The 61276-nt window shown below is 42.0% G+C and overlaps 2 protein-coding genes across 2 annotated transcripts in view; both read right to left on the reverse strand.

Moving 5' to 3' along the window:
- LOC117502336 (WD repeat-containing protein 93-like) overlaps positions 1–881 on the reverse strand; it is a 2456-nt gene extending 1575 nt beyond the window's left edge. Inside the window, exon 1 of the mRNA XM_034161382.1 lies at positions 806–881. Coding sequence (XP_034017273.1) covers positions 806–864 — 59 coding nt within the window. The 5' untranslated portion in view covers positions 865–881. The remainder of the gene's footprint in view (positions 1–805) is intronic.
- A 23665-nt stretch (positions 882–24546) lies between these two features.
- On the reverse strand, positions 24547–54719 carry LOC117525130 (WD repeat-containing protein 93-like). The gene is given in 16 exon segments (XM_034186971.1): positions 24547–24789; positions 24911–24974; positions 24977–25090; positions 25209–25365; positions 25500–25560; positions 27049–27253; positions 32661–32793; positions 32959–33046; positions 33396–33467; positions 38069–38234; positions 41193–41277; positions 41810–41889; positions 41976–42054; positions 42275–42339; positions 42623–42824; positions 54585–54719. Coding segments are annotated over 16 exon segments (1776 nt in total). The 5' UTR covers positions 54666–54719; the 3' UTR covers positions 24547–24665.
- Between the last annotated feature and the right edge of the window lie 6557 nt (positions 54720–61276).

A 61276-nucleotide genomic window follows, 5' to 3' on the forward strand; every position in this document is an offset into this window, starting at 1 on the left:
ACCATACCACACAGCAAAGTTTGGAGGTGGGAACATCATGGTGTGGTGCTGTTGTTCGGCATACAGCACTAGCAAACTTCATATAATTGAAGGAAGGATGAATGGAAAAATGTACCTAGACATTGATAAACAAAAAAAAAATCTGCTGTCATCTACCAGGATGATGAAGATGAAAGGATGAGCATTTCAGCAAGACAATGTTACCAAACACAGCCAATCAAACCCACATTTTACTTCTTTACAGTTATTAAGAATAGTCTAGTCAACCCCATCTCAAGCTCATGATGGCGCCATGAAAAGTGATTTAATCTATTAGTTTGTGATAGGGTATTGTGACAAGGGGGAGCCATTGGGGATATGGTTAGGGCTAAAAATAGTGAGTGAAACTTGTGTCAAATGTGATGCATTCGTGATGTATAACAAAAAAAAAAGCATGAGACTGGGCTGGAATATTATAAGAGTTGTAAAACCCAGACTTTAGTGAATAAAAGTCCTACATGTATTGCTGCTATCTGTGCACTTAAAACAGGTGATTTCACTAATTAGCTCATCTACCTGTTTGAAGAGTTGAACTAAGACTCAGTTGGTTTGGATGAATGGAACAGAACAGATATACGGTAGGACTTTTACTCACTGAAGCTGGAGTTTTTCATCTCTAATATTTAGAAGATTTTAATTATTATATTAAAATATTACAGGGCACTGTAAATCAACCTGCAGAATAGATGGAATGTTTCAGTTTCATTTGGCAATCTTTAACATACAAATGCCTTAAAAATAAAAACATGCTTCACTGTCAGGTTACCTTTCAATGAATTGGACAATGCAGGATTGTCTTTCTCGTGCTGTGGTGATGCCACACATTGTGCCGCTCTTACAGACAACCAAAGATGTATTGTTGCAGTATAAGTCTGGGAAACATCAGCCAACACAGCACAGGAATCAACAAAGTGCAGCCTGAGTAGATCGCTGTCTGCTGTTGACAAGAAGACAACAGACATTGGAGACCCTGAAGAAAAGGAAGAGAATGACATCCAAAAGTGAATCAAACAGCAAACAACTTTTATCATAAACCTCAAACAAGAACAATCACTATCAACTCACAGACGTGCACTCAAACTAGTGACAGAGTTTTTGTGTGCGGGATCTACCTAAATAATTACCTATTCACTCACTCATTCATCTTCAACCGCTTACGCCAATTAAGGGTCATGGGGGGGGTCTGGAGCCTATCCCAGCAGTCATAGGGTGTGAGGTGGGGTACACCCTGGACAGCTGCCAGTGTGTCACAGAGCCACATATAGACAAACAAACACACTCACATCCGCATACACACACCTACAGACAATTTAAAGTTTCCAATCCACCCAACCTGCATGCCTTTGGATGTGGGAGGAAGTCAGAGCACCCAGAGGGAACCCACGCAAACATGAGGAGAACATGGAAACTCACACAGAAACAGTGGTGATTCTACACTTTCTTCTTCCCTGGTGAAACCCCATGTGACTAATGTGCCTTAGAGAGAGTGGCGACATGACGAGTCGAAAAATCGGCCACATGACTCATGATGGAATCTTGGGTTCAAAATAGCGTTCGCTGTTAATCTAACTGCATGTAAATCCAGCTTTAAATTGTCATCACAACGGCCATTCCCAATTTGCTTTTACGGGACAGGGAATAAAACTGTAGGTAAAATTAAGAAACGTCTGTGTACCCAAACGTATGTTTTATCAAATAATTTAAGCCTAACCAAAACATAATATGTGGGACGGGGATGTAATTATACAGGCTCCTGTCCATGGGGAACGGATGAATCATGTGCTTATGTTAGTAAGTTTTTGCTACCACCTGTAAATGGTACTCTGGTGTATGATGACATCTATTGGCTTTGTGGTTCCAGACTGTACATGAGTCTCCCACCAAATTGGGGTGGTGTGTGTGCACCTACCCAGGTGACTGACCATACATATGTGGTAGTGCCAAGGACCTCCACAGAGAAGAATGGCAGCACCAGACGGAGGAGATCGATATACCCAGATGTGTTACCACATGATCACATGTGGGGCTCGGATGTACCAAAGGACCAAAAATTGTGGTCTGTAGGAGATAAAATAGCACATTCATTGTTCCCCTGGATAGGAGTGGTGAAAAAAAAAATTTTCATTAATGATTGAAACACTGAATTATCGATTGGGTCTGTTCATGAATGTAACTGAAAAAATAGTAGCAGCTCAAAACACTGAAATAGATGCTTTACATACCATGATGAACCATGAAGAAAGAAGTGCTAAGTTAGGTGATAACTACTACTATATGTTTAACAGGCGATAAACAGGTGGGAAATGTTAAGGATTTTATATATATATATATATATGTTATCACTGTTAAACATTTGGACCTTTGTCTTCTTTCTGATGAGAACGGTGTTGTGCTGTTTGCACTTAACCCCGAGAATGTACGTGTTATTCAACCTTGTTTTAGCATGCTGGGGTCAATCTGAACTGGGAATGAGGAGCTGGATGTACTTATTATTATTATTATACAACTTGTTTTCATAGCCGCTAACGACTGGGAGTAAAAGAACTGAAGGTTGAATTTTGACTGATTGTGATGTGATGCTTAGTGTTCCAGGCAGATGCAGAACAGCTGATAACTGCAACAGATGAACGAGATGTGCTGACCTTCGACGATAAGAGTAAAAGAAAGAAACTGTTTTTGCTTACAGCTGCACTTATTGACGTGTGTGTTTATGTTACGGGAAGAAACTTGTCTTGCGTCATTCCCCCACCCTTAGGACAAGTTTTGTTTATGTGATGAGGGATTCACTAATAAAAAGAGCGGAGCGCAGGCCAGACTTTAGTGTAGCCTTGGTGTACAGCCTGACTGCACTCCGCGCGTTTAACAGTGATAACATATATATATATATATATAAAATCCTTAACAAGGAGCATCCCCAAAAGGCTCAGCCATTTACAAGCAAAGATGGAGCAAGGATCACCACTTTGTGAACAACTGTGTGAAAAAATAGTCCAACTGTTTAAGATCAATGTTTCTCAACATTTAATTGCAAGGAATTTAGGGATTCCATCATCTACAGTCCATATATAATCAGAAGTTTCAGAGAATCTGGGGAACTTTGAACACGTAAGCAGCAAGGCAAAAACCAACATTAAATGCCCGCGACCTTTGATCCCTCAGGCGGCACTGCATTAAAAACCGACATCATTGTGTAAAGCAGTGATTTTCAACCTTTTTTGAGCCGCGGCACCCTTTTTATATTACAAAATCCTGCGGCACACCAACCAAATAATATTATAATGCTATTACCTCTGGTTTTGCGCAAAACCCAATTATTGCAATAGAAAATCGATACAGAAAACACCGCATTTCGAAAATCCCCAAGCATTTTGCGCTCTGATCTCAAGTAGGGCTGTCACAATTAGGAATTTTGGAGACAATTAATTGTCAGACAAATAATTGCGATTGACGAATATATTGTCTATTTTTTTTTCTTTTTTTCCCCTTCTTTATATTCTACTATTGTATAATTACACAACTCTGGAAGAACGTTTGGCTTCTGTGAGTGGAGAAACTGGGAATGGTGCAACATTTTTATTTTTATCTTCATTTTACATACAGTCCCAACTTTTTCTGATTTGTGGTTGTTTCTGTTGCATTTCTGAAATTATTTCTCCTCAGTCACGTTTTGTGCTTAAACACTGCATTAAGCCCATATTGAACAAATAAATACCTTTGGAAAGTAACAGCTGTTAAAGTTCAGAGTTCTCACCTGCTTTTTGTGATCTGTGCGTCTGAACATTTTTTTTTTTTTGTGGCTCAGTTCATTCATATATTCTCATTTTTTAAATATGTTTTTAAAGCTATTTGACCGTTTATTTCATCTCATGATCTCATAAATTCAGCATACGACGCGCACATGGTGTGAACAGGATGGTAACGGCAGAATCACACCTTTAGAGAAAGTTCAGAGAGAAGTAAAGGCAGCTTCATGTTTCCGTTTTGTTAACATTCACTCGGGTTAAAATCCTCTCTCTGCTCCGCGCTCACTGCGCACTGAACGTGTTGCGCCTGCATTCAGGAATCTCCCTCACCCACCCCCTCCCTCACCCATCCCCTCCCTCACCCACCCCCTCCCTCGCAGTCTGCAGCCTGTTAACTCCGCGCGCGCGCACACACACAGGCACAGACAAACACACCGACAGCTCCGCGTTTTAGACGCGGCTTTTGAAGGAGACGGCACTGTTTTAATCGGCCGTCAGCCTCCTTGTTATTGTCCCGCCTTAAGACGAGAGCGAGGCTGCAGCACGTTTGACATCAGATTCTGAGTCGTTTTATGCTTTGTGGATAAAATAAATAATTCACGGTAATCGCGAATATGAAAAATAATGGCGAATATGAAAAATACCCACGGCACCCCTGACAATCGATCACGGCACCCTAGGGTGCCGCGGCACCCCGGTTGAGAATCACTGGTGTAAAGGATCTTACCGCGTGGGCTCAGGAACACTTCAGCAAACCATTGTCAGTTAACAGTTCGTCGCTACATCTACAAGTGCCAGTTAAAACTCTACTATGCAAAGCAAAAGCCACACATCAACAACATCCAGAAATGCCGCTGCCTTCTCTGGGCTCGAGTTTATTTGAAATGGACAGATGCAAAGTGGAAAAGTGTGCTGTGGTCTGATGATTCCACATTTCAATTTGTTTTTGGAAATCATGGACGTCATGTCCTCCGGACAAAAGAGGAAAAAGACCATCCAGATGTTACCAGCGCAAAGTTCAATAGCCAGCATCTGTGATGGTATGGGGGTGTGTTAGCGCCCATGGCATGGGCAACTTACATATCTGTGATTGCACCATCAATGCTGAAAGGTACATCCAGGTTTTGGAGCAACACATGCTGCCATCCAAGCAACGTCTTTTTCAGGGACGTCCCTGCTTATTTCAGCAAGACAATGCCAAGCCACATTCTGCATGTGTTACAACAGTGTGGCTTCGTAGTAAAAGAGTGCGGGTACTAGACTGGCCTGCCTGCAGTCCAGACCTGTCACCCATTGAAAATGTGTGGTGCATTATGAAGCTTAAAGTATGACAACGGAGACCCCGGACTGTTGAAAAACTGAACTTGTACATTAAGCAAGAATGGGAAAGAATTCCACCAACAAATCTTCAACAATTAATGTCCTCAGTTCCCAAACGCTTATTGAGTGTGTTAGAAAGAAAGGTGATGTAACACAGTGGTAAACATACCACTGTCCCAGCTTTTTTGAAACGTGTTGCAGGCATCCATTTCAAAATGAGCAAATATTTGCACAAAACAATAAAGTTTATCAGTTTGAACATTAAATATCTTGTCTTTGTGGTGTATTCAATTGAAAATAAGTTAAAGAGGATTTGCAGATCATTGTATTCTGCTTTTAATTACATTTTACACAATGTCCCAACTTCATTGGAATTGGGGTTGTATTTCCACTTGAGGACAGCAAGCACACACACGCGCATATCCGTCAAAACACAGTAGGTATTCTGCAGCTGTGACGTCCAGAACCAGAGATGACAACAGCCACTGCTGTTGGCAGTCAGCCATGCCCCCATCCGTTCAGCACACAGACCAAGGTGTCACTCTGTGATCAGATGAGAGGTGCCTCGACTGCGGGGCACGCGAACAACACACATGCACGTGTTAGGGGAGGGGGAGTGAGGGGTGTGCGAAACACACACACGTGTTGTGAGGGGAGCTGACCTCTGGCATGCCATATGTGTACTTGGCAACTCCACAATCGTGGGGCACTTAGACTAATTTCACTGCCAGCTCAAAAGTGATCGTCTGCTGACTGTTGTCATGCTAATAGCTTGAATGGCCACACATTTTCTTAGTGCCATGCGAGCGGTGTTAAATGTTCATGTGTATCACCTGGAATTTGGCTGACTCCTGCCGTGAGAGGGATTGAATGGGCTCTCACAGTGCACGCTCTGTTTTTCAGCCGCTGGTGTGCACAAATAGTTATAGCAAGGTGTACAAGGCGTTGGAGGCAGCTACGATTTTACACGTATTGTATACGATTCCTGCTTCATGCGCACATCGACCACATTCGTACTATGTGTGAAGGGGTACAAACACATGGATGTAGATTGACAGATCCACCACTCACACAGTATCAAAACCAGATGAGTACCAATACTTCTCAGTACTCCTAATGATACTTTGTTTTGTAAATGAATAAAGGAGCCATTGTGATTAAGAATTTAATGGATGGAGACATGGATTTGTGAAAACGTGAACAGATGATATCTTGTAATCGCTGGTTGTGTTTGTTTGTATCTCCAGGATCAGGATCCCCTGATCATGGACCTCGGAAGCCCTCAGACCGTCAGCGCTCCTGGTCCACAGTCTGTTTTGTTTCCGGTTGCCCCTCCCTACACTGCAGCCCCTCCCACATCATACCTGGCTCCCTACACTGCTGCCCCTCCTACATTGTACCTGGCTCCCTATTTCCTGCTGCTATGACCTCTTTTGTTCCTCCCAGTACTCCAGCCTCTCTGAGACCCAACATCTTTCCCAGCACTCCTGAGCCCAAACCAGCCTCTCTGAGACCCAATGTCCCTCCCAGCACTCCTGAGCCCAAACCTTACGTTAAAAACCGCCAAATGCATTCATGATCTTCAGGAAGGAGCACAGCACCCTTGTGGTGGCACAGCATAATGTTTGAGACTGTGCCATCGAAAACAAAATTCTGGGAGAGTTGGTGAGTGTGTGTGCACTCCTGCATGTGCACAATTTCATCGTTGTGTCAGTGAGTGTGTTAACTGACCGTGTGTTGTCTTGTGTTTGCAGTGGCATTCTCTTTCTGCGACAGAGAAGGAGAAATATTTTGAAGAGGCACGAAAAGAAAGCAAGCGCCATTATGCACTCCACCCAACATGGAAGTCTAACAGGAAGGTGAGTAAAGAGTCAGAAAATACATGTTGGGTGTTGACATCACTCACAAATGTGACTTGTTTTCAGTGGTATGTCATGCAGAAAGTCACAATATGTTTTTTTTTTTTGTTTGTTTTGTTTATGTTTCTGTGTGCAGGTTAAAAAGGTCAAACAATCTCATCCCTGACCTTCAAGCAGCCTGTAGAGAAATCACCCAATGAACTTTATTTTTTATTTGCTGTAAATATGTTGTCATTTTGGGCAGCATGGTGGCTTAGTGGTTAGCACTGTTGCCTCACAGCAAGAAGGTCGTGGGTTCAATTCTGTGGCCTTTCTGTGTGGAGTTTGCATGTTCTCCCCGTGTGCGTGGGTTTCCTCCAGGTGCTCTGGTTTCTTCTCACATTCAAAGACATGTGGGTTAGGTGGATTGGTGTCTTTAAAATTGTCCGTAGGTGTGTGTGTGTGTGTGTGTGTCTGTGTTTGTTTGTCTGTTTGTGGCCCTGTGACAGACTGGCGTCCTGTCCTGGGTGCACCCCGCCTCGCACTCTATGACTGCTGGGACAGGCTCCAGCCCCCGTGACCCTTAATTGGACTAAGCGGAAGAAGATGGATGGATGGATGTTGTCATTTTAATACATTGGCTTTTTACCATAAAATGTTTGTTTTGTTTTTGTGCATTTTTCAAACAACTAACAGGTCATTGATTTCATTCTAAATGTTTATATTAAATCCAAAATGTCAAAATCCATCGCAGTTCTGTACAAAGCCCAAGATTTCCTCTCTCAATGTTCATTAATTACTTTATATTATGCATTAATAGCTCCATATATGACATATTGTATTGAGGTGTAGGGAAACACATATAAAACAAATACTAACTCAATATTTATTTGTAAAAGAAGGCCATAAGACTTATAAGTAATAAATCTTACCATGAGCCAACCAACCCATTATTTATTTGCTTAAAAATTCTGAAATTCATGGACTTAGTTGATTACATTACAATACAAACTATGTACAAAGCAAAAAACAAACATTTACCTCAGCATGTCCAAAATCCATTTAAAATGAAGGACTCCAAATATAATTTGAGAGGAATATTGATATTTGATAAACCAAGGACTCAAACTACTGTAAATAAAGTCACTGTGTCTCTGTAAAAGCAGTGAATATTTGAAACAACTGTCCCAAGGGTATTAAATTACACTGGGCTCTAGTCAGCTTTAAAAGACTTTATAAAAAAACATCATTTCTGGTTACAGTATGGACAAATAAGTTTGTTGATTTTGTACTATTATTGTTTGGATTGTGCAATGTGCGCTATTACTTATTTTGTCATGAGAAATTTAAAAGTAACCTCTTTTAAAATTTTTGTAGCTAATAGTTTCATTCTAAATGGTTAATCAAACTAATACTGTAGCTGCAGTTATTTTCAAAATTATTTTTTTCTATTCAATTATCGCACTTAACAATGTGCTAAATCGACCCCCAGAAGTGTGACGTCAGTGTATGGGCATGTGCTTACACCACAACATTCTTCCATGTTTTTGTGAGGAAATTTTTTTTTTTAATTTGTTCAGAGATGACAGAGTAGACAGGGTTTTCTTTTTGAACCTACTAGAGCGTTTAGTGAGAGTAATGACAGTGATTTTGACTACACAGAAAGCAGTGATAATGAAAAAATCATCCAGGACTGAAAATATGCTTTGGTGTATCTGTGGTCATTGTGGACTTACGCCATCAGTGTTGGAGTCGCTCTTCTACTAAATGTCCTGTAAATATGTTCAGATGTGTTATTAGGTTCCAAAAACAGCATTTTCAGTTTTAGAAATGTATATTTCTCACTAGATTTTACATAATATAAGAGTAACATGTACATAAACACAAAATGAAGCAATTTTGGAGACCAGCCACTGATGTAACAGTGCACTCTGACATCACTCTGATTGGCTGTCACGCCACCCACTCAAAAACTAAAACTGAACAGATTGAAACAGAATGTGAGTTTTTAACCTCTTAAATAGGTCCAGGTTAGCCATCTTTGAACTTGTTCAAGCTCTGTGACCCAAGAATGTTCCTTGTAAATTTGAAGACTCTGACAGTAACAGGACTGGACTTATGCTGAGCACAGGCAGATGGACAGATGGACGGACGGACACAAAGCCTTCGCAATACCCGATGGCCATATTTGATGGCCTCAGGTAATAAGTTATTTTTCTTGTTGTGGAACAAAACACTAGTGTTCTCTGGTTGAGGCTGAGAAAAGTACAAAACATAGAGGGGCTTCTTTTAAAACGTTTCTTCAGCCACAAGAAGAAAAGTATTTTCAGACGTTTTCCAAAATCAGGCTATCTATATGTAGATAAGTTTTGAAGGCTAGATGTCTAGAACGGAAATGGCATAGTTCAAAATTAGAAGTATTCCACTGTTAGATAATATCTGTGCTAATTCTTTATTTTTGTTAGCTATCAAGGATTTGTGTTATTTGTTTAGAAGTTCTGAGAAATATAAGTTAAGTTTTACTTCAGCATGTGTCCAAGTTTCAGACACAGGGAGATCTCCCCGTTGATGAGAGCCAGTAACATTAGAAATGTGAGACTAAACCACACCTATTGTTAACACCCACAAGGTATAAAAAGTGTTGTATGACTCATTTTAGGGGCCTTTCACAAGATGGACACTGTTTGTGAGGGTCCCAGGCCTGGTTTTTGATGTGACCTTTAATAAACTCAAAATGAGGAATACAGTGGTTTTTGGTAAGGGGCAGAATCTTGCGTAAAAGAACCGGGTAAAAATAACACCACCTCGCGTGTCGTGGTGCTATCTTAGACTATAAGCATGCATTACTGGCTACAAAACAAAACTATTACTCTGATTTGATCAACAAAAACAAGCATAACTCAAAGATCTTGTTCAACATGGTGGCAACACTTATTCATGGACAACCACCTGTAGTTTGCTCTCCTTTTACAGCGCAAGATTTCCTGGATTACTTTGAGAAGAAAATAGAAGACATTAGGTTAAACATATCCCAGCATGCCTTAACCCAGCCACTACACCCTGCTATTGAGGTGGGCACCATTACTGAGGTATTACCTCGATTTACAGAATTTGATACTATCTCTCTAGGCATGCTGACGAAACTCGTAATGTCAACAAAAAGCACAACCTGCTTATTTGATCCTATACCAGCAAAACTGTTTAAGGACCTGTGGTCCACTCTTGGGCCAACTGTGCTGGAAATGGTTAATCTTTCTTTAACTTCTGGATCTGTTCCTAAATGTTTCAAATCTGCAGTGATTAAACCATTACTTAAGAAACCTAATCTTGACCCTAGTGTACTGAAAAACTATCGGCCGATATCAAATCTATCATTTTGCTCTAAAATTCTGGAAAATGTGGTGTCACAGCAGCTCATGGTCTATCTGCAGTCGAGCTAGCAGGCCACACGATACACCGGCAGGAGAGAGCCAGTGATTCGGGTAAGTGCAGACGTGGAGGGCTCTGTGTTTATGTGAACCGCGAGTGGTGCTGTAGTAGAAAGGATCATTGACTCTCACCGTTCTCCTGACTTAGAGGTGCTGGCAGTCTCGTGTAGACCTTTTTATCTCCCAAGGGAGTTCACAGTAGTCATTGTGTTTGCTGTTTAAATCCCACCGGATGCTAACATTAGCACGGCCCTTAGCCTCTTGCTTGCCTGTGTAAATAAACAGCAGCTGGCCCACCCGTATGGCGTTTGTATTGTTGCTGGTGACTTCAACCAAGCGTGTTTAAAGACTGTGCTCCCTAAGTTCGTCCAGTACGTGAAGTGTGCCACCAGAGGGAAAAATACTTTGGACCATGTTTACTCAAAGATAAAAACACACGTACAAAGTCACTACCCACCCCATCTCGCTGGATCTGACCATCTCTGCCTGTCCCTCACCCCCACCTACACCCCCCTGCTGAGGCGAACAAAGCCACAACAGAAGACAATCCAAACCTGTCCTGAGGGAGCGCTCTCCCAGCTACAGGACTTTGCTTCTTCTTTCTGCTTCAGGAGCTTCATTGGCTGCCAGTGTCCTACAGGATCAATTTTAAAATTTTGGTTTTAACCTTTAGAGCTCTACATAGTCAGGCACCTTCCTATATCTGTGACCTCATCCAGCCTTATGCCCCTGCCAGGGTGTTGAGGTCTGTGGATCAAAATTTGTTGATGGTTCCACGCACCAGTTTTTCAACCAGAGGACAGCGATCCTTCCAGGCTTTGGAATAGTCTCCCGCTCTCTCTGCGCTCACTGGACTCTGTTGACACTTTTAAAAGCCAACTTAAGACCTTCTTTTTTACACAAGCTTTTGCTTAGGTTTTGAGCTGCTATGCTGTTTTTAAATGTCTTGGCCACTGTGTGGTGTATTGTGCTTTTTAAGTTGTGAAGCACCTTGTGGCTCTTGTCTGTGAAAGGTGCTATACAAATAAAACTTACTTACTTACTTACTTCTCACGGACTGTATGGGATTTATTTTCCAGCCACAACCTGCAGGAGTACACCGACACCGTACTCTCTTACATTAAGAACAGTGTTGACACTCACCGTCAACAAAAGGGCCACGGTTTTTCCAAACCAGAAGCCCTGGATGAACAGTGCAGTCCAGTCCCTATTAAAAAGCCACAACACCGCCTTTAAATCAGGGGACAGGGCCCTATACAGCGCGGCCAGGTCTGATCTGAAAAGAGGCATCAGAGAGGCCAGGGCTGCCTACAAAGAAAAGATAGAGGACCACTTCGCTATAAATGACCCCAGAAGGATGTGGCAGGGAATAAATCAACTACAACCAACAACCAACTACAGAAGCAGCAACCCAGGAAATGCTAGGTCTAACGCCTTGCTGGCAGAGGAGCTGAACTGCTTCTTTGCCCGCTTCAAAAGACAGACCAGCAGCAACTCCACACCCACCACCCTCCAGCACTAGTATGCTAAAACTTCAGGAACACGAAGTGAGACGTGTGCTGAAGGCGGTGAACCCCAGGAAGGCGGCCGGCCCCGATGGTGTATCTGGAACGGTACTCAAAGCGTGCGCTGACCAACTGGCTGGAGTTTTCACCTGAATCTTCAACCTGTCCCTGTCACAGGGCAACATTCCACCCTGCCTCAAATCTCCACCATCATTCCAGTCCCAATGAAGGCAGCAGTGGAGAGCATAAATGACTACAGGCCTGTTGCACTTACGCCTGTGGTCATGAAATGCTTTGAAAGACTGGTCTCTCAGCACATTAGAGCCTGTCTGCCTCCCACTCTGGACCCCCACCAGTTTGCCTATAGGGCAAACCGCTCCACAGAGGACGCTATCACCACAGCTCTCCACACCGCGCTGAGCCACCTGGAGCACCAGGGGAGCTATGTGAGGATGCTCTTCCTGGACTTCAGCTCAGCCTTCAACCACATTATCACAGAGATCCTGGTCCAGAAACTGACACATCTGGGCATTTCCAACCTCCTCTGCCAGTAGATCAAGGACTTCCTCACAAAGTGCCCACAGTCCATGAAACTTGGCCCCCACCTTTCCTCCACCATCACACTCAGCACCGGTGTTGGGTATTTTCTCCTCCAAACATTCTTAAAACTTTTAACAAGACAAACAGAGTCAAAAACACCAGTGAGACAGAAAGTCAAATTTATCTCGCGAGGAGTGCAAACAGTCCGTACACGTAGTACCACTGAAAGCACTAAGGACTGTTGCGCCTGCTCACTCTTTTTATTAGGAAAACCTACCCACAGCGTGAAACTTGTCCTAAGGGGGGGGGGGGGGGGGGGGGGGGGGGGGGGGGGAGAACGCATGACAAGTTTCTTCAAGTAAAACAACACATGCGTCAATAAGTGCAGCTGCGTGGAGAAACAGTTTCTTTCCTTTAATCTTATCATCAAAGGTCAGCACATCCCGTTCTTGCAGGCTCTTCTGTTACACTTATCATCTGTTCTGCATCATAAATTCACAACAGTCAAAACTGACCTCAGCATACTATCTTCACTCCCAGTTCAGACTGACCTCAGCATACTTAAGACAAAGTTGAATAACAAGTACATTATCAGGGTTATTTTAAGACTGGTGCAAAACAGCACAATAACGTTTTCACAAGAAAGAAGACAAAGGTACAAATCTTTAACAGTGATAAAAATATATATATATATAAAATCTTTAACATTTCCCTCCTGTTATCACTTGTTAAACATATAGTAGGCATCACCTAGCTTAGCACTTCTTTTGAGATTTTCACTAAGAGGTTCATCATGGTATGTTCTACAGGCTTACACCCCAGAGGTTATGTCATCATTGTCATCATCATCGGTGTCTGGGTCATCATACTTCCATTGGTCTGGGTACAGGTCACAATAACCTGCACATTTCTTGGCATTCTGTCAAAGATTCTGTTATCACCACACCACCACCACACGTCACTTCGGCTGACTGGTATAAATGAACCGTTTTTCTGTATTATTCGACTACACCACTTGTCTTATTACTTTTTCAGCTAAAGCTTCATAGGCTAAGAGTGTGTTAACTCATCACGTCAACAGTTCAAGCTTGAACTGGAGTTGTGAGCTTTTCAATATCATCATAATTCTCAGTACAGTCATTATAGTTTTCTCCACTAAGGTCTGACTGTTTCAATGCTTGATATTTTGGCATAGTTTGTTGGAAGGCCAGATTACACTGTACAAATGTATTTGACACCATTTTGCCAACCATTGTTTTGATATAAGGGATCACACAACACATGCAAAGTCCAATCAGAATTAGGACTATAATAACTGGTGTCACCATTTTCAATAGTAACTGCCAACATGGTCCTGAAGTCAACCAGGACCAGGGATTCCACCGGTTCACGGCTAGGGTGTCTTTATGCATTGCATCACGAAGTTTATTCAGCTCTTCCAATGCGTCCTGCATATCCACTGAATGATGGAGTCTGGGATTGAAAGTACAGCATGTTGTGTTCAGCAGAACACAAACTCCTCCCTGTGAACCAGTAAGCAAGTCTAAAACCATGCGATTTTGCATCACCATGGTACGTAAAGCATCTATTTCAGTGTTTGAGCTGCTACTATTTTTCAGTTACATTCATGAACAGACCCAATCGATAATTCAGAGTTTCAATCATTAATGAATTTTTTTCCCACTATCCAGGGGAACAATGAATGTGCTATTTTATCTCCTAACAGACCACAATTTTTGGTCCTTTGGTACATCCGAGCCCCACATGTGATCATGTGGTACACATTCTGGGTATATCAATCTCTCCGTCTGGTGCTGCCATTCTTCTCTGTGGAGGTCCTTGGCCCTACCACATATGTATGGTCAGTCACCTGGGTAGGTGCACACACACCACCCCAATTTGGTGGGAGACTCATGTACAGTCTGGAACCACAAAGCCAATAGATGTCATCATACACCGGAGTAAACCATTTACAGGTGGTAGCAAAAACTTACTAACATAAAGCACATGATTCATCCGTTCCCCATGGACAGGAGCCTGTATAATACATCCCCCGTCCAATGTGATGAAGATAAGTACCATCCACATATTATGTTTTGGTTAGGCTTAAATTATTTGATAAAACATACGTTTGGGTACACAGACATTTCTTAATTTTACCTACAGTTTTATTCCCTGTCCCGTAAAAGCAAATTGGGAATGGCCGTTGTGATGACAATTTAACGTGATGATATTTTTGCGTTTCCCTTCAGTCTAGTCAATGGAGCAGCACTTGGGCACGCTTGTACGTCCTCTGTTGAGAATCCCTATCATATAAGTGGTTGCACTGAGGCAAGTGGTGTTAGAACTGCCCCCGAAATACAGTTTGATTATGCATCCGTATGATAAGACATTCTGTCACCCTAGCAGGGTACGGTTTAGGCCGTCAGAGCTGGGTGTGTTGAGGATATAGGTATTTGCGAACAAACATAACAATTAGTAACGTAATTCCATAGCCAATAAATGAACATATCTGTACCACATATTAGTATGGTATATATGAGGGTGTCCATCTGTCTCATTCACATTATGAATAAACCTCTTCTGACGTTGCTTGCGTTGTTCTCGGGCTCGGTCCACAGTGAGCTGCAATTCTTGGGTCAACCACCAGGCCAGGAATCCGAGGAGCACGAAACACACTAAGATCACAACCGCAACCGGCTGCCCTACCAACAGTCCGGCAGCGGCGGCGCTGAGCACGCTGCTCCGGGGTCTGCTGTAGTTCAGTCATGATTGCTAGGATACAGTGTTGTTAACCAACCTCACCTAATAGTGCAAGGATCTCCCTGCTTCACTGGCATTGAGACAATCTATTGCTAATTAAATAGACTCCCTTTGTAGCCAGACTTCCCCTTACACTGTGGAGGCAGCCAACACACGCTGTATCTTACAGTGATGTATCCACGTTGATCTCTCCGCTATCTTTACCTGCAGTTGGTGTTGTTAACAGCACTTGGTATGGACCCTTCCCAACGAGGACTGGACCAGTTCTTCCTCTTAATCACTCTGATGAACACCCAGTCTCCTGGCTAGACTACTGGAAGGCCGTCCTGTGGAAGATCAAAATTATTCGGCAGTAAATGTGTTTAAGTTATCTCTTTCTGTGTTAATGTCTTTTTCATAAAATTTGCTAATGTTTGTTCCTCATCTGCTGTTTTAGTATCCATGTCAAAATTGGTAGACGATATGGTCGTCCATAAAGTATCTCAAATGGTGTTAACCCTGATGGTGTTGGTGTTATTCTCATATACAATTTTACTAGGTCCAAACATTCATCCAGGTTCGTTTTGTCTCTTCTATACTTCCTTAATCTTATTTTTATTGTGCCCTTTGTCCTTTCCACTAATCCTGCACTGTGTGGATGATAAGCACAATGATTTTTGAGATTAATCTGTAGCGCTTCTCCTACGTATTGCACTATTGTATTAACAAAATGCGCTCCATTATCTGAATAGACTGTTTCTGGTATTCCAAATCGTGGAATGATGTCTTTGCACAATGCTTTAGCCACTGTAAGTGCATCTGCATGTTTTGTGGGGAACAATTCTACCCATTTTGAGAACGCATCAATTATGACTAAACAACATTCCTTCCCTTCATGTTTACTCAACTGTATATAATCCATATGAATCACTTGAAAGGGATATTGTGGTGTGGGGAATTTGCCTCTTTGGGGTCTCAATTGCCTTGTGAATTGTGTTTTGCACATGTCATGCATGCTCTACAATGCTGTTTTGCATATGCATCGAACCCATAAAGACAAAAAATAGATTGTAATTGCGATATCATACCCCCTGATGAGACATGCGTCACGCCATGGCTCATGATAGCTGCCATTTAAACATATTTTTTGGCAATATGGGTTTCTTTTGTGGTCATAAGTACAAATCATTTGCATATGTAGCTCCTTTATTTAACCACATTTGTTTTTCTTTTTCAGTTGCCTGCTGTTGCATGTCAGCAAGCAGTGTATGGCCTAAATGCAAATCCGGAGGGGTTTCGTGTAGGAGAAAAATAGAAAAGCTGCTGCTGCCTTTGCGGTTTTGTCAGCAAAATCATTTCCTTTTGAAACACTGTCAGAGCCTTTGGTGTGAGCCGCACATTTGCATATAGCAATTTGTTTAGGCAATTTCACAGCTTTCAGTAGTGCAGTTAGGAGTGTGGCATGAGTCACTGGTTTTCCAGATGATGTCACCATTCCACGCTCTTCCCACAGTTCTGCAAACACATGCACTGTGCTGAAAGCGTACTGGCTGTCCTGTATAGATTGTTACAGCCTTTTCCTTTAAATAAATGACAAGCTGCAGTTAGAGCTAACTAATTCAGCTGCTTGCGCTGAGAATGACGATGGCAATGAAGTAGAATCCAATACTTCTGAATTTGTGACAACAGCATATCCAGATTGTGTTTGTCCATAAGCATTTTTAGTGGAGGATCCATCCACATACACAATTGTACTGTGTGGGATGGGCGTATCCAAAAGATCAACACGGGCCTTCATACAAACAGTTGCTACATCAAGACAACTGTGCGGCTCACCATCCTCAGGTAAAGGTATCAATGTGGATGGATTCAATGTTATACATCGTTCTACCGTAAGGTGTGGTTGAGATAATAGCAAGGACATGCACGAAAGATGTCTTGCTGGGGACAAAAGCTCATGTTTGTCTGCAACAGAAGTGCAGAAACTGCATGTGGAACTTTCAGTGTCAACTGATGGAACAGAACAACATTACTACTACTTTGAATAGCCATGGAGGCTGCAATTACAGCGCGTACACATGGTGGCAAAGCATTTGCTACTGCATCCAATTTAGATGAGTAGTAGGCAACTGGCCTTAATTTTGAGCCATACACTTGTACCAAAACACTAGTCATGAACTTATTCTTATAATCAACTGTTTGAATGAATGGTTTACTATAATCTGGTAGTGCCAAAACTGTGGATGACACTAATGTTTGTTTTACTTTTACAAAAGCTTCCTCAGCTTCTTTGTTCCATTCCAACACGGTTGACATTGAAATATCATCTTTGTACATCAAATCAGAAAGTGGACTAGTCAATTCTGCATAGCAGGGAATCCATGCCCTGCAGTAATTAGTCAGTCCAAGAAATGACATCATCTGCTTTTTGGTTTGTGGTTTTGGAGCGTGCAAAATTGCTTCCTTCCTGTCAGACAGGATCGTGCGCCCTGTGGCTGATAATTCATGTCCTAAATATTTTACTTTATCCCTACACAACTGAACTTTGTTTTTACTCACTTTGTGGCCATTATCAAATAAGAAACACAATAATGCTACTGTGTCAGTTATGCAGTTTTCTCGTGTGTCAGAGGCAATCAAAATGTCATCAACATACACTAATAGTTGGCTATCTGCCGGTGGAACGAAATTGGCTAAACATGCTGACATGACTTGAGAATAAATAGTTGGACTCTCTGCGTAACCCTGCGGTAATCTGGTAAATGTATATCGTTGTCCCTTAAAGGTAAAAGCAAACCAAAATTGACTATCTGGATGTACTGGCACAGAGAAAAATGCATTACTTATGTCAATTACTGAGAAACTATTAGAATTTGGTCTCAGCGAATTTAACAAGGTGTGTGGATCTGGAACACATGGTGCTCTTTTAATCACAGCAGCATTTACTGCCTGCAGATCTTGAATCATTCTCCATCCCACTGAGGGCGGAGCCTTTTTCACAGGAAATATGGGTGTGTTACATGGTGAATCTGGACATGGCACTATTACTCCTGCTGTTAACAAATCCTCTATTACTGGCCTGATTCCTTCAATTGCATCAGGTTTCAATGGATACTGTCTTACACATGGTCTGTATTCTGTTTTTGGTCTTATAACTACAGGTTGTGCATTTTTAATCAGTCCTACGTCTGAAGGACCTGTTGTCCACAATCCTGATGGTACTGAAGAAAGAAGATCATCCTCTTCAGGACTCAACTGAAACACTCAGGATTGTGAAGTGGACACATCAATATGTGTTCCGGCTGTCAGCACCAATGAGACATTAACTGGCACTTTATACAATTTAGTTGATGGACTGAACTCCGTTCGTGGTCCAACTCTGCTCCAATCAGTGGCTGACAAAGCTGTTATGACTGTCAGTCCCAAATCTTGCCATTCTGTCAAATATGGTTTACAAAGTGACACATGTAATGGCATACCTGTGAATCTCAATTTTAAAACATCTTCAGTGGCACCTGTCACTGTTATGACAGCTGTTGAGTTGCCATCATGAATCAAATCTGTCATTGTCAGCTTCACAGGTGAACTGTCTTTCAATTTGTTTTCATAGTCACCATCCGGACCTGGAGGATCTTTATGCCACATTGTGACATGCAGGTCAGGTGGTGACATCTGTTGTTCAGGATTTTTTAGTAGGGCTGTTGCTTGCAAGACGACATCTTTACCCCATCCTGCAGCATCTTCTTCAGAAATGTCAAATGTATAGTAATAGTGGAATGTGGGGTCATCGCTTTCTTCTCTCACCATGTTAACACCACCTGTGCGCTTAACAACTAATTTCCCTTGTTCCACAATTATGGACAAGCCCAATGCAGTCAATCCGTCTCGTCCTAGCAGATTTACGGGACACTGTGGCATGTTCAACAATGGCATTGTACACGCCATTCCAAAGGGATCTTCCAAGGTTATGGGTTTAGTATTTGAACAGTTTCTAGACATGTGTCCCTCTCTTCCACAGTTCCAACAAATCAGGGGACCACGTGGTGGCCCTCCCTGTCTGCGCTGCTGTTGCGGTTGCCATGGTCCTTGACGTTGTGGCTGTCCACCTTGTCTGTTCTGCCATGGCTTTTGGGGGCGTTTCCACTTCTTCTGCTGTCTTAAGTTACCCTGTTGGTAATATATTTCATCATCTCCTTGTGCTACATACACTCCTTTGTCGCTGTTACCTGTCTTTTTCTGCTTTAAGACTTCTTCTGCATGACAACAGTGGGTGTGTGTTTCTTCCAATGTGCCTGTAGGCAGTCCAATCCAATGTTTCTGTATCCAAGCTTTTATATCCTTGTTGGATTGCTGGATCAGAGCGTTTTTCAATTGTTGTTCATACACTGGTGTTCCTGGCACTATGCCACTGTGGACCTTAAATACACTCTCAAATCTGCATCTAAACTCTGTCCATGGCTCTCCTTCTTTCTGAGCTGTCCTGGTAATTTCAGTATAATTTATTTTTGGTCCTACTGCTAAGTCATAATGCTGTGGTTCGTCCTCTACCTGAGGATATAATGATTTTCCAGACGGTCCTGCCGCCTGTTTCTGAGGTTCTTGTGGTTCTTGTTGTACTATTACCTCTTCCCTACTCCTTTCTTTTTCCTCATTTTTTCTAGTCTCCTTTTCTCTGCTTCCTCCTCCCAAAACGCCACTAAATCTGCCCCTCTTGCTGTTTTTTTTTTTTTGTTTTTTTTCTCATCACCTTTATGTTCCTTTTCTAACCTTTCCTTCAACTTCTGAATACTAGTCAGGTTCAGTCGTCCGTCAAAGTCATGTTTATTTATCCAGGTCTCCAATTTCTTAGTTGCTTTTGGATTTTTTGCTTCCATAAATTTCCAGTCGTCAGTTGATAAATTTCCCTTATTTTTAGACGTCTTTCCCCCCATTTTATTATTATTCTTTGTTATAATTTGGACTTCAGACGGGGGCACACCTAGGGTGTTCTAAATCTGAAGTTTTCACTTTCTTTGGACGTGACAATTAATTTGCCGTCGTGTGGTTGATTCCTTTCACCTCCCCGTAGGAAGCGGAATCACTTGCCTCTGCATCCACACACACGGTTGTCACTTACGTTGTCCAAAGTATTACACTTTCACACTTTTATTCTCAAAACCGGTATTACTTCGTATTAAACAGAGGAGTCCGTACCCTCCTTCCGGAATTTAACTACGTGCGTCCCTCGCAACCGTAGAGGAGTCCGCCCTCCTCGCGGAGTTTAACTGCTTTACATTAACAGACGATTCCACGCCATCGCTTACGGAGTTTAACTGTTTATGTGATCACACTTTTATTCCCTACCGGTACGCGTATATAAACAGAGGAGTCCGCACCCTCCTTCGGAATTTAACTACGTGCGTTCCTCGCCATCGTAGAGGAGTCCGACCTCCTTACAGAGTTTAACTGTGTTTCATTAACAGACGATTCTGTATCATCGCTTGCGGAATTTAACTGTTTATGTGATCTGATCACCACTCACTCAGTACTGTTACAAAGAAATTTTACTCACTGACTCGACCTCCTGTCTGTCTTCTTCGGGAAAATCTCGTCAACCAGACGATGCCAACGGCGGTCGACAATTGCAGACACGATCAATCGATCGGACCTTGGCCAAGGATTTACGTCTGGACTTGGCGACCCCCGCCGGACACCTCCGGTATTGTTGAGATCCCGGACGTAGCCCCCAGTCAATGTTGGGTATTTTCTCCTCCAAACATTCTTAAAACTTTTAACAAGACAAACAGAGTCAAAAAACACCAGTGAGACAGAAAGTCAAATTTATCTCGCGAGGAGTGCAAACAGTCCGTACACGTAGTACCACTGAAAGCACTAAGGACTGTTGCGCCTGCTCACTCTTTTTATTAGGAAAACCTACCCACAGCGTGAAACTTGTCCTAAGGGGGGGGGGGGGGGAGAACGCATGACAAGTTTCTTCAAGTAAAACAACACATGCGTCAATAAGTGCAGCTGCGTGGAGAAACAGTTTCTTTCCTTTAATCTTATCAAAGGTCAGCACATCCCGTTCTTGCAGGCTCTTCTGTTGCACTTATCATCTGTTCTGCATCATAAATTCACAACAGTCAAAACTGACCTCAGCATACTATCTTCACTCCCAGTTCAGACTGACCTCAGCATACTTAAGACAAAGTTGAATAACAAGTACATTATCAGGGTTATTTTAAGACTGGTGCAAAACAGCACAATAATGTTTTCATAAGAAAGAAGACAAAGGTACAAATGTTTAACAGTGATAAAAATATATATATATATAAAATCTTTAACAACCGGTTCCCCTCAAGTCTGTGTACTGAACCCCCTCCTGTTCACCCTTTACATGCATGACTGCTCTCTGACCCATCCCACAAACACCATCATAAAGTTTGCGGACAGTTTACTGACAGCGTGGTGACCGCTAACAACCTGCTGCTGAACACCACAAAAACAAAAGAATAATCCTGGACTTCAGGAAGACAGGGCTGACCCAGTCCCGCTCTACATCCAAGGGGACTGTGTGGAAAGGGTCAGCTCAATCAGGTTCCTGGGAGTGCAGCTCTCTGACACCCTCTCCTGGACTGCCAACACCACAGTGGTGGTGAAGAAAGCCCAGCAGCGACTCCACTTCCTGAGGGTGCTCAGGAGAAACAATCTGGAGAAGTTGCTGGTGTTGTTCTACAGAGCCACCATCAAGAGCATCCTGACGTACTGCATCACAGTGTGGTATGGGGGGTGCACAGCAGCAGACAGGAGAATGCTGCAGAGGGTGATCAAAATGGCCCAGGGGATCACTGGTTGCTCTCTGCCCAGCCTGGAAGACACTGCCAGCTCTCGCTACCTCACCAGAGCTGCCAGCATCAGCAAAGACACATTCCACCCCAGCAACCACCTGTTTGACCTACTACCCTCTGGCCGACTTTATAGGTCAATCAAAACTAGGACAAACAGACTCAGGGACAGCGTTTGTCCCCAGAGCGATCACTGCAGTGAACAATAACAAATCACACCTTCAAGTTTCTTGTGCAATATCTGTAAACCATGTGCAATTTTCCTGTGCAATATGATTCCACAGTTGTATATACAGTAATTCTTATTTTACATTTTACTTGGTCCACATTTTATTTTATATTTTACCTTATGTTTATATTAGTTGTACATATACTCTGAATAATTTATCGTTAAAATTTCACTATCTTTTATTTGGCTAAAAATTACTCGCACCACAGAAAGCACCTTTTTGGAGTTGCACTCAAATCTCGTTGTAATGCAAATTACAATGACAATAAAGGCAATTCTGATTCTGGTGACATGAAATTTGGGGTTCCACAGGGGTCTGTCTTACGCCCCCTGCTTTTCTCCCTTCATATAGCACCCTTTGGGCACATATTGCAGTGTTTTGGGATTACCTTTCACTGCTATGCTGATGATACTCAGTTATACATGTCGATAACTGCTAGTAATCTTGTTCACATAAAATGCTTAGAAGATTGCCTTGCATCAGTGAGAAGTTGGATGTCTAGAAACTTCCTACTTTTAAACTCTGATAAGACTGAAATGATGGTTCTTGGTCCAGTGAGACATCGGCATCAATTTGACCAGTTAACACTTAGCCTAGGCTCGTGTGTTATACATCACACTGACAAAGTGAGGAACCATGGGGTAATTTTTGATCCTACATTGTCCTTTGACCTCCACATTAGAAATATTACGAGGAGTGCTTTCTCCCACCTGTGAAATATAGTGAAGATTCATCACATCCTGTCTATGGGTGATGCTGAGACCCTGATCCATGCATTTATCTCTTCTAGATTGGACTACTGCAGTGTTCTATTTTCTGGTTTACTGCTTCCAGCATTAAGACTCTTCAGTTGGTTCAAAATGCTGCAGCCAGACTTTTGACACAAAGCAGAAAGTTCGACCACATTACACCCATTTTGGCATCCCTTCACTGGCTTCCTGTCCTGGTGAGATCAGATTTTAAGGTTCTGCTACTAGTGTATAAAATTGTTCATGGACTGGCACCTCCCTACCTAGCTGACCTAATTACGTACTACTACTACTTACGTACCGGCTCGGGCTTTGTGTTCTCAGGGTGCAGGACTACTTTGTGTCCCTCGGGTGAATAAGAAGTCTACGGGTCATAGTGCTTTCCCTTATCGTGCCCCTGTTCTGTGGAATGATCCCCCTGCATCAATAAAACAGTCAGATTCTGTGGAAACTTTCAAGTCCAGACTTAAGACACACTTATTTTCCCTTTCGTATGGTGACCATACTGGCATAATGTAGTTTTACACTTTTTACTCTTTTAATTCATTTTATTAGGCAATGGAGCGTGACGCAGTCTCAACTTTACCTAAATTCTGGGTGTTTTAGTGAAGCTTAGGGCTAGTGGCCGGTGATCACCTATTTCCTAATTTTCTTGTTTCATTCTGGCAAATTATACTGTATTTCTTGTCTTTCTATTTTGTTTTTTCTCTCTGTTTAAGGTGCAGCTCCATCCAGAGATAGGTGTGGTATTTGTGCTGGAGACCCTCCTGTCCTGTGCACCAACAGCATTTTCTGTATATTCATTTTGTGAATTGTTCTGTAATTTATGTTTGTAGCATGGCCCAAGCAGACGGTCACCCCTTTGAGTCTGGTCTGCTTGAGGTTTCTTCCTCAGAGGAAGTTTTTCCTTACCACTGTTGCTCTGGGGGTTAGTAAGTTTAGACCTTACTTGTGTGAAGCGCTTTGAGGCAACTCTGTTGTGATTTGGCATTATATAAATGAAAATAATTTGAAATTGAAATTCAACTACAAGAGAATTGAGACATCACATGACTTCACCAATGCCAACTATCTCTGAATTTTGCATTGGGATGAACATCATCGTGGCATATTTGCACAACAATTTCTTACAATGCAGCAACTGCACCGATGTTCTCCCTGTACATAGATATTTCACAGTAACGTGTCTGAATCTGCTTTAAATTTCACTTGTTGACAGTCATGTATGATGGTGCTTTCGAGTCACTGTCAGTAAAAAAGCCAACAAAAACAGGAGGAAATAAAAGACAAGGGAGGAGAGAGGTAATAATAATTTATTTTGGCTTCTCTAATAAAATTCAGTCCTGAGTATAAACTCATACATTTATAAGGGAAAAATACCTCAGATATTCTCAAAGAATATAAAGTCACATTTATGAGAAAAGAACTCAGATATTCAGTGAGATTATGAAGTCATAAATTTGCAATAAAAAAAACTCATACATTTGTGAAAAACCTCAATATTCTCTGACATTAGAACATCAAATTTTGCAAGAAAAATGAACAGAATCTCTAAGATTAAACTCAGAAAAGTAAAAGGCTAAGTGGTTAGTGCACTTGGTTCCTGGTTCAAAACCCCACCACTGCCACATTTCTCCATTTAAGGTGGAGTTGTGTCAGGAAGGGCATCCAGTGTCAAACCTGTGCCAAATCCTTCCTTGCCCTTCCTCAGGAATGCTTTTGATGGCGGGAAGCACTGCTGGTGCGTCTCTGTTCGAGAACCACTGCAGTTTCCAGGAGTTGTTTCCATGTCTGCATTATGGCTTTGTTCCTTTCATCCATGGACAGCGCTCTTCATAGTGAAGAAATGCACATAAACACAAATAATTATCACTGCTTCTGATTTATCTTTTAAAAATATATACACCATATTTTGGAAGGAAACATAAGGTACAGTGACACAGAATGCAAACCTTTGGTGGAGGTAGAGATCACAAGCTTTTTCCAGGGCAGCAAAGCTCATCGTTTCTGGTTGCTTGGAGACTCAGAAAGTGAAACCACATATGGCCGAATGATGTCTGGCTCTGTGAAATGGAACACGAAGAGGTCACACTGGCAGGTTCCATTAGGAGAACCGATCGGGTCACTGTCACCTGTGTGAGACATAAAAACCTCTATCAACTTGATTTTGCAGTTTTTCTGCTTATAAACATCTACTAAAACAAACACCTTTCAGGAACGCTCCAGCGTGTCTCATTGTTTTCTTATTACCTTGTACGAACAAAGTTTGCTGTTTGTTGTTTAAAGCAAAAATGGGACTGCAGGGAGTTGCAAGCAGATGAGTTGTGGGAGGCATCAAGAAGCACACAGGAGCTCTGTTGACAACATCCTGCAGGCATATTTTTCCATTTCTTTGCACCACAAGACACTGACCAACCCATGAGAAAAAAAGAATTAACAAAAAAACACAAAAAGGTCTAAAATGACAATATCAATAATATAATTGGTTTTGTATTTAAAAAAAAAGACAAAAAAAAAAAAAAAAAAAACTAATGCCCCTACCAGGCCCTTCAGGAAAGGCACTGAAGCAGTGACTGTTGGGAGACACCCAGTATCTTTAGACCTGAAGAGTTTAACGAAATAATGAAAAGATAATTTCAGCACAATATATCCTGAAGAATTATAGTCCTGAATGTAGATCTGTAACTCCAGCATCAAAGAGGAGAAATAGTGACGCTCCTACAGCACAATGCAAAGTGTTTAGGCACCCTAAAAAGTTTGTGACCACGTACTTTTTGATTTATTTCTTTCTTTTCAAAAGAAGGTCAACAACAACAATAAATAATAAAATTTGAAAAGTCCAAAGGTTCCTATTACAACTAGGGCTTCAATCAATCAAAGTTTTTTTTAAAATAATTAATTAATTAATTTAACTCCAATCAAATTGTTCCCAACAGGATCTGTCTTGTAATGTTTCTGGTTTTAGTTCTGCAGTATGGTGGCTCGGTGGTTAGCACTGTTGCCTCACAACAAGGAGGTCACAGGTTCGATTCCCACCTGGGACCTTTCTGTGTAGAGTTTGCATGTTCTCCCCACGTTTGCGTGGGTTCCCTCCAAGTGCTCAGGCTGCCTCCCCCCCCCCCAAAAAAAACATGCATGTTAAGTGAAATGGAGACTTCAAATTGACCATAGGTGTGCATGTGGGTGTGAATGTCTTTGTCTGGCTATATGTGCCCCTGCAATAGACTGGCATCCTGTCCAGGGTGTACCCCATCTCACTCAACTCACTACAACAGCACAAAAATACCATACCACACAGCAAAGTTTGGAGGTGGGAACATCATGGTGTGGTGCTGTTGTTCGGCATACAGCACTAGCAAACTTCATATAATTGAAGGAAGGATGAATGGAAAAATGTACCTAGACATTGATAAACAAAAAAAAATCTGCTGTCATCTACCAGGATGATGAAGATGAAAGGATGAGCATTTCAGCAAGACAATGTTACCAAACACAGCCAATCAAACCCACATTTTACTTCTTTACAGTTATTAAGAATAGTCTAGTCAACCCCATCTCAAGCTCATGATGGCGCCATGAAAAGTGATTTAATCTATTAGTTTGTGATAGGGTATTGTGACAAGGGGGAGCCATTGGGGATATGGTTAGGGCTAAAAATAGTGAGTGAAACTTGTGTCAAATGTGATGCACTTCGTGATGTATCACAAAAAAAAAAGCATGAGACTGGGCTGGAATATTATAAGAGTTGTAAAACCCAGACTTTAGTGAATAAAAGTCCTACATGTATTGCTGCTATCTGTGCACTTAAAACAGGTGATTTCACTAATTAGCTCATCTACCTGTTTGAAGAGTTGAACTAAGACTCAGTTGGTTTGGATGAATGGAACAGAACAGATATACGGTAGGACTTTTACTCACTGAAGCTGGAGTTTTTCATCTCTAATATTTAGAAGATTTTAATTATTATATTAAAATATTACAGGGCACTGTAAATCAACCTGCAGAATAGATGGAATGTTTCAGTTTCATTTGGCAATCTTTAACATACAAATGCCTTAAAAATAAAAACATGCTTTCACTGTCAGGTTACCTTTCAATGAATTGGACAATGCAGGATTGTCTTTCTCGTGCTGTGGTGATGCCACACATTGTGCCGCTCTTACAGACAACCAAAAGATGTATTGTTGCAGTATAAGTCTGGGAAACATCAGCCAACACAGCACAGGAATCAACAAAGTGCAGCCTGAGTAGATCGCTGTCTGCTGTTGACAAGAAGACAACAGACATTGGAGACCCTGAAGAAAAGGAAGAGAATGACATCCAAAAGTGAATCAAACAGCAAACAACTTTTATCATAAACCTCAAACAAGAACAATCACTATCAACTCACAGACGTGCACTCAAACTAGTGACAGAGTTTTTGTGTGCGGGATCTACCTAAATAATTACCTATTCACTCACTCATTCATCTTCAACCGCTTACGCCAATTAAGGGTCATGGGGGGGGTCTGGAGCCTATCCCAGCAGTCATAGGGTGTGAGGTGGGGTACACCCTGGACAGCTGCCAGTGTGTCACAGAGCCACATATAGACAAACAAACACACTCACATCCGCATACACACACCTACAGACAATTTAAAGTTTCCAATCCACCCAACCTGCATGCCTTTGGATGTGGGAGGAAGTCAGAGCACCCAGAGGGAACCCACGCAAACATGAGGAGAACATGGAAACTCACACAGAAACAGTGGTGATTCTACACTTTCTTCTTCCCTGGTGAAACCCCATGTGACTAATGTGCCTTGATAGAGAGAGTGGCGACATGACGAGTCGAAAAAATCGGCCACATGACTCATGATGGAATCTTGGGTTCAAAATAGCGTTCGCTGTTAATCTAACTGCATGTAAATCCAGCTTTTTTCATCTAGTCGCTGAAAATGCCAGGTTGTTGTGCATTTGGATGCACAAATAGACACAGCAAGGGTTTCAAGATGTACAGATTCCCTTCAAATCCGAACAGAAGAAAAATTTGGGAAAACAAAGTCAGCCATGTGGGATGAAAGCTGACATCATTTTCAAAGTTTTGAGAGGTAAATTCATTGTTCAGTCCCATGTGCAGTAAAACTCACCTAAACCCAGTGGTGGGCACAGCTAACCAAAAAGTTAGCTTCAATAACTGGTAATCAGCTAACTGAAAAGTTATCTTTTTTTAACGCTAAACCGATAAACTCCCTAAAAACTTATCAGAAGCTACAGATAACTGATAACTTTAAATTTTGCCTCCCAAACGCTCTCAGCTACTAAGAAGCTGATTTTGAGTTTAAACACTGCCAAAGCTTCTGATAGAATCCACATTCGCAAACCCAAACAGCCAATGAGCCAGTGCTTGTCTTTATGTGCTCTGCCCCCTGCTGTAGGAAAAGTCATTTACCCTGACAGGATACAGCAGTGCCGAGATGAGGCAGAGGTCTTGAAATGGAAAGGAGGTTTGAATTATGGTTTTGCTTTAAAAATAAAATTATTCTGGATAGAATAACTACATTAATGTAAACTCTTAAAACGTAGAAAGTGATATATAACACATATCTGTTAATTTTAAAATAATGCACTAATTCTGAAGATTTGAACATTAACACACCAAATAGATTATGGGTAAACTAAGCCTCTGCTCATACTGATTGGTTGATTCATTCATTCTATGTAAAAACCAACACAAGTGAATAAATGTGACGTGTTGGTGTTTACAAATAAATGTGCTTTTGTAAAATATGTCATTTTTTTCATTTGTATAAAAAAGAAAGAAATTTTCAAGATCCTGCTAGACAGCGCCTAAGTGCACGCGTGGTGACATCACAACTCTATCTGGTTGGGGAGACAAGGTTTCTTTCAATAACAAGAACTGTCAAAAAACTTTCTCGTGTGTTGGAATTGTGTGGCGGTAGGAATCACCTTTTGAATGCTTGAATAATGTTAGTCGCACAAAGAAATCAAATAATAGTGAAAACGTGTTCGGTGCGGTGTTATAACAGATCAATCAGTCGCGCCGTGAGGCGTCATAACATCAAGCCTAGTTCACATGGCAAGATAATTAGGCCGATATCGGACCCCATTCCGACAATCTTAAGGACGCCCCGACAATCGTGATGACGCTAAGTATAATCTTATCAGATATTCCTGCCGTGTGTGGTTTGTAAGAGCGCTCTGATCTGCTCAGAAGGATGTGAGGAGCTAAATGTGACATGCAGCCAATCAGAAAGCGAGGTGTCTGACCTGGGAATGTTCGTGTGTGAAATCTGTTTGTGTGTGTTGTTTTTACCGTATGGCTGACACCATACACTGTACAACTGAATCTGTCAGATCTATGATTTGTTTTTATCTCTACGTGTGTGGTCTCTGAGGTTTTGGAAACCTACAGATAATTTTAAAATCCTGCGGTCGACAACACTGTGATATAACAGGTCGCCAGTAGATGGCAGTGTTCTATACATTTTGATGCCGGTTATATCACATGGCCTGAATCACAATTTCGGCTTTTGGAAAAGCAACCTGGGCTTCTTCTGGCATTTTTACATAAAACAAACACAATAACGTCTATAAACCCAAAGAATATATTCATGAGAGTTTTAGGCACAATATACAAAGAGTTTAATGCTGTTGTTCGTGTGGAGCCTGATCAGAGCATCTCAAATGCATTTCTCCTGTCATGAACTTTTACCCATAATGCACTGCGCACACACCATGTGCACACTAAAACCTTCAAAATTAGTGCATTACTTTAAAACTAAAACATATATCTCATATTTTCACAACTTCAGACGTGACATTAATTTAAATAACTTGTCCGAAATTAGTTTGATTAAAATTCTCACCATAAGTGAAAACTCTATGCCTCTGGATGGCTTGGGTGCTACTGCCAGCGTACTAGTATAGGGTCAAAAGAAATTAGTTTTTTCTTTTCTATGACCAGTTCACCTTTGCCTGCAGAGGATAGAGCAGTTTATTCTGGAGCCAGCTCTTCTCTGTTTGTAGAGGATAGAACTGCGCATTACTAAAAAAAAAACTACGTCTGCAAAAATGTTCGCTATCTAAAAATATCAGACCAAAACTTATAAGAAGATAATTGGTCCGATGATGGTTTCAAGTTATCTGAAAGCTATCCGATATGAAAACATTATCTTTGATAATTAGTGGTGAGGATTAGCGGAACTGTGCCCACCACTACCTAAACCATCATTGTATAAACCAGATATTCACAGTCACGGACAAAAATGTTCCAAAGTATTGTATGTTTTCCATGTAATAAACACCGTATATAACAGATTTTGTAAAATGGATTTTCGCCTTCAACATCGGATAAAATGTCCTGTTCAATCGCAAGGATTTTCAATTAAACCCTTGCATGTGGGACCGGAGTCATTCCGTGATTAAAGCCCGACCGTTTATTTTTTTTCACACTGTGCTCAGACTCGGAGCTGCAGCCTGCAGATCGAGATTTGCTGCAGTGACTCTGACCAAAACAGGAACATATATATATAGTTATTTATTTTTTAATTTAGACAGAGTAACAATGAATGACAGTGTGCCCTTTTTGAAAATGTGAATATGCTTAAATGTAGCCTCATATTAGCCAATAAATAAACAAACAAATAAACAAATTGTCACATTTCCGCCTTCATCGTGACTTTGATCCTATTTTTCCCCTTTCTTTTTCCACCATCTGCTCCCGTTTTGAGATATTAGTTGTTTATTTTCATCTTGGTTTATTCTGTTTTATTATATGGTATGGGATTTTGCCTACTTCTGATTGGCCCATTCACCACTTTCTGAGCTGTACCCATGCCGAGTTGACCGCTGTGGAGACGAGAAGACCATGCTGTGTGAAACGAGTACACCTTGCGCGCAGAGTAGCGCTAGCTAATCGAGTGACGCCTTCTATCGTAACGACCAATCAGATAACGCGATACAACGCCTACTTGGCTGTCAGTTTGTTGACAAGATGGCAGAAGACAGGTTTGTGTCTGTTAGCAACGCGACTTAAAATGAATTTTACACAAAAAAGATGCGAAGAACACCCGCAGAAATACACAGTCAGCAGCCAACCTGTTTCGCAAGTACATCACTGAAAAGGGACATGCACCCAACTTGAAACTTATGACAGACGGATGCTTGACGGAGTACTCGGTCGATTTTACGCGGAAGCTAGACAGGCGAATGGCCGAACTTTATAAGAAACAAGCCTGATGACTCTTCATCACGGACTTAACGGCATCTCCAGTCAATCGATGTGATGTCAGTTGGTGCAGTATGACAGTAATAATAAAGAGTTGAAAACTTGAGATTGATTTTTCAGTTTAGTATGGTTGACCAACTCCCAATTTTCTTGTTTACCATATAATAACACAGTTATAGACTTTTGATTTCGGCAATACCCGTGATTATGCGGACCTGGTCAGGATGGGGTTCAACGGAACCCCCTCCACTCATCAAAAAGTCTTAATTGTATAATGTTTTACATTGTTACTTTGATACTTTATTAGTTGGTTATTTTCATCTTGGTTTATTCTGTTATGTTTTACGTTGTACTTTTTCTTGTTACTACATTACTTGGCTGTTCAGTCTGTTCTAGTTTCTTTAGCCAGTCTGTGCTTTCATTGTTATCATTTAGTTATCATCTGCTTACTTTTGCTGTTCTCATTGTTATTGTAGTACTTTAATGTCAGGTTGTTATCACTTAGGTCTCTGTTTTTGACTTATAGTTTATTTTCAGTCTGTTCCAGTTTAGTTTTGTCTTAGTGTTTTATTTTTTCTATTATTCTTGATCAGTTTTTATGCAGTTTATCTTCTGTGGGTAGTATCTTCTGGTTTGGTTTTCAGTCCGGTTCTAGTTTGTGTTTCCTTTGTATAGTCATTAGGTTGTCATGTCAGTAATTCTTCTCACGCTCACATACACCTGCCTGTCTCATCCTGTCTTCGTCTGCCCTGTGTCTGCATTCATCTCAGTTCTTATGTGTTCCACCCAGCTTCATTGTTATCACAGTCTCCCTCGGCTCATTGCACTCTTTGTCCTGCACCTGCACTCCTCATCTCTGTTGGCTACACCCTGTTTGTCATTCCTTGCCCGCTTGTCACTGCGCTTTTCTGGCATCTCTGTTCCCCTCTTGGATTCATCTGACCACACCCCCCTTTCCTGATCCTTCCCCACCACATGCATCTTGTCATCCAATTACTCAATTATCACCTGTTCTTATTTAAACTGCTTCTGTTCACTTCCTCCCTGCTCGTTTGTCGACTTTGTCACTTACCAGCTCACGTCACTGTTATGTTGTTTGCCTAGCTGTGTTTTGGACCCCTGCTCTGTTTTTTTTGGAACCCGTTTTTTGCCTTTGCTCTGATGCCCTGTTTGCTCATTACTGAACCCTGCTTGTTTTGGACCTCGACTTATTGTTTCGTCCTTATCTGTACTTTGCACCGTGGAACTGCTTGCCTGTGTACCGTACCCGTGTCTCCATTAAAGACCCAGCCTTTTACTCATACGCCAGCCTGTGAGTCTGCATGTTGTGTCCAGTCTGTGCCTCGCTACCTCTCAGCCTGACACAAATAAATAACCCTTCAAAATCACGAAGGTAAAATCTTAAGATAATAAGTTGCTGACACAATCTGACACTAATGAAATGATGATTCATAACTGGAGCGTTTGCTCACCAGACAATCTGTCCCAGACACACACCAAAGCATCTTCAAGTCCAAGAGCTATGTAGCGGGTGCATCTACTAGGCAGCAGAGCAAAGGATTGCTTTTGTGTTTGGCCATAACACATCAGGCTGCACATCCACATCTGCTTATAAGAAAGATCAAAATATTTCAGCCTTATCGCATATTCTAATGCAACGAAAAGCACAAAGGTATTCATATCGGGCTGCTACTCAAAAAATGTGTTGGTACATTTTAATCTGGTTTGAGCATCCTGCAGATGTTATAAATTCAGAAGGTAATGTCATACCAGCTTTCTTCTTTGGTGTTTTTGGAAGCAAATATTGAAGAAGATTAAGGCTGCCATTCCACCAGACACAGATAGCAAGCAGGAAATACTGCCAAAGAAAGGTTCAGCGGTTATGATGACAATAAAAGAGAACATGCAGATTTAAAACACCTTCATAAGAGTTTGTGCCATTGTGCCTGTCAATCAAATATACCCAAATGACTAATTACTGACTTGAATAGCACAAAGAGCCTTTAAACAGCACAGCAGCTACTTCATAAACAAGTGATTTATTAATCAGTTTAGTTTGGCATCATTATTATCCTTTGCATTTTTTTCCAGAAAGGAGTAGTTTATTCTACATTAGTTATTCTTGTGGAAATTCCACAAATTCAACATTGAAGTGATAAAATACTAAAAAAATAACATCAATACCCACTTCTCCTTCATTTACACACCTGACTGAGTCTTTGGCTTCATTATCACCAGGAAATTGACCACAAGGCAAAAAGAAGTGCTGGGTGCAACACCTGAAAAAGATTAGCATCCATGCAAATCATGTGACAGAACATCACATAAATGCTGAAAGTGGCAAAACATATGCATTCATATGTTGTGCTTTCATAAATAGAATGTATATTGTCAAGAGAAAGCTTTGGTTCAAATCTGGGATGGTATAATGAAATAAAAACCCTAATAACTGAAACAAAGTACTGCCTACAGTGGACAGATAGCCAGTATTTGCAAGATAATCCTTAAGGCTACAGTGTATAGAATTTAGTGTCATCTAGTGGTGAGGCTTTTGTTTTTCCTTCATAATTTCGCTTCTTTAGTCACAGGTTATTCGTGGTCCCTTGCCTTCTGTTGTGCTAAGCAATCTAAAACTACATTTTAAACAATGAGAGCAATCAAACTTGTTAGCTTAGCATTAGCAAACAGCAGACAACACAGGAGAACAATGACTGATTCTTCTTCATTTTTCTTTGGTCCTTCCATCTGTGGTGTAAATGCAAAAGATAGAGTTAGTATGTCCCTTTTGGGCTTGGTAATAAATGTGGCAGTGCAACATGTCAGCCTCCATGAGGGGGACCCACTCCCATGAAATAAGAAGGTTTTATCTGAGCTGATGAAAGCACATGACTCATTGTTGCAGGTAATTATAAACTAGTGACAAAACTGTTATGAATGCTATATTGCATGTATGATAATACCCCAGATCCTACACACTGTAGATTTACTCAAACACAAATTAAACACAGTGAAAATATAGTCTTAAAAGCTAATATATAGCAATTTTCATATCAAAAGAAACATAATTCCCTCAGTTTTTTGCTTAGTATTAGAAGATGTTAGAAAATGTGCCCAATGATGGCATTATCATCAAAAATATAAGCAAACTTAAACATTTTTTTAGCGTTCTACTGATTTTGCACCACTTATTCAGGCTGCACTGCAGTGGTAAGTAAGGTAGCCAGTCATCTCGACTCCTCAGCCACACATAACATCTTCCTGAGGAAACTAAGACATTCACAGGCCAGATGGGATATATAATGGCCTCTGGGTCTGTCCTCTTGCTTGAGTAGCCTCCAAACGGAAGGCATCCAGAGGACATGTCCCACATATCTCAGCTGGCTCCTTTCAAAGCATGGATCCACTTTGGCCTCCTGCTGGATGTAAAAACTCTTCATCCTGTCTCTATGGGTGAGCCCTGTCACAATGAAAACACAAACAACTTCTCTCCATTTTGACTGCCTGTAATCTCATTCTTTCAGCTGCTACCCAAAGTTCACGAGCATAGGTCGAGTAAATGCAGATCAAATGGTAACGTATGTTCACAGCATCACATTCAGGCTCAGCTTCTTCTTTCCCACCACAGTCTTAAAGTAAGACACATGGATTATGTCTGTTGCTGCTCTAATCTCGAAGGTAGTAACAGATGACATTCTGTTGGTTTAATTCATATTACGCCCAAACACACCCATGACTGATAAGAGACTTAATATAACCTTTTTGGAGCCCTGTGCCTTACTCTGATGTCACACAACAGTATTTCTGAAGCATGAACTGCACTTGTTTTTGTTTTGTATTATCATCTTTTTGAGATTTTTGTGTATTGTTGAAGTGTATTTTTACTTTTCCCATTATGCTTTTATAAATGAAAATTTAGTTTATTAGTTTTTTTAATTCCTGGGAAAGCCCTATATAAATACATAGTAATAACAAAGTTGCGATTTTTAAAATTTTATTATTATTAGTAGTAGTAGTATTTTGGTATATAAGTCACACTGGAGTATAAGTTGCAGGACCTCCCAAACTAGTAAAGCTACCACTTATACTCTGGAAACACGATACAACGGTATGTAAACAGCAAAGTGGAGTTGGACATGGCCCAAATACACTTTCACTATGCATGTTACACCATGCACTGTAGATCATTAGTTCAGACCCATTGTTCAGATTTAAAAGTTGCAAAATGTAAGATTGTTAAAATGAATACCAGACAAAAGCCTTATGAGGTGACATCATAGTCAAAGCGCCACCACTGAAAACTCATACAATCAATATTTATTGACTGAATGGATGTCACAAGAACTGCCATTCTCATTTCTCTCTTGATTATAAACAGGATTAAAATTAAACCTCCAGAGAGTTAAACTACAATTGTAGAGAGCTGACTCAACACTGGACATGATCAACACTGAGATAAAACTGCTACATTGTGTAGGTTTAACAGAGGTTTTTACAATATGTTTTTGCTGTGAGGACTCATGTTGCCACACCCATAACATGCTCAAAACTGTGTACATCATATCAAATCAAAACATTCTCACTCCCAGTTGGCCACATTGATGCAGAACTCTTGTGACCGAAAGTCAGTATGTGTTGGGTTAGGTACCCTAACCTTCATAACCCAAACATAGATAATGTCCCCTGCTGTGTTGACAGATGACGGGAGTCAAGCAGATGGTCTTGCATGTTATCAGAGTGAAATTAGCCTACTGTATGATAATGTGCTACCCCGTGCGTTATTAAATGATGAGAAGGGCATAGCCAACACATCATACACACTAAATGAGATGTCCATTTACCCTGCCCCACCCCCACTCCCACAAAGTACAGACCAAAGAGGTAATAAAGAGAAACTAGAGTCTGCATTCGCACTGAGCCATGTCCTGGCAAGGATGCGTGGTCGCCATTTTAATTCTGGGTAACTCAGTAGGCAGCACACATAGACGCTCATTAGTCTCGTCAAGAAACAGGTGGAAGATGCCAGAAGCTGCGCATGTTGGCAAAACCACAAATGGAGGAAGAAGGGAGACAGCATTTCCTTTCATAAGTAAGTGGTTTTGATTATTCTTGTCACATTGTCTGTGACATTTGGTCGATAAACAGGTGCATGTTGCCTGTTGTGTCTGTGTCGTCCGAGGACATGGACCATTAACTCTTCACTTATGTCTAGTTGATATTTTCCCCTGCTAGACCGATGTCTAGTTAAAATACTTGTCATTAGTGATTAAAACAGTTCGAAAAGACAAAGATTTTTTTATTTTGCACTTTAAATAAGTGAGCCATTGCTCCGAGATTAGAATTATGTTGCCACTTACAGTAACACCCACACACAGAGATGTGCACCACCACACTGACTTCATGAATGAAACTCGGTCAATAAAGGATAATAGTGTAAAAATATAATGTTTATTGTAATGGTTTTAGGAGCTGTGGTGCGTTGAACACAGCAGCAGCTGCAGGACTTCTCAGCTCAGCAGTGCAGCTGGAACAGATCAGATTCGTGTAAATTTCAACACTAGTATTTGGGAATGTGTGTGTCAGAGTGAGTTTAATACTTTCCTGACATAATTTAACATATATTTTGTGAGTGTTTTTCTGAGTGTGTTCAGTCTTGAATCTGCATTGAAAATGCATTAACATCCGGGAACTTCGCCAATATTCTAGTTGTCATTATTAACCTCTTTGGTACAGACTGAAATTTGATCTGGTGTCATTGGTGCTGGAACTTTTGCTGAGTAAAATTTACTCTTCTGGGATAGGATTTGATCCAAGTCTAAATACAGTAAATTACACTTTATCATAGAGTGAATCAGCTCAACAGTTGTTGCAGACTGAACGGTCCGCCCCCTAAACATTGGTCTGCCCTGCCTCCACTGTGCATGTGTCATGCTGGAGCCCAGCTGCCCGTGTGACAGAGTCTTTCCACCCAAAGCCATCAAATGGATTAATGGGATTATTAACCATCAGATGACAAGGTAAAACCTCTTGAAGCATTCCATAGTCAGTTTTAAGCAGAAATGAGGCCGTTTTAAGCAGAAACAAGGCTTTAAACGGTGAAGATTTGAAATGTCCAACGCACAGTGAATGCATCAGCTAACAGCTTGTGCAGCCACGCCGCTCTGATCGCTTCCTCCGTCTGTCATTATGAAATAATGTTGAATTTATGCGAATAGGATTGTTGTACAAAAACTTCAGATATCTGTTGCTGAGATAGATGATGATTGGAGTGCAGTTTGAAGCAGAAATGAGGTGTGTAACTGTTCATCTGCAGGCCTGCACAGCCCCATTCCACTATATCTATTTGACAGTAAACATAGTTTTGCCCATTTGTCTATCTGACCCCTTCACTTCTTACAGAAGTATTTTTTTTCTTTTCTTTTCATTGTTCTTTATGCACCAATGACACCAGATCAAATTCCTTGCATGTGAGAACTTACTTGGCAATAAATTTGATTCTGATTCTGATGCAAAGGAGTACTGTGTGTAAATCATACGAGAGGGGGGGACAAGTTAGGGATGAGAATGTGTAGCTCAAATGCAGCTGTGCCACTGTAGGTCATTCAAACTGCTAAATGTTATCTGTTCAATGTTTTGCCATTCAGTTGATTATTCCAACTAACCCCACTCTGAAAAACACTCAGTGCTTCACTGAGCAATTTAATCTGCTGCAGATCCACCTGTAACTAACTGCAATCCTCAGGTGGAAGAAGCTTGTCACTCCCCAATCTCCCCCTGTGTAGGTTTAAGTGAATACCGCGGGAAGTGATGAGATCAAAGCCATGATCTGTTATCTCACACTGTATTTAAAATAAATCATAAAATAAATGAATCTCTAACGTACCTTTGACTTTCAATTCTTTCTTTAGTTGTATCCATTTTTAAATCTTGTTCCTTCAAATGGCAGTCGTGACTTTGCCCGGAGCGAAATGTGTTTCCATCCAGAGCCAAACAGGCGCTCATAAAGTGTGCTTCCTGCAGGACCTCATTTTGTTTTTCCAATACATCCCCTGTGTAACAACACAAACACATTGAGTATCAAATTGACTCCATTCTATTCAAGAATACATTGTGTGCAGGCACATAAGTGCACATATTATTATATAGTTGTGCTCAAACGTTTACATACCCTAGCAGAGTTTAGAATTTTTTGGCCATTTTTCAGAGAATATTAATGATAACACAAAACTTTTTTTCACTCATGGTTAGTGGTTGTGTGAAGCCATTTATTTTCAAACAACTGTGTTTACTCTTTGTAAACCATAATGACAACAGAAACTGGGTTGTCCTGGGCTTTCATGTGAGATCTCCCCAGAGTGGAGACTGGGGTCAGGAGACTGAGATGGCCACTCCAGAACTTTCACTTTATTCTCCTATAGCCAATGACAGGTCGACTTGGCCTTGTGTTTTGGATCGTTGTCATGTTGGAACGTCCAAGTACATCCCATGCACAGCTTCCAGGCTGATGAGTGCAAATTTTCCTCCAGTATTTTCTGATAACATGCTGCATTCATCCTGCCATCAATTCTGACCATGTTCCTTGTGCTTTTGTAAAATGGACTGCATTTATATGCAGTGCTTTTCCATCCTGTGCTTTTCCATCTGCATCAGATGCTCAAAGCGCTTTACACATCAATGCCTCACATTCACCCCAATGTAAAGCTGCTGCCATACAAGGCGCCCACTACACACCAGGAGCAACTAGGGGATTAAGGACCTTGCCCAAGGGCCCTTAGTGATTTTCTGGCTGGGATTTAAACCGAGGATCCTTTGGTCTCAAGCCCAACACTTTAACCATTAGACCATCACCTCCCCTCACACATCCCCAAAACAACAGCGATCCACCTACATGTTTCACAGTAGGAAGGGTGTACCTTTCATCACAGGCCTCGTTGACCCCTCTTCAAATGTAACGTTTACGGTTAAGTTTAATTTTGGACTCATCACTTCAAATTACTTTCTTTGTGCTGTTTGGCATATTGTAAGTGGGATAGTTTGTGGCATTTGCGTAGTAATGACTTTCTTCTGGTGATTCAACCATGCAACCCATTTTTCTTCAAGTGCCTCCTTATTGTGTATCTTGAAACAGCTACACCACTTTTTTTCAGAGAGTCCTGTATTTTAGCTGAAGTTATTTGTGGGTTTTTCTTTGCATCCTGAACAATTTTCCTGGCAGTTGTTGCTGAAATTTTTGTTGGTCTACCTGACTGTGATTTGGTTCCAACAGAATCCCTCATTTTCCACTTGTTAATTAGAGTTTGAACACCGCTGATTGGCATTCTCAGTCCCTTGGATATCTTTTTATATCCCCTTCCTGTTTTCCACAGTTCAATTACCTTTTCTTTGACAATTCTTTTGCTTTCCCTACTACTCAGAAACCAGAAATGTCAGTGTAGCACTGGATGAAAGATGCAAGGGTCCGTCAGGAGCTGAGAAACTCACTGACCTTTTATACACACACTAACTACAAGAAAACAGATCACAGGTGAGGATGGTTACCTTTAGTCGGTATTCAACCCCATTTGTGTCAAATTGTGTGCATGTTATTAGGCCAAAATCACCAGGGTATGTAAACTTTTGATCAGGATCATTTGGTTATTTTCTGTTGTCATTATGATTTAAAAAGAGTAAACACAGTTGTTTGACAATAAATGGCCTCACACAATCACTAACCATGAGTGAAAAAACGTTTTTGTGTTAAGATGAGAAATGAGATGAGATATACTTTATTGATCTCACAGTGGAGAAATTATGTTTACACTCCAGTTACCTCAGACAGCAATTAGTCCACAATTATTACTTGTTTACCGTAATAATGGCACACATCAGAATTAAGAACAGCACATACACATTTGACATTGTTTATCTGCACTAAGTTTGAAGAAGTCCGTTATCCGAATTAAGGGAAGTGGGTGAAGGCCACGTAGCAACCCTGAGATACACCACCGTCAGCTTGGGGGGAGGAACGGAGGCCAGCTGCAGCTAAACTGCACCGCACCCGCAGAAGGGGAAAGGAATGACGTGAGCAAGCGCCGGAGTGAAGCATGCTTCAGTCCTGTAAAAACAGTTTATTGTCTTTGTGGGTTGAGATAAGAAACAGCCAAATGTTCCCCAGGCCAAAGAAATTCCTCTGGAGGGAAAACACTCGGGCAATTTGACCTTCAGGCTGATAAGCCTGTAATGTTGTGGTTTCAGCAGTGAAACACTTTTAACAGTTCCACTTGAACAACCAAATCCCAATCATGAATTAAGAATATTCCCAATTATGAATTAAGAATATTCACTGGCCTCTGAAATCTTCACTTCAACTGCAAGGCACGCATCTATCTGCTCCATCATTAGCTTATGATTCATATTCTCTGAAAAATGGCAAAAAAAAAAAAAAAAAATCTAAAATTCTGCCAGGGTATGTAAACTTTGGAGCACAACCGTATGTTTCTTTCAGTCATTAATTTTCCATACCCACATATTCCAATTAAACTGGAGCCTATCCCAGCAGTCACTAGGCGAGAGGTGGGGTACAACCTCGATAAACTAACAGTTTAATGCAGGTCCATATACATAGAGACAGACAAACACATTCACACTATCTGAACAAGTTAAAGTTTCTAATTCACCTGACCTGCATGTCTGTGGCAGTGGGAGGAAGCCGGAGCACTCCCACACAAAGAACATGCTAACTCCACACAGAAAGGAACAGGTGGGAAGCAATCCCAGGACCTTCTAGCTAATCACTAAGACACTGTGCTCTATTATGGTACACGTTTCACAACAGCAAAATTCTATTTAATGACCATTATTATCAGAACAGTGAGAACAGATGGGACAAATAATCAGTTATTTACACAATGATATCTAATAATGGTCAGACATGAATGCAGGCACACACGCCTACAGCCAAACTGTCAGCATTATTTGTGCACAATGTCTTCTCTGTTCAATCAGTTTTGTTTGGATTAAAACAATACCTGATGGAATTCTGGTTGGCTTGATTTTCAGGGCCAGTGTGACTGTAGACCAGTTTCTTTCCAGAACTCCAGATGAGTTTGATTCCTTAGGATAAAAACAGGGTTTGTATTTGTTAATTCCAACTGTTCAAAAATGTTTCCTCAAACAACTCAACTCAGTGACTCTTTAAAATGATGACAACAGTTTCTGATATCTGACAGTGGCTTGAATTGCATGAGTTCAACTTAAAATTAATTGCTTTAAAAAGATGTGACACAAACACTCTCAGAGGGGACAATTCACCCTTTTACCCTTTCACCCTGACAGAGAACCATAGTCTAAGATTTGGAGGTGCTGACCCTCATTCCAGTCGCTTAACACTCTGCCTCAACCTTGTTTGTTGCACATCAAAGGTCATTGTCTGACGAAATCAACAGAAGCACATCATCCACAAAAAGCAGATATGCAGTTCTGGGGTCACCAAATGTACACCTTCTAGTCCCTGACTGCGCCTTGAAATTCTGTCCCTGAACATCACAAACAGTATCAGTGACAAAGGGCAACCCTGGCAGAGTCCATCACCCACCGGCATCAACCACACAGTTATAGTTAAACCAAATTATTATTTATAGTTTACCTGTTTTTGTGCCATCTCTAACTCTTTCAGCCATGCTTCTTTGGGGGTTTCATAGACATCGAGCCAAAAAGCACCATTACCTGACAAGATGCATGTTGAATGTTAAACGTTTAATTCCAATCAGTTAATAATGGAAACTTCTATCTAAAGAACATATGTTACTTACAGCTGATTGTCACAGCTCCATAATCACCACCCTCAGACAGTTCAAATTTTTGACAAACACTCCTGTTGTTGATACCTTCCTAATAAAGAAATTTTGAGTTTGTTGTTTGTTTATTATTTTGGAAATCAAATTACTGCATATTTCATAAAAATGCACAATATTTTGGAAAATATTTTATATATCCCCAGCTTTGTATATTTACTGCACTTAAGGATACATTTTTTTTGATAAACAAACAAAAGCACGTGGAAAATGTCAGATATGTTGAATACAGAGCTGTGATGAATTACAATACATACCATGATATTAATAACAGTGAGTAGATAAATGCCTTCAGAGTGATATGCAAAGATTCTGGCAACACCTGCAGTGGAATACATAGCAGCTGTTGACCCGTTTTACACAATTAATGCGACACTGTGAAAACTTCCCGAGTTATTTCCACTTAGACTTGGTTCAGTGCGACGTCCAGTTTGGGCCTGACGAAAACGTCAGGCCCAAACTGGACATTTAAAATGGACAAATACACAGCAATCTGCATTTCTCAGTTTCTGAAAACCTGAAAATGTAGGAAAATGTGGTTTATGCAAGTTGCAAAGTGATGATGAAACAGAACAGCCAAAGAAGGATGACAGTGACCTACCCACCCATATCATCGATAGTGGCAAGCAGATAGGACAACTCAGCCATTCTGGTCATTTGAATTGATGTTATTTCCACACTGTCCTGCAGCCAGTCTGCAACACAGGTGAGAGAAGTTGCACACCATACGGACAAACCGCGGGTGTGACCCATACTGAGATATTTGCCATCCTCTGAACATGACAGACAGTTTGTGCTGTGGGGAAGCTGAAAGAAAAGACACAAGATAATTCATTACTTACTTTTTAAGATGGGCTTTTTTAAAATGAGACATTAGTTATGGCTATCAAGTGACGGATAGACATTTTAAACCAGATATATGTGCAGACTCATACTGGATACGTATACGTTATTTACTAAATGGATGACACTCTATATCATACACTTGACCATCATCATTATCATCACAAATGTATTAACATCACAAACCGCACTGCTTCATTCTCTGTTTTTCATCCATCCTATAGCAACAGCCACAAAAAAGAAAAAAAAGCCAATATTATGGATTTGAAACTCCTCACTCACAAGATACTATCAATCACTATACAGATGACATGTTGCTATCCTTCCTTTATTGTCACAAGAGTCAGACCCATAGAAATGATCTCTGACAACTATGATTACTGTGTTAACTAAAACTAAACCTCCAAATACATCCAAATGTTGAGACAGAGCATTTGTCATATCACAAAATGTGTAGTATTCATTGTGAGTGCTGTGCAGAGTGGAGACACAGACTCTGAGGTTTTCCCAGTGAAAACTGGCCTTTGTCATGGATGTGTTCTGGCTTGTACACTGTTCAGTGCCTGCATGGACTGGGTGTTGGTAGGGTTGTAGAAACCAGTGACTAGGGTTGCCAACTCTGAAAAATAAATAAGGGACACCTCACTGGCAGGGCTGACCGGCCCATGGAAATATAGACTGGAATGGACATGCGCGCCTCTATCTATTAGCGTCACTCAGGACAGGAAGGCGCCATTACTAAGGGTGGAAATGTGCAGCTCATCAATAATAAACTGACTGCTTTTTTTTGCACTAGCGTCACTATTTCTTAATGGATTTTAATAAATGTAGGCTTGTTTCAAAGCCCTTTGAAAGCTCTTTCCAATGCACCTATGCATGTGTGGGTGAAAAAAAACCCAAAAAACTTTTATGTAAAATGCAGAAATCTGGGGAAATTACAACAAACTCTGCTGCTTTTCTCACTTTATTGTCGCTATTTGTTAACAGATTTTAATAAAAGTAGGCGTTTTAAAGCCCTTTAATTGCTCTTTCTAATGAACCCATACATGTCTAGGTAGAAAAAATGTTTTATGTAAAGTGTGGAAATTTGTGGAAAATATTCCATTCTGTTCATTTACTGTGATTTTTTTTTCCTGTCATCATAATTCTCGATGGATTTTTATAAATGACGCTTGGAAGTTGTATTCATGCTAATTAAAAGGTCTAACGAACCCATACATGTCTGGATAAAAAATCCTTATGTATTAAATATTAATCTGAAGTATGCCTGCCATTGTGCTCATTTATCTTGCTGCTTTTTTCCACTGTAATATTACTGCTAGTCTTTAATGACAACAACATATATAAGATTTTTACTAACATTTATTACAAGTAGATATAAAGCCATTCAGAATTTATGACTTTTGACCCTCAGTCAGGGTAAAACGTACCTCCTCCATCCCCTCCAACCAGTTAAAATTTAAATGCCTCCTGTGACCACCATGTACATATCATATTAAACAACAGCTGCAAGTATATATAGACATAAATATATTTAAACATTTTTGTTTCCGCACGTGAACGCAGCTTAATGAAAAGAACTTATGGCGCTGAGTTATAGTCTCAGTATACTGACATTAAATTGCGGCATAACGACTTTAAAATAGACATTTGTTTTACATAATTACATTAAGGCTCTTGTACAGTTCATTTTAGTATTGGAGAATTTGTTTTTGTGATTCGTACAGTTGATGAAGCACTGGCTGCCTTTTTTCTCCTCATATCACTTCTGTTTAACAGGATCACGGTCTCTCTCCACCCTCAGTAATGGGCCGCCGTGGGCACGCCGCTAGTCACGTGACGTCCATTCCAGTCTCTATTTCCATGGACCGGCCAACTGACCATTGCCTTCAGCCTTCCCAGCGTGTGTGTGAAACGATTTTTAAACCATTTGACTATTGACTTGACCCTGAATTTAAGTAGATGCATACATGCATTTGTTATGATATGAACATGCGGAAAACAAATTATTATTTAGCAATTTATTTTTAGTGCAAAATAAATTTTCACTCACAATTTCAATATGAGCATCCTGTCCTGCTTCAAAATATATATAAAAAAATTCTTTCTCTGTCGTGCTATTGCTTAACTTAAAAGTGTATAAATTAACAAAAAAAAATCATCCAAAACAATGTAACAGTGAAGTCTGAAAAAGTAAACAATACTTACAATACTTATAGCTGTTGTCGCGCACCTTTTCCACCCAGCCATTTTCCTTTTCCCATTTGCCCATGTATTTTTGCTTTCTTTTTTCGAGGAGGAGTAACGACGTTACAGACATTGCTGTTCGTAGGCGTAGCTGCAGTGCCAGTGTCGGTGTCTGTGTCAGTTTCAGCCATGCTGATTTGTTATGGTCGTCCGACAACCGTCGTCGGCTCATGATTCTCATCTGGGATCTTATTGCGAGCAGATGTCCCTCAACAATGAGATAAGAGTGATTCTGTATCGTCAACTCGTGTCTGTCAGCTCATTGGTGAAGAGCAGGAAAGAGGCTGGGATCAAATTTACCGTAAGTTTCCATATAAAGCGCAAGTCAATTCCATTGACATTTTACAGACTTTTGATTCTCACAGAATACGGGACAAACTGCGTCCCGTTTCAGGTCAATACAGAACGCACACTTTTATTTCCAAATAAGGGACGATTCCGTTTTTCAAGGGACGGTTGGCAACCCTACAGTGAATTGAGTGGTTTTATTGGCAAGGAAAGATTACTGACCTTGACTTCACAGACGATGCCGTGATGTTTGCGGAATCAATGGATACTCTGAATGTAGCACTGAGAAGCTGAGTGAGGAATCTGAGTGTCTGGGTTGAGATCATCCTGGATCAAGACCAAGGCCTTGTCCATATGGCTACAAAACGGTCTTTGTTTTCAAGTAATGTTCCATAAACACAGCAACGTTTCAACTGTATGTTGTGTGTGGTGGGTGCGTTTTCAGTCATTCACTGGACTTTCTACAGCTGGAAAACAACAGAGAGAGAGAGAGAGAGAGAGAGAGAAGCTACCAGCTAAAAGAAAATAAATATTAAATGATTCATTTTCCACACTTTAGATCTATCTTGTGTGTGTGTGTGCTAGCGGCATTTCTCCCTCATCGAAGCAGATAGTGTCAACTGAATCAGCAGAAAAAATTGATCATTGGATAATTAGCACCCTTTTATGGACTTTCTATGGCTGCAAAAAACAACACAGCCACGAAAAATACAAACAACGTGAGTATTAAACTCATTTATGTCCTCTTACGTTCAGATTGCCACATGGAAAAAACTTTTCCACGCTCATTTACCTTTTTATACATCTGAAATTTAGCATGGAGAAGGACATACGCCATGTTTTTGTCCGTACGCAACCTTTGTACATGTATCACTTGCATAGTGAGGGAGCATTAGCTACACATTTTGGCCATGTGGCCCATTTCCCTGTGTGTGATCCAGCAGTAGGTGCCTCAGTGTTGAGGACCAAAGTAGCTGAAGCGGGCCAAGGGGACACCTGCATTTCACCTGGCTGTGGCAGATAGATGGTTATTTTAGAGATGTGGGAATGGACTGGTTGTCTGCCTGGGTGGTTGCCATCCAGGACCCAAGGAGATTCTGTGGTGTTGTGGATGCAGCACGAGTGCATACTCCCAGACCTGACTTGTTTATATGGGAATTAAAGTGTGACATAAACTATTTCTGGGTCAGGTCTGCTAAATGAGGTTGAGTCAGGAAATTAAAAATGATTAATTAACGCTTTAACAGTCAACTCAACCATTGTTAGAGCATATATCTACTACATTCTACTGAAAAAAATGCGATGATGTTAAAGGGTTAAAGATGGGATGATTTGAGACTTGATGAATCTACACAACAAAAATTGGAGTGTTAAAATCTTAGAGTCAAACTTTTCACACTTGTTTTGACTGTTATTTTAACACTCTTATTCTTGGAGTTGTTTCTCAGATGATGATTCAGCTTCTGTCCATGTTTCTGTAATGCAAACTACAAGGTCTGTCAATAAAGTATAGGTCCTTTTTATTTTTTTCAAAACCATATGGATTTCATTCATGTTTTTACGTCAGACATGCTTGAACCCTCGTGCGCATGCGTGAGTTTTTCCACGCCTGTCGGTGACGTCATTCGCCTGTGAGCACTCCTTGTGGAGAAGTCGGTCCAGCCCTCGTCAGAATTCCTTTGTCTGAGAAGTTGCTGAGAGACTGGCGCTTTGTTTGATCAAAATTTTTTCTAAACCTGTGAGACACATCTAAGTGGACACGGTTTGAAAATTAAGCTGGTTTTCGGTGAAAATTTTAAACAGCTGATGAGAGATTTTGAGGTGATACTGCGCTTTAAGGACTTCCCACGGTGCGAGAACGTCGCGCAGCGCTCTCAGGCACCGTCGTCAGCCTGTTTCAAGATGAAAACCTCCACATTTCAGGCTCTATTGATCCAGGATGTCGTGAGAGAACAGAGAAGTTTCAGAAGAAGTCGGTTTCAGCATTTTATCCGGATATTCCACTGTTAAAGGAGATTTTTAATGAAAGACGTGCGGGCGGATTGCAGCGTTGGCTCGCAGCCGCCGCAACACTCCGCCACAGGAAAAAACACCTCCGTTGGAAGCCTTAAGGACAAGTTGGAAAATGTCCAGCTGTTAAACAATTTCTCATATACTCACTCCACTGAAAGCATCAAAAGCAGCCTGGATTTTACAAATGGTTATCAACACGGAGGTGTTTTTTCCTGTGCCGCTGCACCGCGCCGGCTGCGTCCCGAGTGCGGACGGGTCTTTCATTAAAAAAATCTCCTTTAACAGTGGAATATCCGGATATAAAATGCTGGAAACCGACTTCTTCTGAACATTCTCTGTCTCTCACGACGTCCTGGATCAATAGAGCCTGAAATGTGGAGGTTTTCAGCTTGAAACAGGCTGACGACGGCGCCTGGGAGTGCTGCACGACGTCTCGCTCCGTGGGAAGTCCTTAAAGCGACAGTATCACCTCAAATCTCTCATCAGCCGTTAAAATTTTTACCGAAAACCAGCTTAATTTTTTGAACCGTGTCCACTTCGATGTGTCTCACAGGTTAGAAAAAATTTTGAATCAAACAAAGCGCCAGTCTCTCAGCAACTTCTCAGACAGAGGAATTCTGATGAGGGGCTGGACGACTCCTCCCACAAGGAGTGCTCACAGGCGAATGACGTCACCGACAGGCATGGAACAACTCACGCATGCGCACGAGGGTTTCAAGCATGTCTGACGTAAAAACATATGAATGAAATCCATATAGTTTTTGAAAAAAAATAAAAAGGGACCTATACTTTATTGACGCCCTCGTAAAACTGTAACTTTGATTGTACAAACGGGTGAAAATTAAAAAATGAGAAAGGATTTCTTATAGCACGTGTGCACAGTTAGCAAATGATGTAATTTTTCTTGTGTTTTTCCTGCAAATGACAGCGCATTAAGGGAAATGCATCTACAGACCTGTAATTTTATTGTAACTGCACTGTCAAGCTGAGATTTTACAACCACAGTGATTAACTGTGGGACTGCTGCTGTCAGTGTTTTGAACTGACACAGTCAATCGGGGAGCTCAACAAAGGACACGTATCAGCTCTATCTGTTATTAATCTGACAACTGTCTGTCTCATCTAAATTGTTTCAGTATCATGATGACTATTATCTGAAAGTTTATCTGTCCAGGAGTATCTTTGCATTGAATTAGAATCGAATTTGTGAGGAAGTGTTGCTGCTCAGCTTAGCTAGTTGCTGTAATATTTAGTAATATTTACGTTAGAATTCTTCAATTTCATAATACTTTCTTTACTTTTACTTTTAAAGCATTTCTAATATTTTTGATTTAGATTGTTGCGATTGTCCTTTCCCAGCAGTTGCTATGGATTGTTATGAACCAGCTACAAGGCCACAGCAAGCAACAGGGACAATCAACCAATCCAGTAAAAAGTAGCAATTGTATTAAGTAGTTAAAGGTCCCTTCACACATAACACGAAAGACACAGAAACCGGAAGAAAATCCACGAACCAAACGTGAAATGGAGAACCATGAAACATTCCACCTGCTGTCGTTAGGGACTCACAGTCGTACAAGCATGCATGACACACTGGCGACGGTTACGTGCACACTCGTGTGCATGCATGAACACAGTGCAAGCAGCTGGAATGTGTTGCATCACGTGCCTCTGCTGTGGAGAAAAAACAAACATAAAAAACACCACATTTTACTGAATCCCTCTTATCGAGCAGACAATTCAAGTATGAACCTTCTGTTCCTCTGTCGATGACCCATGGTCACAGACGTACAGTTATGACATGACATGAATGAAGCAGTGTGCTCTTATCATGTCCATATCTGCTGGCCTGGTGTGTCGGCAACGTGCGCATGTCCGGCACGACATGCATGTCCTGTAGACGGGGCACAGCAGGACAGACATCATGTCATGTGAAGTGGAGCTCATGTGGGTGACGTGACATTCAGATCGCCCGCTGCGTGTTATGATCTGACGGTCGGTTTCACCTGGGACAGCCTGTTAATGTGCGTACCATGCGCTCGCTCACTGCAGCCCATCGAAACAGCAATATATGTTTTTATGTATGTCTATGTGCAGACAGCAAGCAGACACACGCATGTCACAGTGGACAGTTGTTAGGTCATGTCCGTCAAAACACGGTACGTGTTCGCCAGCTGTGACGTCCAGAACCAGAGATCTCAACAGCTGCGGCTGTCGGTGGCCACGCCCCCTGTCTGTTCAGCACACACACCAATGTGTCACTCTCTGTTTCTGTGTTATGTGGCCATTTTTCTTTTGTTATTTGTGATGTAATTCTGTATGTAGTTATTGTAGTACTTATTAATATAAAGTGGTCCCTCGCTATAACGCGGTTCACCTTTCGCGGCCTCGCAGTTTTGCTGATTTTTTTTTTTAGTCCAATTTTGCATGCTTTTTTTTTTTTTTTTTTACACAGCGCATTGTGTTCTGCGTCCTCATCAAGCAGGCCGGTTGCGGCACTGTGAAGGGAGAGTACGCGCATTGTGTTCTGCGTGTCTGTTTATAAGAATCTTCTCGCCCAGAAGAAAAAAGAGCGCCAAGAACTACCCATAACTCTGTTCTTCACTTGGAAAAAGACACCTGCACCGAGGTGTGACTCAGCGGCGCCAGGACAAAGAGGCACGATCAGAGGAACTGTGAAATACTGGTCAGTCACTATTAATAATTTCTTATGTGTCCAATCTCGTAGGTTGATCGTTAAAGTTAAATTCGTTAGTTGTAAAAGCCATCATAATTATTTATAGGAAAACGTTCTATTTTTATTTCTCAAAAAAATGTTTGGGCCTGAAAACAGGTTGGTCTTATTTTTCTACTAAGGTTTGAACTTTGAGAGCATTTACACACGAGAGAAAAGTGAGAAAATGTTAATGCCTGTTTGAGAAAAGTGTATAAAGTGTGTAGTGAGGGGTTTCACAGCCTTAAAACGTCTATAATACGTCTATAATAATTGTAAAAAATAACGCTGACTACTTCGCGGATTTCGCCTATTTTTAGAACGTAACTCCTGCGATAAACGAGGGACCACTGTACCTGTCCTGGCGGTGGTCTCTGTGTTTTTAATGTGACACATCGTGTGCACTGAGCCGTCATTTGCAGATGTCAGTGAGTCTCTGGCTGGTGATCAGCTGGGAGGTGGCTCGCTGTGCTGTGTGCGTTCAGACGTGGCTGGCACCTCCCCATCTTCATGCACATGAGGCGTGCATGTGTTTTGCGTGCCCCCCCATCCACAACACATGTGACGTGCTGGAGGGGGGACGCGCGACACACTTGCACGCCTCATTTGTTGGGGGGGGCGCAACACACATGCGATACACACACACACGGCACATGTGTTGCTTTGCAATGCCACAGTCGTGGGGGCACTTGAACAAATTTCACATCCAGCTTGAAAGTGGTCGTCTGCTCACTATTTTCGTGCTGACAGAACAAACGCCACCACATTTTCTAAGTGTCCATCAAGCGGTGTTGGATGTTCGTGTGTGTTACCTGGAACTTGGCTGACACCTGCCGTGAGAGGGATCGAATACTTTCACAGGGCACACTCTGTCTTTCAGCTGCTGGCATGCGTGAAAAGCAGTAGCGAATACAAGTGTACAAGGAGTTTGAGGCGGCTCAGATTTTTCACAAATGGCATGCAATTTCTCCATCGTGCGTTAGTCAGCTTCAATTGTGTTATGTATGAAGAGGCCCTAACTGATGTCTGTCATAGTTTATTTTAACACCAGCCTTTTTGCTGTGTATGTCCTATAAAAGGTGAACCAATTAATCAGAAAAATCTAATTAATACACATATTAAGCCTGATAATGAGTTTTTAATACAGGCTTTTAAAATGTCAGACATGTAACATCTCTAACATGCACTAATGTCAACATAGAAATTTAAAGTCTGTCATGGCGGGCGGCTGCCCGACACCAGGAGCGGGTGGACCCATGGTACAAACCAGGCTAAACATGCAGAGGTTCGGCACACAGGTGGTCAGACAGCGGAGCAGAGGTACAAGCAGGGCGAGGCACAAATGTAGTCATTTCCAGGCAGGGGTCTGAGGCACAAGCAAACACGGGCATGTAGGCTGAGGCAAAAAGGCGCAGTCAAGAAACTCAGAGCAAAGAGCTGGTACACGGCAAGACTAATCAGGACAGAGAACAAGGAGAGTGTGCTGGAAGCAACAACAATCTGTCGAGGGACTGTGAGACTGTGAGGGTTTATATGCATGTGAACCACACTCGGACTGGTAATCTGTGATTTTGGGCATTTGCCTGGTGGGCCGCTGCACGTTTATACGTGCGTGGGCCGGCCCTCCCAAGTTCACACCGGCCCCGTTCTCTACTTTGTAACTGCGAGTAGGTAGTGACGACTCAAAAACCGTTATTGAGGTTTAACTTTTACTATTAATTGATAGGGAGGTACGTGCAGTTTATATACCCCTTACTTGTAGTAAACATCTTTGTGACGGTTGGAATATGGTGTAATTTTCTTTTTCTTTTTTAAACTGTAAAATCCTTGCAACAAACTAAATTATAATAAATATTACTTTGTTTAAGCAAAACTACGATGTTCCGCTTGTATTTGGCGGATTTATGTCCGAAGATTTTGCAAAAAAATGTGTTGCAGTGCATGGGGGTATGCATCTAAAGGCTGTCGTTTTCCGTCTGATGTGCAGTGTTGCCAGATTGGGCAGTTTCCCAATTGGGCTGTTTAGGATGGCCGTCTGCGGGTAAAAAATGTTTTTCTGTAGATTCATGGCCATAGAGATCAATAGACTTTTATTCAAATTGGGTGAGATTTAGTGCATCCAGGCGGTTTTTGAGCATTTTTGGGGGGGCTGGAAATCATCAGTCAGTCACATCTGGCAACCCTGCTGATGTGATGAGTGGCGCAGGTCCATGGGAACACAGATGCATGTCGCGCATATATTTTCACTAGATAAATCATGGAAAGAGGTGGCAAAAAGAGGAAGGGGGGAGCGGAGAAGATTCAGGACAAAAAACAGAAAGCTCTACAAGCTGAGGCTTCCGGGTGTTTTAAAATAGATAATTTGTTTGCTGTGGCCAATACTACTTCTAGCGTTGCTGCTAGTGCTCCTGACGTCCCTACTACAACGGGCAAAAATGCAACTTCAACGGGCGAAAATGAGGACAACTTTACTGGAGAGGTTAGTCCAGGCTCAAAGCCAATTGATGTCTATGTTGGGTTGGAATCGGAGGATTCCGTGTCCAGTGAGCAGGTCGTGGGAAAGGACGCACAGGAGATGACAGAACCTGAAGTTCATCATGCTAGTGCTTCTACTGTCAACGTCCCTTCAGCTACGTCTGAGGCCGAGCCTGCTATGGATTATTTCAGCCGCCCTAACTGAAACGAGCTGTCTTTATTTTTTGAAAAATCACCCAACACCGAACACAAAAAAGACCCTGAATAAGTGGCTGTGTTCCCTGAGACTGTCTGCTGTAAGGTAAGATAAACTACACTAAACACACACACACACATTACCTTTCTCTCTCTCTCTCTCTCTCTCACACACACACATTACCTTTCTCTCTCTCTCACACACACATTACCTTCTCTCTCTCACACACACACACACACACACGACCTTTCTCTTTCTCTCTGACACACACACATTACCTTTCTCTCTTTCTCTCTCACACACACACATTACCTTTATCTCTCTCTCTCTCTCTCTCACACACACATTACCCTCTCTCTCACACACCACACATTACCACACACACACACACACACTACCACACACACACACACACACCACAACAACACACATCACAACACAGACACAACACACAACCATTACTTTTCTCTCTCTCTCTCTCACTCACACACACACACACACACACACACACACATTACTTTCTCTCTCTCTCACTCACACACACACACACATTACTTTTCTCTCTCTCTCTCTCTCTCACTCACACACACACACACACACATTACTTTCTCTCTCTCTCTCTCACTCACACACACACACACACACACACACACACACACACACACACACACACACACACACACACACACACACACACACACACACACACACACACACACACACACACATTACCTTTCTCTCTCTCTCTCTCTCTCTCTCTCTCACACACACACTTTGGAGACACAAAGCTTTTTTTCCGCTTGTGTGCTTTTGCTTCCGTTTTGTACTATGATCAATGGTGAAATGACAGTGAAAGTGTGTGTTTAGGTGTGGTGTTCATGGTGTTTAGGTGTATAGTATTTGTTCATTGGGGGTTCGGTATGGACAGGTGGGTGTGCGTGTTTGGGGGTGGATTTGTCGGGCCAATAGTGGGCTGGTCCAGAGGAAAAATGCCAGGGCCGAAATTTGTTCCCAGTCCGACCCTGATGTGGACTAATTAGGAACAGGTGGTGTTAACAAGATGCACTTGAGAGGAAAGATCCAGAAAGGGGGCGTGGCTAATGAACAAAGATACTATGTGTGAAAGACAGTGAGGGAAGAGAACACAAGGTGGAGTGAAGACAAAGATATGTCAACAGGTGCACAGAGCGTGAGAGAAAGGAAACACAAAGCAGACAGAGTTAAAGTGAGAGACAGGGACACATGGCAGGTGCAGAGAGAACATAATTAGATATAAGTGAGGGACGAAGACATGAAGGCAGGTGCAGGGTGCGGAGTGAAACAGAATTCAGAGGGGCGTGAGCAAAACCAGGGAACTATGAACAGAACATACTATGGCTGGAAGCAGACAAGACATGAGAACTGATCGGAAACAAATACAAGAGCAGAAATAGACTAGGAAAACAAGGTGATGAACTATAAGAAGAAAACAAACTACAAGAAAACAGAAAGCAAAACCCCGGTATAAAGCATAATAGATAACACAAATGAGAAAATACACAGATGATAAACTAATGATCAATAATTCAAACATAATCTGACAGAACAAAACTAGAGCTGGGAATAACCATATGATGAAAACAAAATAACTAGTGAATCATGACAAGAACAAAGTGACAAGAAAAACATTACAGAATAAATCCTGATGAAAATAAATATTAATAAATCAAAGCTGAAAAGAACAACAGAAAGGGGAAAAAACAGTATAAACCCCCAGATCTGGCCGAAACTGTGACAAAGTCATGATCTGTACCTGTGTCACAGCAGACAGTTCAAACACTGGTGTTTTCTTTGTGGAGTTTTCTCCTTTGAAAGCTGCTTTCATTGCCAACATTGTGTCACATGTGATTTCTGGAGTCTGTGGATTTCCTGCAAGCAAGATAAATAAATTGAGGGTAATTTGACATGTTAATTGTTAAAACTTATTCCTAATGATTTGACCACTACACAGCAATTGTGGCAAGTGAAGAAAAGTATGTAGCTGATTGCTTGCAGCTGAAATGTAGAATTTTTGACAAAGTTTATCATTTTCAAATAGTGTATGAGGAGTTTGCACGTGATCCATACAAGAAACAGTCTACACTTCTATTGCCACTAACCAGAAGCTCAAGTGCTTTATTTACAATGATTCACATTCCTCCATTTACTCACACTGATGTGTGAGTAAATGTGAAAAATCCAAAGCCCTCCAGCCATGAGGCCACTTCTCAACCTTTTCAGCTACCAAATCCCTGTAATAGTACTTATTTAAAGACATGATCAAGAAATGCCAGGTCTGATCAGGTCAAGACAGGTCCGGAACCATGTGTTGGTGACGTCTTCTGCCTCATCTGCAGTACGGAAATACTGAATCATAATCAGCGACCACCAGCACAGACCAGTTGTTAGGGCCCCTTCACAAATAGTATGAATTTGGTCGAATTGCGCATGAAGTGCCCATGAAGCAGGAATCGTATGTAAAACGTGTAAAATCTTAGCTGCTTCCAACGCCTCGTACACCTGTTGTTGCATATATTTGCGCACACCAGCGACTGAAAGACAGAGTGTGCGCTGTGAGAGCCCATCGAACTCTCTCGCGGCAGGTGTCTGCCAAATTACAGCTGACACACACGAACATCTAACACCGCTCGTTGGCATTTAGAAAATGTGTGGCCATTCACGTGATTAGCACAAAAACAGTCAGCAGATGATTATAGTCGAGCTGGATGTGAAAATTGTGCACTAACACACCCCCATACCATCACAGATGCTGGCTTTTGAACTTTGCGCTGGTAACAATCTGGATGGTCGCTTGCCTCTTTTGTCCGAAGGACACGACGTCCATGATTTACAAAAACAATTTGAAATGTGTACTCATCAGACCACAGCACACTTTTCCACTTTGCGTCTGTCCATTTCAGATGAGCTTGGGGCCAGAAAAGGCACGGCATTTCTGGATGTTGACGTATGGCTTTCGCTTTGCATGGTAGAGTTTTAACTTGCACTTGGAGATGTAGCAACGAACTGTGTTAACTGACAATGGTTTTCTAAAGTGTTCCTGAGCCCACACTGTAAGATCCTTTACACAATGTCAGTTTTTAATGCAGTGCCGCCTGAGGGATGGAAGGTCACGGGCATTTGGTGTTGGTTTTCGGCCTTGCTGCTTACGTGTAGAAAGTTCTCCAGATTCTCTGAATCTTCTGATTATATTATGGACTGTACATGATGGAATCCCTAAATTTCTTGCAATTCAACATTGAGAAACATTGTTCTTAAACTGTTGGACTATTTTTTCACGCAGTTGTTCAAAAAGTGGTGATCCTCACCCCATCTTTGCTTGTGAACAGCTGAGCCATTGGGGATGCTCCTTTTATATCTAATCATGACAGTGACACTCACCTGTTTCCAATTAGGTGTTCTTTGAACATTCATCAACTTTCCCAGTCATTTGTTGCCCCGTCCCAACTTTTTTGAAACATGTTGCAGGCATCCATTTCAAAATGAGAAAATATTTGCACAAAAACAAAAAAGTCTATCAGTTTGAACATTAAATACCTTGTCTTTGTGGTGTATTCAATTGAATATAGGTTGAAGAGGATTTGCAAATCATTGTATACTGTTTTTATTTACATTTTACACAATGTCCCAACTTCCTTGGAATTGGGGTTGTATATCAACCCAGTGATATTCACTAATTATACAGCTGTTTTTTATTTTATCGTTCTCCACATCAGCGGTGTGATGTGGTGCAGCTACTCGCACTGTGTTCCTGCTCGAAAGACACCATCTCGTGCACGAACTGTCACACTGGGATCGATGGTGTGATGTTTTCATGGTTGGTTCATACAAGCTGTTTCGCCGTGAGTCGCCCTGAGTTGTACTTATTTGTACTATGTGTGAAGGGGCCCTTATGGTTGGACCCCAAGATGCAGGTAGCCGGACACAAAATGTAAGTGCAAAATCAAGGTGTTTAACCCTCTGGAATCCATGGAAAATTGGGCATTTTTGACTACTTTTGGTTTTACCTTAAAAAAAAAAAAAAGTTTACTTTGCCTTGTTTGGTGTCTTTTTTTTTTTTTTTAGCACAACCTCACTTGTTTTTTCATTCTGACATTCTATGTCAACTCGGTGAACCTAAATTCACACAAAAACATAAAATTTGAATAAGATTTTTTTACTGTGAAAACCACAAACATATTTAACAAACCATTTTAATGACTTAGAATGCAAGAATACATTCTAAATTTCAAAAAACATATGTATAAATGTAGTAAAAACTAAGTTATATACAACTATTTACATTAAAATGCAGGAAATGCTTCAAGTATTTTGTGTACAATTATTTACATGCAATAACATGCCACACAAAATATATTTGTGCCACTCAGAAAAAACAATTCCTGTCCAAAACAAGACCTCTGACTTCTGTTGGACATGTAATTTGAACATTGGAATGACCTGATACTTTTGTTATTTCTGCTGCTGCCCACTTGGAGGCAGCGTTTATCTATGGTGGCTTTTTTCCCATCAAAAACAACCACGTGGGGTCGCTGATCAATCCACATGGAATCAGTGATTTTGATTGGTTTTACCGTCATGCATTTTTTCCACTACTGATAAACAGGAAGAGGTTCACGACAAAAGATGATGAAACATGTCCACGCATGTGCACCCACAACCAAATACGTGGGTTTAGAAACAATTTTGGTTTGATTTAGAACGTGCATTTAAGACCAAATGATAAAGGGAAAGTGATGTTATTCTTCCCTGTGTAATTGCTGCAAGCAGAGAAGACAAAAGAGGGAGAGAAGTCCGTTCGCAAGTGCTGGATGAGCACAGCACAGAGAACCGCTCCACACACATTTCCATAATAAATCAGGAAAAAGCCTTTCAAATTTTGGTTTGGTTTAGAACGTGTGTCTAACACTAAATGATAAAAGGAAAGTGATATTTTCCTTCCCCTTGTAATTGCTGAAGGCAGAGAAAACAAAAGAGGGAATCTGTCTGCTTCTCGGTTAGATGTGATTGTATGAGTGCGCATGTCTGTCACCCGTGTTCCACCTCTGTGTCCTCACCTGTCACTCTGCTTGTGTCCTCCTGTGTACTTTTTGTTCTCCTTGGTTCTTTGTTGGTTGGTGGTCTATGAGTGTGTGTGTGTCCCTCATGGTCTGTGTGAGAGTACATGTGTGCAGGTGTGTGGGGTTTAGTCTGTTGTAGTCCGGCGGCTAAAGGACAAATTTTAGGGGAATCATGCACTTTTATACAAAAGCGCCAAAATTTTATCAGAGGTACTTTATAGTGTCCTGAAGTATATAAGATCGGGAAACATTGAATCCATAAACGTCTACACTCTGAAAACTTGGGTTTAAGAGAATAACCATTTTCAGCCTTCTACAGCATATAATTCATGACAAACTCTTATCCAAATGTGTTTTTAAGTTCAAAATATAAACTTGAAGGTTATGAAAAATGTATTAAGGCTAAGTAGGGATGCTTCGAATGTACTTCAGTGTGCTTACACTCTTAGAAAAAGCGTTAATCTGGGGAAAGTGACTAAATATTGTCTAACTCATTGTGAATATCAATATACCTATGCAATATAGCTGTTTGCGAGCATAGGGCAAAGGAAAGATGCTACTCATGTTGGGGAAAGTGTAATGCACGGACCCACAACAGGGGGCGTAAATGAACGGTCAATAGATAAACCAATAAATACAATTTATTGCGGCAAATGTGCACAACAGGTCGAATACTGCTTTTAGACAGTCAATCACAAAATTCAACTGGTGACGTGTGGGCAGGCCCGAGGGTAGGAGACGCCTATCCAGAGAAGAGCCGGGGCCCACAAGGTTCCACCGCCAACGGAGACCTGCAGTATGCCGAAGCCACCAAGTCCCGAGTCCCCAGGTGGCCTCTGCTTCCAGCTGTCAGATCCGGCACTGCTGGCAGGAACAAAAACAAGTTAATGGTGGGTGTGTGGACACCCAGTAAGCAGTCAGCAAAAAGTCACAATTCCTTCCTGAGGGAATAATCCACCACTCCCAGAAACAGGAATGCTGAGAACGTGCAGTACCAATAGTATACTGAATGTTCAGGAAAGTGAGGAGTAGGAAAGGCCAACTCCCTCCAACTTCCACAAAACCCAGCTCCAAGCTGCGAGCATACAAAGGTTACGACTGCAAACTCAGTAGCAAATAATGTGCGAACGGCACAGAAACGGCTGAGAGGTTACCTGTGAGGTAAGCTGATATCTCGGCAGAGATGTGGTGTCTCCTCCAGGCTTTTATGGTGCAGTTGATGGTGATTGCTGACAGCTGTCAGTCCTGGCTCCTGGATGGCAACTGCGCCCTCTGGTGCCTGAAACCCGACAACAGGCAGGGCACCCTCTGGCGTTGGCCAGCAGTACCTCCTCTTCAGGCGGCCCACACAACAGAACCCCCCCCCCCCCCCCCGACACCCCGACCAGACTTGTCGGGGTGTCGCTGGTAGAACTCGGCCAGGAGGGCCGGATCTAGGATGAAGCTCCTCTTCACCCAGGAGTGTTCTTCAGGTCCGTAACCCTCCCAGTCCACCAGATACTGGAGACCCCGACCCCTCCGGCGAACATCTAGGAGCTTGCGGACTGTCCACGCAGGCTCGCCGTTGATGATGCGGGCAGGAGGCGGCGCTGGTCCGGGGGTGCAAAGGTCCGAGATGTGATACGGTTTGAGCTTGGAGACATGAAAAACTGGATGGATCCGCAGTGAAGCTGGGAGTTTCAGCGTCACTGCGGCTGGACTGATGATTTTGGCGATGTTGAAAGGTCCGATATACCTGTCCATCAGTTTTGGTGACTCCGTGTTGAGCGGGATGTTCTTGGTTGACAGCCAGACCTCCTGCCTGGGCTGGTATTCTGGGGCCGGGGCACGTCGGCGGTCTGCATGGTTCTTTGCCCTCGTCCGGGCTTTCAGCAGGGCAGAGCGGGCTGTTCGCCACACCCGACGGCACGTCCTGAGGTGGGCCTGGACCGAGGGAACCCCGACCTCTCCCTCCACAGCCGGAAACAATGGGGGCTGGTACCCCAAACATGCTTCAAACGGGGAGAGGCTGGTTGCAGACAAGACTTGGCTGTTGTGAGCGTACTCGATCCAGGCCAGATGTTGGCTCCAAGCCGTCGGGTGCGCGGATGTCACACATCGTAAGGCCTGTTCCACCTCCTGGTTGGCCCGCTCTGCCTGTCCGTTGGTCTGAGGGTCGTACCCGGACGAAAGGCTCTCGGTGGCCCCCAGTTCCCTACAGAAACTCCTCCAGACTTGCGAGGAGAACTGGGGACCACGATCCGAGATGATGTTCGTTGGGATACCACGCAGACGTACGACGTGGTGGACCAGGAGGTCTGCAGTCTCCTGGGCCGTCGGGAGCTTCGGGAGTGCCACGAAGTGGGCCGCCTTGGAGAACCGGTCTACTATCGTCAGGATGGTTGTCATTCCCTGGGACGCAGGGAGACCCGTGACAAAATCCAGGCCGATGTGGGACCAGGGGCGACGAGGCACTGGCAGCGGCTGGAGGAGTCCCTTTTCTGGTTGGTGTACAGCCTTGCCCCTGGCACAGGTGGTACAGGCCCGGACATATTCCCGGACGTCGGCCTCCATTGACGCCCACCAGAACCGCTGCCGGACCACTGCCACGATCCTTCGCACCCCTGGATGGCAGGTGAGCTTAGAACCGTGACAGAAGTCCAAAACTGCAGACCTAGCGTCTGGTGGGACGTACATACGGTTTGATGGTCCACCGCCGGGGTCCGGGTGACGCGTCAGGGCCTCCCTGACGATGTTCTCCACGTCCCACGTCAATGTGGCGACGATAGTGGACTCTGGGATGATGTTTTCAGGTGGATCCGACAGCTCCGTTTTGACTTCTTCTTCGTGCACTCGGGACAATGCATCTGACCGCTGGTTCTTGGTCCCGGGGCGATAGGTGATCCTGAAGTCAAAACGTCCAAAAAATAGAGACCAACGGGCTTGCCTGGGGTTCAGACGCTTAGCGGTCCGAATATACTCCAGGTTCCGATGGTCAGTGAAAACCGTAAATGGAACCACAGCTCCCTCCAACAAGTGTCTCCACTCCTCCAGGGCCTCTTTCACCGCCAGGAGCTCCTGATTGCCGACGCCATAATTCCGCTCTGCCGGGGTCAACCTGCGGGAGAAATAGGCACAGGGGTGGAGAACCTTATTGGACTCCCCGCTCTGGGATAGCACGGCTCCTATCCCTGAGTCAGAGGCATCTACTTCCGCAACAAACTGGCGGCTGGGATCGGGCTGCAACAGAACTGGCGCAGTAGAGAACCGGCGTTTCAACTCCCTAAACGCGGCGTCGCACCGAGCCGACCAGGTGAAGGGAACTTTTGGGGAGGTCAGGGCAGTGAGGGGACCAACAACCTGACTGTAGCCCTTGATAAACCTCCGATAGAAATTAGCGAAGCCGAGG

The sequence above is a fragment of the Thalassophryne amazonica genome, chromosome 2, assembly GCF_902500255.1.
Source record: "Thalassophryne amazonica chromosome 2, fThaAma1.1, whole genome shotgun sequence".
Taxonomy (NCBI): Eukaryota; Metazoa; Chordata; class Actinopteri; order Batrachoidiformes; family Batrachoididae; genus Thalassophryne; species Thalassophryne amazonica.